We start from the raw sequence: 72,089 nt of genomic DNA on the forward strand, positions 1-72,089 counted from the left end.
TTCAGAGAAGGTCTCGGGACAGTAGAGCAGGCACTCAACCTCAGTCTCATAATGGCCAAATACATGCATGCCAAGAAAACCACGGTATACATGGTCTATGTGGACCTGTCTGCCGCTTTTGACTGTGTCTCACACTCCAAACTATGGACAGTCCTAAGAAAAATGGACATAGACCCCTCCCTGTTGGATCTCCTGAGAGAGCTGTATTCCGGGGCCTCGGCGAGGGTCCGCTTTGGAAAGAATGGCGAGTTGACAGCGTCGTTCGGCGTGGAGCGGGGAGTCAGGCAGGGTTGTGTTCTGGCCCCCTTTCTCTTCTCACTTTACACCAATGGCCTGGAGGAAGAGATGTTGAGGGGGGCTCAGGACCTCCCAAAACTGAAACAGAGACCGATCCCAGCACTCCTTTACGCGGATGACGCTGTCATCCTGGCCCGAACTCCCCGTGAACTCCAGCTCTCACTCAATAGATACACCTCCTTCATGAATTCTTTGGACCTTAAGGTCAACGTAAAAAAAACATTTGTTATGATCACGGGGGGGGGGTGAAGAAAGGCACAAAAAACATCTTCCTTGATAATCAACCACTTGAGACCACAACACAATACCCATACCTTGGGGTGATGATAGATGACAAGCTAACATGGAAACCAGCTGTGGACACTAGATGCCATCTCTTCAAACGTTCGACAGCGGCCTTGCAGTCCTTCTCGCGAAAATTGGGAAGGAGACGTCCAGTAGAACTGCTGAGAATCTATAAAGCCAAGTGCCAGGCCATTGCTCTCTACGGAGCAGGAGTCTGGGGTCACACAGATGTCGGACTCCTACAGAAAATCGAAAACGAATTCATAAGATTTCTTCTTGCGACCCCGAAAGGTTCGTCAACCTACGCCTCCCACATGGAACTGGGAATTCCCTATCTCCAGGTTCTCATCAAAATTCAGCCTTTGCTCCTGTGGAGGCGTATCTGGGTATCGGACGTGAATAAACTATCTCAGTCGATAGTGGCCGACACTATGTCACTCGACCACTTTTCCAGACTGAAGTGGCTCCGTTATATTAAAAACTTTTTTACCGACCTTGGGTTTGAAAATTACTACCTTCAACCAGAGTCGATTGTTTCCCTCCCAAAAAAGGAGCTCAAGGAACTTGCCCTGCGACACCTGGAAACACTAAGATTGTCAACTGACGCTGCAAAACCTTCGGTGATTCACGCGAATATAGTCCAGCAAACCTTCGGCATTCAACCCTATCTTACCCTACAGATAAAAATATACGAGAGGATGTTGTTGACCAGGCTCAGACTGAACCTCTTTTTCAGACTGGTAGCTTTTCCCATAAACAAGGCCTGGGAACAAAGCATGCCCTCATGTCCCTGCGATGGGAAATCAATTCAAACGAACATCCACGTTTTCTTGTTTTGCAAATTTTACCATCCCCACAGAAAACGTTGGATCCTCCCGATATGCAGGCGGTGGGGCCTCAGACAGTGTCGACCGGCCTTTTACCGATTGCAATCCTTAGAGTCTGAAGAAGTTTGTTACCTAGTCTTAAACTTTTTAAAATGTATTATGAATCATAGAAAAAACCTTTAGCAACATGCAAAGGAAAAAACAATAACCTTTTAAAGCAGATATTTTCTCTTTTTTAAACATATGTTTGTTTTCTCTAAAATTTTAAACGTTTTTCGAAATGTTTCTTTCCTTATGTACACCAATGGAATTTAATTGCTGACTGTTTCTTTTATGGTTTTCTTTGTGATTAACCGAATAAAGAAAGAATTATTATTATTATTATAAGTACATGCATAGTGACTGGATACTTAGAGTGCTGCAAGTTGATAGCATGGTGAATTCATAGGTGTTTGGGCTTTGGTGCAGTGATTAGATAAGGACATGGTACAGACTGGATGATTAGAAGAGTACACAGAGTGTGATAGTTTGATTGCTGGACTGCATGGCTACTACCTGGGTAATTGGAGGAGTGAATCAGTACTGTGTAGATGGTTACGGGACTGCATGGATAGTGCAAATTTGATTGTAGACTGCATGTGTTAATGCCTGAGGTACTGTACAATTTCATGGATAGTGACTGGATACTTAAGAGTGCTGCAAGTTGAAAGTATGGTGAATTTCTGAGTGCTTGGGTTTTGGTGGCACAGTGATTAGATAAGGACATGGTACTGGGTGGATGATTACTGGAGTGCACAGAGAGAGATGGTGTGATTGCTGGACTGCATGGGTACAACCTGGGTAATTGGAGGAGTGAATCAGCACTGTGTAGGTGGTTAGGGGACAACATAGACAGTACACATTTGATTTTAGCACTGCATGTCTTAATGACACAGTCATTGTAGAAGTGCATGTATAGTGACTGGATACATAGAGTGCTGCAAGTTGACAGCATGGTGAATTAATAAGTGCTTGGGATTTGGTGCAGTGATTAGATAAGGACATGGTATTGGCTGGATGATAGAGGTCTGCCCGATGAGACAGTGTGATTGCTGTACTGCATTGGGTCTACATGGGTAATTGGAGGAGTTAATCAGTATTGTGGAGGTGGTTAGAGGACTGTATGGATAGTACACATTTGATTGTAGCACTGCATGTTTTAATGCCTGAGTCATTGTACAATTACATGGATAGTGACTGGATACTTAAAGTGCTGCAAGTTGACAGCATGGCAAATTTATGTCTTTGCGTTTTGGCACAGTGATCGGATAAGGACATGGTACTGGCTGAATGATTAGAAGAGTACACAGAGAGTGACAGTGTGATTGCGGGACTCTGCATGGGTACTACCTGGGTAATTGTAGGAGTCAATCAGTACTGTGTAGGTGGTTAGAAGACTGCATGGATAGTGTACATTTGATTGTAGCACAGCATCTCTCTTAATGCCTTTGTTATTGTACAAAAACTTGAATTGTGAATGGATACTTAGAGAGCTCTAAGTTAACAGGATGGTAAATTCATAAGAGCTTGGGTTTTGGCGCACTGATTAGATAAGGACATGATAGTGGCTAGATGATTGGAGGAGTGCATGGAGAGTGACAGTGTGATTGCTGGACTGCATGGATACTCCCTGTGTATTTGGAGGAGTGAATCATTAGTGCGGAGGTGGTTAGGGAAGAGCATGGATAGTGCACATTTGATTGTAGCACTGCATATCCTAATAACTGAGTCATTGTACACATACATGGATATTGACTGAAAACTTGTAGTGCTGCAAGTTGACAGCAGGTTGAATTTATATGTGCTTACGTTTTGGCACAGTGATTGGATAAGGACATGGTACGGGCTGGATGATTAGAGGAGTACACGGAGAGTGACAGTGTGATTGCTGGACTACATGGGTACTACCTGGGTAATCGGAGGAGTGAATCAGTACTCTGTAGGTGGTTAGGGGACTGTGTGGATAGTGCACATTTGATTGTAGCACTGCATGTCTTAATGCCTGAGTCACTGTACAAGTACATGGATAGTGACTGGATACTTAGAATGCTGAAAGGTGACAGCATGGTGAATTTATTAGTGCCTGGGTTTTGAAGCAGTGATTAGATAAGGACATGATAGTGGCTAGATGATTGGAGGAGTGCATGGAGAGTGACAGTGTGATTGCTGGACTGCATGGGTACTACCTGGGTAATTGGAGGAGTGAATCAGTTCTGTGAAGGTGGTTAGAGGAGAGCATAGATAGTGCACATTTGATTGTAGCACTGCATATCTTAATGCCTGAGTCATTGTACACGTACATGGATAGTGACTGGATACTTGGAGTGCTGCAAGTTGACAGCATGGTGAATTTATATGTGCTTGCGTTTTGGCACAGTGATTGGATAAGGACATAGTACTGGCTGGGTGATTAGAGGAGTAGACATAGAGTGACAGTGTGATTGCCGGACTACATGGGTACTGTCTGGGTAATTGGAGGTGTGAATCAGTACTGTGTAGGTGGTTAGGGGACTGCATGGATAGTGCACATTTGATTTTAGCACTGCATGTCTTAATGCCTGATTCATTGTACCAGTACATGGATAGTGAGTGGATACTTAGAGTGCTTCAAGTTAACAGAATGGTCAATTTATATGTGCTTGTGTAGGAGAGTAGGATCTGCTTCCTATGTTTACCCCGAGTTTTCGCTATGTTTCACTGGTTTTTCGACTTTAGTCTGGCTGTGGCCCTGCTAATCAGGACCATTGCCTAGCTGTTCTCCCTCTAAAATTATTGCATGTACTTTAGGTACATACCTGATTGGTTACTGGGTCACCCTTATGAGTCCCTAGTATAAGGAAGCTTAGGTACCAAGGGCATAGGTACCCCAGAGGCCTACCAGGGGCTGAATCATGTATTATGCCACCCCTGGGAAGCCTTCCAAAATGACACCACATGTATGCCCTTGCAGCCTGGGTAAGGTGGTGTAAGCTCCTTTTACTGGGATATAGTATACCTATATCCACCATTTAAAAGCGACACATATTTAACCTTTAAGTAACTCCTATGGCAGGCCTTGACAATCCTGAAGGCAGAGTGCTTGGTTTTGTGTGAGAGGAAGCCCTAGCATGAGCTGATCCCCTCTGCAGCTTTCGGAATCCCTTCTTTATAGCTGTTCTGTGATATGTCCATACCATATAATCTTAAGTGCATTGTAATCCTCACAGTTAATGCTAACTTTGGTTTGGCGTTATCAAAACATGTCGTGTTTGGTGTCAAACACCTTGGAATACAACCCCCCCCCCCCTCCAGTTTTGGCGGCGGAGGTAGCATTCCACCCTTCTAGAGGGAGAAGCCATGTACACACTAGGTTACCCAGTAATAGTTTTAAAGAGCCTCAGCATCACAAAATGGATGCTGCTGCCACAGACACAAGTCTGACCTCCTGCTGTTGGATGAAACTACAGCAGGGGAGTCCTGAACAATAGGATTCCTGTCCAGGGAGGTGCCAGCACCTCCCCAAACAGGCTTTAGTGTATTGGGGCAGGGTGGATTGCTTTCAGTGGATGCTTTTCTGACATTGGTGTTCCATGCATTTCCCAGTTCAAATCGGTTGCTGGGGCACTCAGCCCCAGCTCTGGCATGAAACTGGACAAAGGTGAAGGGGTGTAACCACCCCCTCCTCAAGTCCTCCCATAGGTGGGACCCTAGAGTTAGTCCATCCCCTAAACTTAGTATAGGTATAGGAACCCAGTTACTGAGACTTTAGATTACCCTGGACGAAACTCTGAAGATGAAATCCTGGACGTTAGACATTGCATATCGACTGAAAGATGGAAGAAATCTCCCTTGAGGTCAAGGAGAGACCTCCCTGTTCAAACAGGCACCTAAGAGCATCTTGCCGGTCTGCATTTTCGAGGCTCCTACTGGATCCCGAAGAATCTGCAACACAGGACATGGAATTCCAGATATCTCAGAGGCCGACATGAGATCCCAGCAAAGCTGAGACCCGCAGCCAACTCAAGAGACACGTGGGACTGGATGTCAGGGACAGTCCGGGACTATGTGGGGAACACAGTCAGGGACTTGGGCAAAGACTGGGAACTGGGTAGAAAAACATACACAAAAAGAGAAGTCCAGTGCTGCTCAGAATCATACAAGAAGTCAGAGGAGAAAAGAGATCCAAACAGGACGCCTGCACGCAGGAACAAGATGGCTAAGACTCAGAAAGGAAGGTCACTCATGAGGCAATTTGGCATTCAGACTAACTACACCCAGGACAGATTTGCAAGACATATATATAAAACAACATTAACAATGAAGGGAGGTGTGGGGTAAAGCACTCAGGAGCTCCACACGGGAAGACTGAAGCTCAATAAGTTTCTTACACATAATTGCTGTTACAGATGCTGACTGTGAATACCCAAATGTAGGATATGCATGCAAAGGCAGGGTCTGTGGAGTGTATACCTATGGTGATGTTATTAATGTAACTCAAAGACAATACTCACAGTGAACAAGAAACACCACCTAGGTAGTCAGCTGTGCCCACCGATCCTAGCGATCAAACAGTAACACGCAAGGCAGTAACAGCAAGAGGGTAGAACTAAACACAAGCACTCTCTTCCTACTCTCTTCCTCTGACGCCCCTTTCACCTCGCGCTCCCCGGTCCCCCGGTTTCCCCGATTGTTGTGGAGGGAGCGCACGATAGGCAGCACTTCCGGGCTAGAGGTTGGAGGAGGCAGACTATAAAACACAGCCTGGCAGCCACGCACAGCAGACGCCCGCTGGGATAGGCCCTGGTGTTTTAACGCTGGGGTAAATCTTTAAAACCCTTTTTAAAAAACTGTAACTTCTAGTATTTTGCTCATTTGCACATCTTACCTACTCTCTTCCTCTGACGCCCCTTTCGCCTTGCGCTCCCCGGTCCACCACGGGGTTTTAAAGATCTACCTCAGCGTTAAAACACCAGCGCCTATCCCAGTGAGTGTCTGCTGTGCGTGGCTGCCAGGCTGTGTTTTATAGTCTGCCTCCTCCAACCTCTAGCCCGGAAGTGCTGCCTGCCGTGCGCTCCCTCCACAACAATCGGTAACCTCTAGTATTTTGCTCATTTGCACATCTTACCTACTCTCTTCCTCTGATGCCCCTTTTTCCCCGATTGTTGTGGAGGGAGCGCACGGCAGGCAGCACTTCTGGGCTAGAGGTTGGAGGAGGCAGACTATAAAACACAGCCTGGCAGCCACGCGCAGTGGACGCGCGCAGCGGGCACACCAAAGACGCGCCAAAGGCACCCCAAAGGCAAGCCCGTCTGCGCCCGTCCGCGCCAGTCCGCCGCCAGGAGCCAGGAACTCTGCCATATTTATGACAAAAGAGCCCAATGATCCCAAGATAAACTACAAATATACTAGACAGGAGCTAACTGCCCTTAGGTACCCCATCCCCCCACTGGACAAACGCACAGCAACTTCCCTTTGCAGGCATAAATTCCCTGCTGTAGTGGAAGGCCCCCTTGCATGCAATCATTGCAAATTTCAACCATTCCATCCCTGTCTTCGAACAACCGCGCTACTATAACTCTACCTGCTACCTTGAACACCACCGAAGCAATCTGGAACTGCTTTCTAGCCAATGTACGTTTCCTCCCCAAGCATGATATTAATATCTGGGACCTCATATCCTCCTCCGGCCCAGACATCAGCTTTCTTACTGAAACGTGGATCAAACCGGCCTCCACTCCGGCCATCGCCATTGCATTTCCTGATGGTTATCGCATTTTAAAAGCATACAGGCCACGAAAAAAAGGCGGGCCATTGCAATCACATATAAGGATCCTAAGAAGGCCTACATGCTAGACCAACTCTGCATCGACACCATAGAAATCCTTATATTCAGAATAGACATCCATTTTCAGTTGAGATGGAAAGGAGCTTTGGTCTATCGCCCGCCTGGTCCGCTCCCTCCTTCTCTACCTCATCTAGTAAATATGATCGCTCCTCACGTGATATCCTCCAACAAATTCCTCCTACTCGGGGACTTTAATGTCCATAGCGAGATCCCGTCAGATCCAGAAGCAGATTCCCTCCTGTCAGAAATGATTGCCTTAGGGCGACCAAAATAAACGATGCGCCCACACAAACTGCAGGTCACACATTAGAACTGATCTTCTCCAACACCCCAGAGACAACCTATAACACCACCAGACCCCTTCTATGGTCAGACCAATCAATAATTGATTTTAATCTTAAAGGCCCCTATGAACGTGCAGCTAAGAAAAACCATGCCAGAAAGGCCCACAGACAATAGCACATACTATCACCTGCCCTCTTTCAAGAACAATTCATTCCCCCTGATGAGCCAACCCTAGACACCTTGGACAAACGTCATAAGGCCCTTCAGGATGCAGTCAAATTTACCATTGACACCCTCATTCCCCTTAAGCAAACCTCTCATGCCCCAAAGCGCACTCAGACCCCTTGGTACTCATCTGCACTTAGAGAATAAAAAAGCATATGTAAAAAGCTTGAGCGCATCTGGCGCCGCACTAAGGACGCACCTGACAAAGAGCAATTCAAGACAGCCCTCGGTACCTACCACAAGAGCCTAAAGGCAGCCCAGAAAAATACATAGCCACCCAACTAGAGCAAGCAGAGAACGGCCCTAAAACCCTCTTTCAGGTCCTTAACAGCCTCAGTAATCCCACCGCCTGCAGTCAGGCTGAAGAACCCACTCAATCTCTGTGCGATGAAATAGCCAGTCACTTCTCCCAAAAAATCGATGACATCTATAGTAACATTTCTGCTACAAATGCCACAATACAGTCATTGTTCCAGCCCACAGACCACTCAGTCTCATCACCATGGACAAATTCCCCCTTCTGACCATTTCCGAAACCGAATCCCTTCTTACTTCAGCCAAATCAGGCTCTCCCAAAGACCTTCTCCCAGCCAAAATGGCCAAAAAACTTGCAGCCGAACTGGCTGCTCCATTGTGTGCAGTGCTGAACAGTTCCATCAAATAAGGCAAGCTGCCGGATGATTGGAAAGCGGCCTAGATTATGCCCATTAGGAAAAAAAGCAAACTCTCTCCTGAAATCATTACTAACTACCGGCCAATCTCACTTCTTCCCCTTTACAGTAAACTATTAGAAAAACACATCAACACCACCTCTCCAACTTTTTCAAATCCTCCAACTGTCTGGACCCCACACAATCGGGATTTCGTCCTAAATACAGCACCGAATCCGCCCTGGTCAATGTGATCGATGACATTCGTATGCAGGCGGACGCTGGTTAAGCAGTAATTCTCATACTTCTCGACCTCTCCGCCGCATTCGACACCGTCTCACATCAGATCCTGCTAGAAAGATTAGAATCAATTGGGATCCAGGACACGGCACTAGACTGGATAAGGGACTTCCTCAGTGGCAGAACACAAACGGTCCATCTCGGACCTTTCAGCTCAGAAACCACCCAGTGACCAAGGGAGTACCGCAGGGCTCCTGCCTCAGCCCCTCGCTATTTAATATGTATTTAGCCCCTCTTGCTGCACTCCTCTGGAAAAGCTGGTTCATCCCAATCACGTACGCAGATGACACGCAGCTCCTCCTCACCTTCGACAAAGACACCCCGGATATTAAAAACTTTCCTTGAAGGAATGAGGACAATAACAACGTGGATGAGCAGAAACTTCCTGCAGTTAACCGCGGGCAAAACCGAAATAATGCTGTTCAGAGAAGCACTCTCCACCTGGTCCCCCAGCTGGTGGCCGGAAGAAATGGGCCAAGCACCATCACCAAAGCCAGTTGTTAAAAACCTTGGAGTCCTAATCGACAGCAAACTCAACCTCGACGAACATATAGCCACCACTAAACGAGCCTGCTTTCATGCACTTAGCCTTCTCTGCAAAGTCTTTCACTTTCTCCCCACGTCCACCCGTAAAACTCTGGTTCACGCCTTGGTCCTTAGCTGTCCGGATTTCCGTAACGCCCTGCTGATCGCTGCCAAGGAATCTGCCCTGGACGGCCTCTAGGTGGTGCAGAACACTGCTGCCCTAGTAACCAGCACACCTTACCGCACCCCCTCACTGCTCCTGCTCCGTAAACTCCACTGGTTACCCATTCGCATGAGAATTAAATTTAAAATCTGCTGCCTCCTGTTTAAGGGCCTTAACCAGCTGGGTCCCTTGTACCTGACCAACAAACTGATCAGTATGCTTAAACAAAAGGAATCCTACTAGAGGAGAAATGCTACCCATGAAGAGTATGGGAGCACACAGTGTTCTGTAAAATACCCCTCACACACCAAAAGGCCCCTTGGTGTCATGCTTCATCATCGGGGTCTTCGCACCCCTCTATCGGGATGCGGCGTGCTGCGACCTACGGTTACGCGGGAGCACTTGTCAAATGACTATGTGTGGTGCGTGTGGTGCAAGTGATAAGACATGATGTGAGTGGTGGTGAGTAGTGAAGAGTAAAAAGTACCTGGCTCGTAGGTGAAAAAAAGTTTTATTCAGGACCTCGGGCTGGCACTGTTAAAAGAAGTGAAGTGCAAGGTAAACTCTGTCTTAATAATGAACAGTACCTCATGTGTGCGTCGACATGTTTCGGAGCTGGCGCTCCTTCTTCAGGACGGGAGCACAACTTCCCCACCTTACTCCCGTTTTACTATTTTTAACTCCAAAATAATGGTTAATTTATTAAAAGTGAAACATTAAATTAAGTGATAGATAGGCTATAATGTGCCTACAGAGGATTTTGGCTCAGGATACATGCAGTTGCATGACCTGAAAAAAGAAAACAAAAAGGAAGGTCACCCATTGTATGGGTAGTTCAACAGGTGCTGTCACCTGGAACAACCTTATGGTACAGTTGCCCTGTAAAAGAAAAGGGACTCACAGGACATACAACATAGAAAACACACAAGATACTTAAAAATAACAAAGAAATGGGGGTCATACTCAATAGAAACGAGTTGCTTGCTTCATGAGCTCATAGAAGCAACAAACTGATCAGACACTCACCCTCGCGCACTCTCCGCTCGCAGGGGAAAGGCCTTCTCACCATCCCGCGAATCAAACATACCAGATTGGGAGGCAAATCATTCTCCCACCAGGCGCCCCAATACTGGAATCAGCTCCCTTTGGACATTCGCCTCTGTACCAACTACCTTAGCTTCAGAAAAAAACTGAAAACTTCACTCTTCAGTTAAATTCCCCACTGCTATACCTGCTGCGTCTGCAGTGAAGAGATACCCCATTTGGGGTGATTCAGGCGCTCTACAAATGACATAAATTAAAAAATAAAAATAAACATACAAGGCAACAGAAGCAAGACAGCAGAATAGAAAGACAGCAAACAAGGAATCAAGAAAACAAAAAAGCATAGAAGGCAGTGCTGGGGCAGGAACAAGAATTAAGCTAAGGCTCAAGGAGTCAAGGTAGCACTGCAGGCAGTGCTAATTCAGGTACAGGGAATAGCTATAGCTCAGGAACTCAGGAAACAAGGTAGCACTGCAGGTAGTGTGAATTAAGGTACAAGTAATAGCTAGAGCTCAGGAAACAAGGTAGCACTGCAGGCAGTACTAATACAGACAAAGGCTCAGGAAACACTGGAAACAAAGATCGGTCTCACCGGTATACAGCTACAATGACCAACCTTGGCCTGAAGGGAGCTGGGGCCTATAGGAGCTCAATGTAATCACATGCAGCTAGTGTGAGCAGGCTAGCAGCAGCCAGCCACAGGCGAGCTGAATTCCTCCATCCATCCTTGGCCTGCAGGGGTGGAGACAAAGCAGTGAGCAGGGAATTCTGGGTAATGGAGTTCCAAACATGAGCATGCTGGCTTCAAGTATAAGCAGGCTGGATTTCACAAAACCCGGCATGGATTGGGAATGGATTTCAATTTCCAATACATGTCGAAATGCCTGGAAGTCATGATATGCATACAGGTGAGTGTCTGGAGGCATATTAGAACACTGGAAAGCCCCACAATTTGGCCCCATGGCGGTGGGCACGAGGGCACAGGGATCGAATTATGACAGTATTCCCCCTCTAAAGACCGTCTCCAGGAGTTTGGAACAAGATTCAAAGCCTTTGCTCCTAAGAAATAAGTCCATTTCCATCATAGATGCAGTGCAAGCTATCAGAGGACTGCAGACAAATTGTGATGTCCTGGAGGATTGGATAATAGTCTGTAAATTAACAGCAGTATTGAAGGTAGAACATGAAGAGTCCAAATCCAGTGACAGGGGCTTAGAAGCCTGCATTAAAGGTGTTTGAAGTCCTGATGATGGCAGGCTAGAGTAGCCTTCTGAAAACAAAGGCAGATTGGCTGTAGGGTCAAAAGCCGATAACGGATTGGCAGGAGGCACAGAGGTCCTAAGGGAAACTGGCTGAAAACAAAGAAGGTGATAGGAAGCAGACCTGAAGTTCTGGCCTCTGAGGAAAACATACAAAAGATACACATGCAGGAGACTTAGGAAGCAGGTATTCAGGAGACCCAGGTCCTGGAGGCTTACATGTTGAGAGTTTTGTCTCTGGTGCTGGAGGTTCAGTCTCTGAATGTATATGTATTGAGACCTCTGAAGGCTGCGAAACTGGAAGCACAGGGTCAAAAAGCTAGAGGCTTTATAGAGGCTAAAGACCAGAAGGCAGGGATCCTGAAAGCTCTGATGCAGAAGGCAGGGAGCCTGTAAGCTCTGGTGCAGAAGGCAGGGAGCCTGTAAGCTCTGGGGCAGACCTGCAGGTGCTGGAAGCATGCGGCCTGCAGGTTCTGGTGCTGGAGGCAGGTGACCTGCAGGATCTGGAGGCAGGCGGCCTGGAGGTTCTGGCTCTGTAGACAGGCAGACTGCAGGCTGAAGTTCTGTAGGTAGGCCAGCTGAGGACTCAGGCTCTGAAGGAAGGTAGTCTGGAGGCCCTGGTACTGATGGCAGGAAAGATGCAGGTTCTGGCTCAGATGGCAGGAAGGCTGCAGGCTCGGGCTCAGATGGCAGGAAGGCTGCAGGCTCTGACTCAGGCATGGGCTCAGATGGCATCAATCCTGCAGGCTGAAGTTTAGGAGGCAGGAGGCCGGCTGAGGACTCTGAAGACTCTGAAAGCAGACAAGCTGATGGCAGAGAGGCATGAGGATGACAGTCTTTAAATTCTGGCAATGGTGATCGCCCATGAACATCCCTATTGTCAATAGTGAAATCTTCACAGTTTCTTGGCTCATTAAAACAGACGTTCTTTCCTTGGGATGGCTTAGAATAGGGCTTTTCTTAGAGTCTCTGATGACCAGACTTCCTTTACCATTTGGCAGTTCACAACTCTTAGTCAGAAGAAATAGGACAGAGAATACTTGGTCATGGGGGGTCTTTTCATTTTCTGCTGCATTACAAGTTGGTACAAATTCATCGGAGCATAGAGCATTATTATTTCCTGACTTTTCAAATTGTGTTGTGCTTGAAGGTTAGGGAGCAAACAAGGGGTCAGGAGTTTGTGTATTCTCAGCAAGGAGGTTGACTTGAGTCGCAGCAGTTAGATCAAGAGTGTGGTCTGAGTCACAGGATATTGTCGCATCAGGGATTAAGTGTGTCACTGGTTCAGGTTTTGTCTGTATATCAATGGCCTGTCTATGTGTTATCTCGGAGATAGAACTGACATCACTACCAGGAAAAGAAAGCAAAGAGATGTTTTTTTATTTTGCCTGGCATTTGGGGTTCCTGAAAAGTGGAATGACGCATCTCAGATGTAGTGCCTACATGTAATTTAGCAATAGAAGACAAAACACCAGAGGAATTAGAAAATTCTGACTCCATACACATACTTTCATTAACTGCACTGTGAGAAAAGTTACTAAATGCTTTTCCGAATGGAATCAGAATGATCAGCCACAGTATTATTCACACAATTGCTGGACCAGCTCTGAGGGGAATGCAAAAGAGAGTGCAAGGTTTCATTCTCTATTTCTAAGGAGGCTAAAATAGAGGTGGAAAAGTTGCCTTGTACAGGGGTTTTAGATTCCCACTTGAACTCTGGGTTATAGTTTTTCAACAGAGATTGAACCATTTTATTTTCTCGTTGTAATTCAAGAATTTTAGATGCAATTATATCATGTGAAGATTGAAGATCTTGGTCTACAAGGACAGTGGTATTCTTGGCAGCTTCACAACAATCAACAAAGCTACACCTTGTATATTGTTTTAACTGACTATTAGCCGCCTGTGTTCTTATAGGTGTTTTCTCTCTTTTGGTAAACTGATTATTGTTTACCTTGAATGTAGAATTTAACAAGGTCCCTTTAGTTTCCGGGACTGCGATCTTTACTGGACTACAAGACTGGGTAACATTATGTGAATGGAAAACAGAGGTTATGAAATGGATCTGCTCTTTCTTAGGTTGTGTACTTTTACAAAATCCGTCAAGGTTTGGGGATGGATGTCAATTCCCAATAAGTGTCCAAATGCCTGGAAATCAGGATATGCATACAGGTGAGTGTCTGGAGGCATATTAGAACACTGGAAAGCCCCACAATTTCGCCCCCTGGTGGTGGGCATGAGGCCACAGGGATCGAATTGTGACACCTGAACTCCTGGACATCCTGCAATTTTGCAACTGCACCTACTTCCTGAACTTTCCCGAAGTTGTGCATAGGGCTATTTGTTGCCCTTGCCCCAAGCACCTTTTGCTCTGAAACTGAGAGGCCTACACTCCACGAGTGCCCCGTGGGCCTGTTCACTTCACCGGAGCTCAAGGCTCCTTCTTGATCTCTAGTCTGTTAGCTAGTGGGTACCCACGAAGGACAATCCTTTGTTTCTTGAGCTTTCCTGGCTGCTCCAGATGTATTCCGACCCCCCTCCAAAGGGTGAGTCCCTCAGACCTTGCTGGTCTGCACCAAAGCCAATCTTTGCATCTTGTGTGGGTTGCTGTTGCCAAGGTTTGTTGGGTCCAACCCAGATTTCAATGCAACAGCACTCGACATCCTTTGTGGGACAGCACAAATCCATCTCCTGGTTGTTGTCGACACCTCCTGGTCCGCGTGGCTGTAGAGTCATGCTTTACCTACTTCACCTTAAAGCACCCAACATCGGCTGGCAGCTTCTTGTCGCCATCCTGGTCACTGGCTAGTGACCCAGACTCTGTCCCCTCTGCTTTCAGGTTCTTCAGGTTCTTCAGATCTCCGATCCAACCTTGGATCCACCCGGACACTTTTCCTCTGGTCGCCTGCAGCACGTCTTCGCAGCTCTCCATTGGAATCGACAATGAAACCCGACACGAAAAGACACCTATGCACACTCTGGTGCTCCCGTTGGTCTTGACTCTCGAAGTGTCCTATATTAAAGGGGTTTCACCACAGTCCACTCCTAAGTGTACTTAAACTGTGTCTGTGTTCAGACACTGTACACGTCCCCTGTGGACCTTCTGCGTCCCTACCTTGGGTGGTTCCTGGTTGCCCCAGCGGTTCTACAGGCCCTTGGCCTCACTTCTATCCCTCACGTGGTTCTTATACCACTATTTTATTAAATGGTTTGTGAGGCCCCTAGGGCATAACATATACTGTGCTATTTACTGTCTGCTATTAGCCCTTGATGTAACTGAGTATGGCCAGTGCCACCCCTATAGAAAATTAAGAGCTTCCTATCCCCACCTGCATGTACTGCTTAAAGTAATGCAAGTCTGCATTATCATGGCTTGGGTCTGTTTTTCTTGGGTGCAAGCTGAGTAAGCTGGCATTATGCCAGCTACCACAAGTTCATGTACAAGTAATTTCTTTTGCAAAACAAGAGAAAAAAAGAAAAAGAATGGTGTAGTCTCTGACTCTCTGACTATGTAGTAGTGAGTCCATAGTGCTGCTAGTAGAATTCCTGAAACTCCCACTAATGTCACATGCCTACAAAGACGGCGGAAAGATACATGCCAAAATGTTATACTGTGCTTGCAAGTTGCTAGTGTTACTGTGAGACAACTTTCTGTTTCATGATTTTGACTTAATGTTAAAGACTATTGGCTACAGTATTTTTCTTTCTTTCTTCATATAGATTCTCCACAACAAAAGCTCACCTGGAAGGAGATGGCTGTCCGGGCCAGGGCCCGTAAGATGGAGGCCATTTGCACTGAATATCGGCTGCCGCACAGCAGCAAAAACAATAGCTGCCCCCCCAGAGCCTGGATGGCAAGCCTGCGCCGCCTCTGAAAGAGAGTGGTCTACCTGGAGCGCTTGGCAAAGAAAGAACAGCGCCAGCTCCAGGAGCTCCGCAAAGAGCTGCGGGACCACCTGGCCACAGGACACCGCCGGAGGAAGTGACTGTCCCTTGCCCCTTTTTTAAAGACTGTTGGGGGGTGGGAGTTGGGCGTTGGGAAAAGGGACTTGAAAGACATTTCGAAATTGGTTGGGCTTAGGGAGGGGGGTGAGTTGGGTTAGTTTATTTTTGTTAGGGGAAATATATTCATTTATTTTACATACTTAAACATAGTATACGCGTTCATATTATTTTGTGTGGTGGTGGGCGAGGGTTATTGTACGTTTGGTTTCTTCAAACTTACCAGCATGAATTATCTAAATGTCCAAAAATGTACAAAAGTGCCACTAACTGTGTTAGTGAATTCAATTGTCCTACTAGTACTTTACTGGTACTACTGTCAGTCTCTCCTCTCCTCCGAGTCCTAGCCCATTATTCTACCTCCCCAAAATGCTTATCTTACCTGTGATTCATGTTTGAGAATAGGGCTAGGCACAGGGCTGGCTGCATGGCAAATGGCGATTGAGGTTTGGTGTTGACTTGAATCCTGGACGGATGAAATATCATCGTTGTGCTGGTAGTAGTAGTGGTACACACTGGCAGTAGCAGCATATGAGAAAAAAAGGAAATGAAACATTGAGTGGCGTAGCATTAGAAACAGTACGATAGATAGTACGGTAGAGAACAGTGCCATAAAGCAGTGCTAAAGTATTGTAAATATAAGTAGTAGTTGCGTGGATTATGGCTACTATAAGAAATAGTATTAAGGCAAAGGACACAGCAACGTAAGCATTAAGCATTCGATTCGTCACGTGTAGGAGGAGGATGTTGTTGATGATCAATCCACGATGGCACACATGAAATTCTGATTTGAATGACTTTTTGGTTGCTTTGACCTTAACCTCCCCAGCAAGTGTGTGGAATTTATTGTTGTCCTTTAGTCACACCTCAATGAAAAACCACAGAGCCCGGGGGAAGAGGATTAGGGTTTGCAAATTGGATGGGAATGGGGTTTTTTGGGAAAGTTTTGTGGAGAGAGGGAAAAAAACACAGCATGCACAAACAACAAATGAAAAGAAACAAATCTTTGGATTTGAAGATATCGATAAATATTTTAAGGGACATAAAGGAAGTGCACTACTGCATGCATGAAGTTGTTTGCTAAATGGATGGTTAGGTTACTGAAAAGTAGTACTACTACTTACAATCAATCAATAGGGGGAGGAAGAGTACTGATCCATTCAGTCTCCTTAGGATTAATCACTAAATCAGGGGGGAAAGGATCACTTGTCCTGCATAACTAGGGTATGCAGGTCGACGTGGGGTGTCTCCTAAGTAAAAAACCCTCATGCACGTGTAAAATTGTATCTCGTAGCGGTATATGTTGTCTCCCCGCTCTTGTTGACACGTGTGTGCATAATCATGGGGTTAGTATTTATGCACCCTCCACCTGGAGGTTTTTACCCATAGTTAAAAACAGTAGTGATCGTGAATAGTGGGTGATAGGTGTTGAAGGGAATTATTAAAATACCTGAACAAACAGACTGAAACTTTAATTAGTCTGGGTTCGGGTAAGCAAAATATAGGTGTGCTGCTACGGAAAAGTTAGGAATCCAATCGCACAGATATGGTGATGTTTAAAAAGACGGCCGACATGTTTCAGCCTTATTTGCCTTTATAGGTCAGTTTGGCTTTCTTCAGGACCAGTGCTGGGTAGTGAATATAGTGAAAGAATGAAAAAAGGTATTTTGACCTGTTCCATTAGTCTTTCAGAGGTTGCATTGTACCTGTGTAAAGAAAGTACATACAAAAAACGTAGATGGGGAGAGGGTAAAGGGAAAGACACAGTTATGTAAAAATAGTACAATTATCAAAATCTTTGACAGATTTTGAAGAACACCTAAAAAATGGCAATACTTTATCCAGATTCATACTCCTTTGGGGTGTCGACTCTCTCATCCTCATGCTTGTGTTTTTTTTATACATGCTTTAGAAGATACACATATCATTATAGTGCAATTCACAAGTGACTGCCAGTTCTGATACATGCTATATCAAGAAACATATTGTGGTGTGATTGTGACTAATTGTTTTCAGTGAACTGTTAGGTTGCAAGACTATTCTCAATTATTCAGAGGGATAGTGAATGATTCCAGTGCTATAGTTGGTTATTGATATGTGTCAACTCTTAGATACGAGTGGTCGTATAGATTTAGGATATGCAGTGATTGTTTCTCGTGGGTCAGAAAACACTCGTTTGTGAGCATTCGTTATTTGAATACATAAAGCGGGGGACCGGCTTTCTAACTAGGCGTACCTCACAGAGTAGTGAGTTGTGCTTCCTTTGGGTCGGCGGCACTGAAGGAGGTACCTCGCTGCAAGGAATGATAAATTACAGCTTTTTTACAGAAAGTGAGGAGTTACTCGCTTTGTGAGAAAATTACGACCTATACCTCCTTGACTCTACAGTACCCATTATGTAGACAGTTCACAGTGACCAAAAATGTTCATATCATTCAAAACAGTACCCACCCCATACACGAGATAATTCACCTATTGTCAATATATAGGTACACAGTATTTCACCACGTAGGTAGTGCTATACAAATAAGCCACAACTCCCCTTGATCTGATCAGTTAGACCGATAATGTCGATACACTGAGGAGACCCGCTTTTATTTACCTCTTTGAAACATTTAACATTCATTAAAATTACCCTTTTTAACCACCACCTCATTAGACAGCCTTTCATAAATGCTGTACTATTACTTTTCTCACGAAGCGAGTAACTCCTCACTTTCTACTAAACTCCCTCAAATCCCCTCAACCATAGACTCAGGAGTAATTTCCGGGTTGAGATAGGCAGAGACAGCACAAGCTGCGCCGTAGGAGAACAGACCCAGGTAGATACTCCGGGCGCCTCTCCGACGTCGACAAAACAGCAAGTATTTCAACCCCTAAAAAACTGTAATTTATCATTCCTTGCAGCGAGGTAACTCCTTCAGTGCCACCGACCCAAAGGAAGCACAACTCACTACTCTGTGAGGTACGCCTAGTTAGAAAGCCTGTCCCCCAAATAACGAATGCTCACAAACGAGTGTTTTCTGACCCACGAGTGCAGTCAGGGATAGGCTTCATGAAGCCTAGTCCACTGCCCTCTTAGACACAAGCCTCACCACCTACGCTCCCCAGGAAAGCCCAAACATGTGCCTTTTTGCACCATATTTAAAAAGTGACACATGTAATTAGATAAATCACGTTTTAAACCTCTGCGCCACAATATACTCAAATATGTAAAAAACATTCATTTCCCCAAAATCGTTTTTGACATCACATTTAAGAAAAACAGCACAGATCCTAATTACAACCATCTGCCTCACAGCAGGGATAAGACTAAGGCAAAAGCTTTCACATGAAGCTTCACAATTTTACAAATTACAATTCATCTATGCAAACAAACTCAATATGCTTCCTACACTGAGGTAACACAGGTAACATCATTGTAAAGAGTCAAATTCACACCTGTGTCTAACAGTGCAGTCAGGGATAGGCTTCATGAAGCCTAGTCCACTGCACTCTTAGACACAAGGCTCACCACCGACGCTCCCCAAGAAAGCCCAAACATGTACCTTTTTGCACCATATTTAAAAAGTGACACATGTAATTAGATGCGTCACTTTTCAAACCTCTGCGCCACAATATACTCAAATATGTAAAAAACATTCATTTCCCCAAAATCGTTTTTGACATCACATTTAGGAAACACAGCACAGATCCTATGTACAACCATCTGCCTCACAGCAGGGATAAGACTAAGGCAAAAGCTTTCACATGAAGCTTCACAATTTTACAAATTACAATTCCTCTATGCAAACAAACTCAATATGCTTCCTACACTGAGTTAACACATGCAACATCAGTGTAAAGAGTCAAATTCACACCTGTGTCTAACAGTGCAGACAGGGATAGGCTTCATGAAGCCTAGTCCACTGCACTCTTAGACACAAGCCTCACCACCTACGCTCCCCAGGAAAGCCCAAACATGTACCTTTTTGCACCATATTTAAAAAGAGACACATGTAATTAGATAAATCACGTTTTAAACCTCTGCGCCACAATATACTCAAAAATGTAAAAAACATTCATTTCCCCAAAATCATTTTTGACATCACATTTAAGAAAAACAGCACAGATCCTAATTACAACCATCTGCCTCACAGCAGGGATAAGACTAAGGCAAAAGCTTTCACATGAAGCTTCACAATTTTACAAATTACAATTCATCTATGCAAACAAACTCAATATGCTTCCTACACTGAGGTAACACAGGTAACATCATTGTAAAGAGTCAAATTCACACCTGTGTCTAACAGTGCAGTCAGGGATAGGCTTCATGAAGCCTAGTCCACTGCACTCTTAGACACAAGGCTCACCACCGACGCTCCCCATGAAAGCCCAAACATGTACCTTTTTGCACCATATTTAAAAAGTGACACATGTAATTAGATGCGTCACTTTTTAAACCTCTGCGCCACAATATACTCAAATATGTAAAAAACATTAATTTCCCCAAAATCGTTTTTGACATCACATTTAGGAAACACAGCACAGATCCTATGTACAACCATCTGCCTCACAGCAGGGATAAGACTAAGGCAAAAGCTTTCACATGAAGCTTCACAATTTTACAAATTACAATTCCTCTATGCAAACAAACTCAATATGCTTCCTACACTGAGTTAACACATGTAACATCATTGTAAAGAGTCAAATTCACACCTGTGTCTAACAGTGCAGTCAGGGATAGGCTTCATAAAGCCTAGTCCACTGCACTCTTAGACACAAGCCTCACCAACTACGCTCCCCAGGAAAGCCCAAACATGTACCTTTTTGCACCATATTTAAAAAGAGACACATGTAATTAGATGCGTCACTTTTTAAACCTCTGCGCCACATTATACACAAAAATTGTTAAAAAAATTACATTAATTAATTTTTTAATTATTTTTTAATTATTTATTATTTATATATATATATATATATATATAAATTATTTATTAATAATTTATTAATTAATTACATTAAAAATAAAAAAAATCTTCACATTTAAACCTTCAGTAGCGCAAAACTGACGTATGGATTTATAAATGAGGATCAATTATGTCATCTGCGTTACCTGAGATTAGGAAGTAGATTGTGCAGATGAGGTGAGACATGTCCAGAGGGATAGAGGAGGTGAGGGTTATGATCAAGACTGTAGTGGGAGAGAGGCCTTTCTCGGGAAGCATAGGTGGTGAAGCCTGTGTATAAGAGTGCAGTGGACTTGGACATAGGTCTCATCTTCTTTGTACTTGTGGACAGAGCTGTCTTCCACTATACTCTTCAATACAGGCCTCACCTTTTGTGCACACCTGGAGAATCCTCACCTGATCTGTAATTTTGAATAGATTGCTTGCTTTTTGTCATTGCTTTGTTGTTTGGTAATAGTGGTCTATAATGTGCTATTTTTTTCTTAAACACAGATTGAAATCGTTATTTCAAGAATAAGGAAAGATGCCCACGAGGGAAAGGTCAATTAAACAACGTAACCGGGAAAAATCAAAAACAGCAACGGAATTACAGCATTCTTCCACAACAGATACTTCAAAAACAGGAACAAAGCTCCTGGTAAGACAACTAAGTCTTTTTTACGCAAAATATGTACATCCAGAAAAAATGATGGACACCATGTACAAAAAGAAAATGAGAGAGTAAAATTGAAAAGGAAGGAGAGAACTTCAAAGAATCCTAAAACTGGAGCAGGAGAGAATAATATGTATAGGAATAGAAGGCAGAATCACTTTAGAGACATTCGTAGACGAATGTTTCGCAATAGAGTGGTTTTAAATTTGTTAAAAAACATTAGGAAAGGTAAACAGAGAGCTGCTTTCTATAAGAAAAAGAAAAGTGTAGAGAAGATGGTTGATCAGGCTTTTGAAGTTAAGAAAAAATTATTTATTTTAGTAATTAATAGAATTAGGAGACTTAACAAGGCAATTGATGTTTTCAAATCAAACAGTAGATGGAAAAGAGTAATTAATCGGACTAATTTTTGTAAAGTTTTTTCTGGAGAATGGATGCACAGTTCAAGTTGTGAGCCATTTTTTAATGAGGAGAGTTACTTCCAGGAGAATGATTTAGTGCATGCAGTTGACACCAGTGGTCGAGCGTATGAAGTGAAAGACGGTTGTCCAATTGAAAAAGAGAAACTTGTGCCTAGAGAACCAGAAGAGGTGTTATCTGATGGAGTTTTAGGGAGACGTACTAAGGGTCCAGTGTACACTTGGAAGTGTAGTCGTATTTGTAGTGTGCGACAGGAATCAATTGATTTGTTTTGTAATTTCTTACGTACATATAGTAAAAAAAGTATAAAGCAGAAAGTGAAGTTGTTGCAAGACTTAGATCCTTGCAGAGTGCGAGGAATCACAGGTTTGCCAGGCCATTCACTGGCTTGTCTTTCTAGAAAAGTCTGTCAGAGTGTTTTTCATCATTTTAGGATGTTAGCAGTGCATCATACCAAAATGAGGAAATTAGTGAGAATGTTGTATTATGGAAAAAGTCCAGCACTTAAGCTTAAACAATTAAACAGTGCTGTTTTGCATGGAACAGATTTAGATGTAAAGAAGATTTGTGAAGAAATTGAGATTTGTTATTTTCGTGAGCAGGAGGACAGTGTAGAAATTGAGACAGCAATTCAAGGTAATGTGGAAGACAATGTACAGATTTCATATACAGAAAAGTTTGAGCAGGAAATTACCAGGTTTAAAGTGAAATCAAGTGAAAGGCCGAATTTTACTTGTGTGTGTTGTCGACGGACTCATTATAAGATTCAGACTAGGTTAGTTGATTTATATGCAAAAAGCGAAAAGATGGATAATTATGAGTGGAAAGATTTAGCAACTTATTTGTGGGTGGAGAATTGTTTTGATTTGAGTTCTGATCAGCGTATGTGTAAATATTGTTATGATAAATTAAATCAAAACAGAATGCCTGCTAGAGCTGTTCATAATAATCTGGAGTTGGTAGACATTCCCCGTGAATTGATGGATTTAAATACATATGAGTCTATTTTGATTCAATGTGTCCATCCTTTTCAGGCAATTGTTCGCATGGAGCCTAAGATAGGGAAATTGCCTCCTACAGATTTGCAGAGAGGATTAAAGGGAAGAGTTGTTTATTTTCCCCTAGATTTGAAAAAAAATATTGATACAATTGGTATAGAAAAAGTAGAAGAGGAACCTTTAGTTATTCTAGTTAATGGGGTTCCAACAAAGAGTAAAAAAATCTGGCAAGATTTAGTGGATGTTGGGAAAGTCAAAAAGGCAACGTTGTATTTAGTAAAAAAAAATGAGTACTACAAAGATGTATGTGTTGCAGCAGAGGAAAAAGCTGCAGATGAAGACAGTGATTGTTCAGGCGCCAAATTGAAAAAGTTGATGTGTCTAGAAGTGAAGAGATATATGAACATTATACTGTTCATCCTTTGCATTCCAAGGAAGTAATGGGGAATGCAATTGAATTGTTTCAAATGAAAACAGCAAAAGGAAGTCCCATTAGTGTATGGGAAAAAAGTTTGGAAGCTCGTTGTTTTCCACAGCTATTTCCAACAGGTCGAGGTGGACGATATGACGATCGACCACTTCAAATTCCAGCATCTGAATATCGAACTGTAAGATTATATGCTGAAGACCCAAGATTTCGACAATGCATTCCCTATTTGTTTCATCTACTGTATGAAAGTGACTTGTCTGCTCTTTATTATGCAGTAAATCATATACTGAAAAGTGGAGCACATCTGCAAAATGTTTTGGCGAGGGACTTTATGGAGAAAGTGAATCTGCAAAATAATATTTTGGAATCTCATCTAATCAATCTCATGGCATGTCAGCGTGGTACAAATCAGTATTGGTACCGTCGCCATGGGGAATTGAAATGTATGCTGAGAAACTTAGGAACCCCTACATGGTTCTTCACTCTTAGCTGTGCCGAGTATGCATGGGAGGACTTACTTCAATTTCTACGAGATGCCAATGCTAATATACAAAATATAGAATTCAAAACACCTGGAGAACTGTGTTCTTTGGATCCAGTGAATGTATGCAGATATTTCAATCATGGATTTGAAGCTATGATGTCTTTTATTACCAACAAAAAAAATCCTCCCCTTGGAGAGGTTTTGGATTTCTTTTGGAGAAAGGAGTATCAAGCGAGAGGTGCTCCTCATATACATATGTTGTTGTGGATTAAAGATGCACCAAAATTAGGAACAGATTTGGATGAGACAGTGATGAGCTTCATTGAAGAGTATTCAACATGTGCTGTTCCGAAAACTACGTAAGAAAACAGTTTAAGGCAACAAGTTTTACGTTTTCAATCCCATAGTTGTGGAAAGTACTGTCGTCGAAAGTTCAGAAACAAGGACAAGTTCTACACAAAATATCGTTTCGGCTTTCCACGACCAGTGATTTCTAAAGGAAGAGTAAATAATTTGATGTCTTCTCTGCGACATGCTGTGACGAGGAAATCACCAAAAAATACATACAATTTAAAAAGAGACGAAGAGTCCAAGTACATCAACGAATACAACCCAGTGATTTTGTCCATGTGGAATGCTAACATGGATATTCAATTCGTTGCTGACAACTCTATTGCTGTGGCTCGATATGTGACGTCTTACATCACAAAAAAAGAAAAGACAGAACTAAAGGAAATTTGGGAGGACATTTCACATGAAAAGAGTCTAAGCAAGAAATTATACAGTTACAGTCTGAAGATGTTGTTGCATCGAGAAATTGGAGCATATGAATGTTCTGATCGATTGTCGTCAGCAAGTCTCTATGCCAAATCTAGAACCATCATTTGGATAAGTCTAGGTCTTGCTGCAACACTAAATCGAGTTTTGAAATCTGTACAAGAGATAGAGTATTTGGCGGAGAAATAACCAGAAAGTACAGATATTTTGAAGACAAACATGTTGGATACATACTATCCAAATAGAAGTCATCACCTTGAGAACGCTTGTCTCTATGAAGTTCTGCAAAGATATATTTATAAGAGGAACATCAGAGAAGATATCAATAATGAAATATATGGAGTCATTGGATGTGAAGGATGTCTAGTGAAACAGAAAAAAGGTCATTTGATTAATCATCGAAAATTGAGTTGTGATAATCCACATAATAGAGAATTTTATTATTTGGCTCTTTTGCAACTGTTTAAACCATGGCGTGAAGAAGAGGAACTTCTTGGAGATTTTCTCTGTTATGAAGACTCCTTTAATGCAACGAAGGATACCATAGAATGTCCTGTTTTTCCAAATTATCTGCAAATGTTGAATGAAGAAATAGAGCAAGAAGCCACAATTGCTGCAGAGATTGCGAGGGACAGTTTTTAAGGCAGTCAGAGTTCTACTTCATTGAGTCAGGATCCACTAGGAGGACCAATTATCCAAAATGAAGCTGCTACTGCCATGGATGAGGTGGAAAGAGCTATGGAACAAGCTCAAGATGATGAAGTTAACTTAGAAGATTTGGTGAAACAACTAAACCTTGAGCAGAAACAGATATATGACGAAGTCACAGAACAGATTGAACATGGATTCAGTCATGAGAAAAAAGAGTGCTCATGTACATCATTTAAGCCTGTCCAACTGTACGTGAGTGGAGAAGCGGGAACGGGAAAAAGTTTTCGGATTAAAGCCATTGCAACTTATCTGCAGAAAAGGACTGAATCACTGCTGTCTTGTGTTGTCACCGCTCCAACTGGGCTGGCAGCACATAACATTAAAGGGATTACTTTACATCATTTACTGATGCTGCCAGTGGAGAATGATAACAAATTGGAGTATCACAAGCTATCAGGAGATGCGTGTTTCGAAGTTTCAAGAGTCCTGAAGAAAATGAAACTTCTTATCATTGATGAAGTAAGCATGGTGTCAAATATAATGCTTGCTTTTGTGCATTTGAGGATGCAAGAAATTCTTAGAACAGACTATGATGTCTTATTTGGAGGAAAACATATTATTGTTTTTGGAGATCTTCTGCAGTTGACTCCAGTAAAAGGACAACCTGTGTTCAAAATACTCACTTATGAAGATACCAGGAAGTGCTTAGGGAGCTTCGGAAATGTTAATATATGGTTAAACTTTAAATATGCAGAACTGCTTCAAAATATGCGGCAGGCAAAGGATGAAGATTATAAAATATTCAATAAGATGTAAGGATCGGAAAAATAAGTCAGCAAGGGAAAGAAGCTTTACATGCACGATTAATTTCAAATTTGTACCCAAATGAAAACAGTCTTCCAGAGAACATATTTAAGAAAATTAACGAGAAGAAATCTGGCATATGTTTGTTGCCAACTCTGAAAGAATGTTCCATGTTCAACAACAAAATGTTACAGTTAGAAAATGAAGAGATAGTGAAACTGGAAGCTATTGATAAAATAGAACATATGGGAGCAACAATTATTTTGTCTGAAAATTTGAAATCAAAATTGGATTCATTAGAGAAGACTATATCTAAAACTGCTGGTTTTGAAAAGACTCTGAATGTGTGTTTGAATTGTCGTGTCATTTTAAGAAGGAATTTAAATGTTGAAAGAGGTCTGGTAAATGGAGCAATGGGTTATGTTGTTGGTTTTGTGAATTACAAAAATAGAGATGGAATTGAAATGTAAAAAATTAAAATTTGATGACATTGATGAAATAGAACAAATTTGTCGTTGTTCAGCTAGATTTTTGCTCGTGAAAGACTTATATGTTCGCCGAAAACAGTTTCCTATTTGTTTGGCATATGCGGTGACAATTCATAAGTCTCAAGGTTTAAGTGTAGATAGCGCTTTGGTGAACATTGGAAGTTCTGTGTTTAAAGAGGGTATGGCATATGTGGCATTATCACGAGTCAGAACTTTATCAGGATTGTACTTGATTGAGTGTGATGAAACAAAGATTTGTGCAGATTTAGATTGTGTAAAAAAATACAATAGGTTAAGAAGAGAGTATGCTCCACATTTGCCACAATATCCTCTGATTGAAAAACGTGTGGTAGGCCGAAAAAGAAGAAATGAGAGTAATTGCAGTGAGGTATCAGCAAAAAGGCATAAAGTAGATAAAAGTGTAATTGTAAAGAGAAACAAAAAGGATTTTGTTGAAGATGTTGTTGGATTTCAGTTTGAAAACAGTTCTGGTGTCAACTGCTATGCTAATGTAGTAGTTAATGTTGTTTTTTTTCTTCAAAATGTACAAAGACAGATTGTTGAAAATCGGGAACAAACATTGTGCTGTTTTTTTTAATTCTGTGTTAGACAAATGTAGTAGTGATAGAGCAAAAATAGAAAGTGTTTCAGAAATTAGAAATCTCCTAGATATATGTTCAGGTCAAAATCAATTTTCACAGAATATTCAGCAGTTTTGTCAGGAATTTTTAATGTATATGTTTGATGTATTACAAGATGAAGGAGTAGATATAAATAATCTATTTGGCCTTTCTTATCAATGGCAACATGACTGTGATAACTGTGCTTCATCAAGTACTACTAGAATAGACTCTGAAAGATTTATATATTTAACTTTACCAGACTGCAAATCAGTGTCTTTCAATAATCTAGTTAAAGCAGCGGATCACAATATGGTGTGTACCCAATGTAAGTCTGCAATGCTGTCCACATTATTTCTACAAAATTATGGTCACTATGTTATTTTAATGTTCCAACGATGTAGACCTGATGGAACTAAATTGACAACTTCTATTAAAAATTTCGTGGCTTCTCAGTTATCGATATCAGGAAGAACCTTTATAACTGTAGCTATTATTTTTCATGACGGTCCTTCTACAACATCAGAGCATTACACATGCTATTTAAAAACTTCTAAAGGTTGGATCCAATGTAACGAGAATCATTTGACTTTCAAACAACGTTTGCCTTTTGGCTTTATAAATTCATATCTAGTGTTTTTACAGCCAAAATTTAGGTAAAGGTAATTGGCCTATGAAGACGGGAGGAGTACTCATATATACTCATACATCTGACACTATTTGGCCAAATGGAAAGGTGCAAGAATGAGTAAAGAGTCATGACTGAAAAAAAGGAGTATATTAAAATTTTGAAAATATTTCAGATGTTCTTGGAGCTTTTCTTGTAGAAAGTCGATGAAATGGATTTCTAAGTGAACAGGAAAATACTATGCAATGAGAAAAGGACCTCCATGATATACTATTTGGCCTCAAGGAAAAGTAAGTCAATCAAAGATTAGCGTACATTTGTAATTTGTCAGTATGTAAGGGTTTTTTTTAAAACACATTCTTTTAGATTGTGTTTTTTTTTCCTGCTGTCATATGATGAGTAATTTGAACTCACTGCTTTAAGTGAAATTCAATATATTCTGAGAACAGCAAAAATAAACTATGTAACATGTTGTAGAAGTTATTCTATACTTTGGATTGTGTAAATTAAATTGTATTCCCATTCTCTGACATCCACTCTCCCTCGCTTATCTTTGTTTGCTCCTTACTTTTGACCTCTTCTTTCTATTTTTCGTTCACTACTTCTCTGTGCTCAGTGCCTCACTCTACTTGTGTTATTTTCACTTGTGTTTATCTACCTTCTATCACTTGTTTTACAACAACTTCACTGCTCCTCTCTCGTCGTTCTTCATCCCATTTCTTTTACTCTGGTTCCATTACTATCCATCATTTCCTTTCTTTCAATGTCCTTCTCTTTACTTTCATCACCAAAATATGTTCTCTCAGTAGCACTGTTTTAGTCGTGTTTTCCTCTCTTTCCTTTTTTTTGCTCACTTACTTTTTTTCTTTTCTCACTCATTGTACTCCACCTCACTCCGTTTTTCTCTTAGTGTGTCTACCTTATAACTTCCTCAGTCCATTTCATTCAATTGTTGTATATTATTCTGTCTCCCTTCATCCTTTCACTCTATGACTGTTGTTCACTTACTCTCAGTTATCTTCTATTCCTCATTCTTCTAAATGCATCCTTAATTAGACTGTTTTCTGTCTCAGTCATTATCTTTTTACTTACTTGTGTTTCCTGATTTAGTTTTGCTAACTCACATTGTTTTAATATCTTTCTTACCTTCAGTTCATTTCTCTATTCTTCTCTCTCTTTTTCTTAGTGAATCTATATGCCTTACTCTTTGTAATTTGTTCTCCTTCTATTTCTTTTTCCCTCTTTTTGTCCTTCTACCTTAGTTTATTTCCCTTTCTGTGTTCTTCACTCTAACTTTATTTCTAAATAGAGTGTTATGATGTTTTTAGCTCTTCATTTGTATCTTTTAATTTAAAATACATATTTTACTAATTATAACTTTTTTTTCTCTCTTTCACAGATACCAACTGTAGTAAAAAAAATGATAGTTACATTTATTATATGGTAAGTATGACTAAAAAAATTTAGTTTGTTATCACCCTTTGCTTTAAGGTCACTAACATTTTCTCAATCTACCTCACTCCTGTGTTTTTACTCTGGTTCTCACACTTATTCTTATTCTCCATGTTTACTCCCCTTTCATTATTTACCCTCTCATATTCAACTTCTTTTGATCCCTATTCTTTACTTCACTTACCCTCTGTTCCCTTCCTTTGCTTCTTTACTCATTCTCTTTTTCTTAATTATTTACCTTACTCCTACACATATACCTCATCCCCCTCCCAACACATACACACACCTGTAACATACACCCCCCACACACACCACACATACACCTCATACACACACAAAAAACTCCCACACACACTCCTCAAAAACACACACACATTCCATACACACACATACATCGAACACATATACACCCCACACTCATACACTTCTCACACATATTTCACACACCCTCATCTCTACCACACCAAAACACTCCACACAACCACACCCACAGACACACCTTACACACCCACACTTTGACCTACACCCACTAACGCTCTGTAAGTCACACACACTGCATTACTTATCTTTTTTTGCTGTTGTACTCAAGCCCATTCAGGTACTGTTTCCTTTACTCTCTTTGTCCTCTCTCTTTGTCACTCACCATGTGTTATCCTAATTCAATATTTCTCCCTCTATCACCCCTCTTTACTTTTACTATGGGTAGCGCACCGGGGAGCGTAACAAGGGGAAAACAAAGAGAAACAGTAAAATAATATTTTAGAGTGCTTTGAGGTAGGGTAGCTGTTGTGTTGTGTGGGTGATTTACTTACTGCACTCCTTCCACTCCTTTTCTCAGTACCTCTGTTCTCACAGTTCTTCATTCCCGTTCACTCAGTCCGTCTATCTTACTGTAATTGTCTCTGTCTCTTCACTCTTTCACTACTTGTTCATTATGCTTTCTCCCTGAAGTTCAAGCACACTACGTTATTTACATTTCTTTGCTGCTTCAATTATTACCTTTCTGTTACTTCTTCTTTTCTTCTTTTAGTTTTTTCTCTCTGTCAATCCACATGTTTTAACTTTATTCGATGTTATCCATCTTATTTCATCCCTCTTTAGTTATGCACACTACTTTTTTCTCTCTCTCCCTTACCAGTGTTATTTAAATCTGGTTCCGTTATTACCTTTTATTTGTACATCATTTTTTCTCTTTCCTTTTACTCTTTACAGCCACTCACATTCTTCATGTGCCTCTGCTTTAGTATTCTTCTTCTCTCTTTCTTTGTTTCACAGCCTTATATTTTTTTCATTTTCTCTCTTACACTTTGTGATATCTTTTACACTGTTTTACTATGTATTACACAGTACATCTGTGTTGCTCTCTCTTGCTGCCTGTCTCTTAACATTACTCTCTCTTTCTCTTTCTCATATGCTCTCCTTCTCTTGTTTTTTTTTCTTTTTTTTTGTGTTGTGCTAACGGGGCGCTCACCGGTGCGCGTACCGGGAAGCGCACCCATGAGAAAAATGAAGTCAAGAGTGCTAAAAATGTTAGTTATTTTTTTTAAATGGGAGGTAGTTATGAAAAGAACTTTTTTTAATGTTTTTGTTGTTTTATATATTTTTTTATTTTTCTGAACATTTTTTTTTGTATTTTTTTAACAATTTTATGTATTTTTTGGTTTTTTTGAGGGGGAACAACGAAAAACAGGCATTAGAAAGGGCTCAACAGGAGCAAAAAAAAAAATTATTTCTTGGGGCGTTTTGAGCACTTGTGGTTTTCAAACGCTCTAATAATCAAAATGATACTCATATTCGCACATGAAATTAGGTCACCACAATAAAGGCACACTATTTTCATGTGCACAAAATTTCTGTTGGATATTTGGGACCGTCTCCCTCGCCTCTGGTCCCGATAGAGTTACCTGTGCCGATGTACTGGCCACAGGAGTTGGTGGGTTATCTTGGAGGTGACGCATCTCTGCAATGTTGTAATTGAGTGGATGCCACCTATGCATATGGCGGTGCATAGTATAGTTACCATAACTATACTTTTTGTCTGTACCTCTAGACAAAACAGATTTACAAATGAGGCATGTCACATGTCGGGCATTGACCTTTTTTTGGCCTTGAGGGTATGAATAAAATTGCCAAATAAAACTTTGTGGTGGGATTTCCGGGGCTCTTCACGTAAGAACTGCCTCGGCTCTACGTCTTCTTCCTCTTCTTCTTCCTCTTCCTCTGGGTTGGGAAGGAACTGTGGAGGTGGTACTTCCTTCCTAGGTGGTTGTGGTGGTGGTGGGGGTCCACCAGCTGCAGCTACTACAGATGCCATAACTAAGGTCTTCCTCTCACAAAGATGAAAGTCAGAGTGAGGAAAGAAGGAGGGGTTTTCATCATTTGGGAAAAAAAGTTCTAAACCAATGAAAAGTGTTATTTACAGGTCACATGACCTGTTACGCTTACGTTACGCGTCCCGCTCCGCGCCCGGAGCGCTTCCGGTGTGCTGCGCTTCGCGCCTCGTTCGCGCACCGGAGCACTTCCGAGTGCGCGAACGCAGCGCATCATAAGACGCATTACGCGGCAACGCGAAACGTCACGCTTACGCGATGCGTCACGATGTTGTTCTCGAACACGGCAGTTGTGAAAACTGTACATTTCCCGGTACGCGGACCGGGTCGCGTCATAAAAATGAGCTAACGGGAAGCTACCCGGTGAGCGGACCGGTAGCGAAACTAAAAAAAAAAATATATATATATATATACATAAAAAAATTATATTAAATACATATAAAATATATTTTTCCTTTAGAAGAAGAATACATTTAACAGCTTTTAATATTTGCTATTAAAAAACCATTCAAATTCACTGAAAAAACCCATAGGATATAGACCATATATAGTTAGGAATTAGCATTTACAAAACCTTGAAAATTCACTGAAAAAACCATAGGTTATAGACCATATATAGTTAGGAATTAGCATTTATAAAACCTTATTTTACTCACACAAAACCATTGAAATTCGCATATATAGTTAGTTGCACTAACTATATATTTCGCGCACCCGCAATCCACTGCTGATGATGTCACATATTACATCATTCATGACATGGTCAGTGACATCACTGATGACATCACTGATGACATCTCAAATGACATCACTGATGACATCACTGATGACATCTCAAATGACATCACTGATGACATCACTGAAAACAACATCCAGTGATTTTATGTTTCTGTAAAGTTTAAATATGTCTTACATATTGAAGAATTCGTGGATGTAGAAGTGTCTGGATGAAGGATTTAGTAGGTGCATGACTGACTGTATGAGTGAGTGATTAAATATGTCTCACTGAGTGCATGGGTTAGTGACTAAACTGTCTTAATTTGTGCATCATTATGTCTGTTGTTCTGTAAACTGCTGCATGTGTTGATCAGTAGCTATATGAGTAACTATATGGGTTATTGATTGGTTGCCCAAGTATTTGTATGAGAGACTGAGTGTGTGTGTTGGTGGTTGAGAGGTGTATGACTCTGTGCATAGATGTGTGAGCAGTTGATTCACTAGATGTATGGGTTCAAAGTGCATGTGGAAACAGCTGTATGGGTGGTTGACTGTGTGCATGAGTGTATTGGTGAGTGAATGGATATCTCAGTGCTACATGTCAAAGTAAAGACATATGTAAAACACAGTATATGTGAGAGTTGACATATATAAATAACTGTGCATAAGAGCCAGTGAATGTGTGAGTGGCTGTATGGATCATTATGAAATTGTATCAGGGATTGTATAAGAGAGTAAATATGTGTTAGTATCTGTTTGAATAAGTAAGGTGTGTATAACTGTATAGTTGAGGAAATGGAGGTGTGATTGATTCTTTGCATGACTGACTAGGTGTGTGAGTAACTCCATGGATGAGTGACAGTCTGTGAGTGTCTGTTTACACTGAGTGTATATAAGGTTATATTAGAGTCTGAAGAAGTTCATCGTATTATCACATGAATGATGTCATCAGTGATGTGATCAGTCATGTCAAATGAGATGTCATCAGTGATGTCATAAGTGATGTCACTGACCATGTCATGAACGATGTAATATGTGACATCATCAGCAGTTGATTGCGGGTGCGCGAAATATATAGTTAGTGCGAATTTCAATGGTTTTGGAGTGAAATAAGGTTTTATAAATGCTAATTCCTAACTATATATGGTCTATAACCTATGGTTTTTTCAGTGACTTTTCAAGGTTTTGTAAATGCTAATTCCTAACTATATATGGTCTCTAACCTATGGTTTTTTCAGTGAATATATATATATATATATATATATATATATATATATATATATATATATATATATATATATATATATATATATATTCACTGAAAAAACCATAGGTTAGAGACCATATATAGTTAGCTGGACATTTTATTGACATAAAACCAATGAAATTCCATATATAGTTAGTTGCACTAACTATATATCGCGCACCCGCAATCCACTGCTGATGATGTCACATATTACATCATTCATGACATGGTCAGTGACATCACTGATGACATCACTGATGACATCTCAAATGACATCACTGATGACATCACTGATGACATCTCAAATGACATCACTGATGACATCATCTAGTGTCTGTGTGTTTTTGTAAAGTTTAAATATGTTTTACATATTGAAGAATGAGTGGATGTATGGAAGACTGAGTGTGTGTGTGGCTGGCTGGGAGGTGTGTGACTCTGTGCATATCAATGTGTACTTGTATCAGTGATTGTATAAGAGAGTAAGTATGTGTTAGTATATGTGTGAAAAGTATGGTGTTCTGTGTTTAACTGTATAGATGAGGAAATCGAAGTGTGATTGATTCTTCACAGGACTGACTAGGTGTATGAGTGCATATGATAGTGTTGTAATAATGAGTAACTGTATGTATGAGTGATTGTATGGGTGAATGAGTGAATGTGTGTGTAGACGTAGGAATCAGTGAGTGCGTATGTAGTAACTGGTATTGGTGTGTCATGATGTCATCAGTGATGTCATTTGAGATGTCATCAGTGATGTCATTTGAGATGTCATCAGTGATGTCATCAGTGATGTCACTGAAGTATGGTGTTCTGTGTTTAACTGTATAGATGAGGAAATGGAAGTGTGATTGATTCTTTACAGGACTGACTAGGTGTGTGAGTAACTCCATGGATGAGTGGCAGTGTGTGAGTGTCTGCATAGGTGTATGAGTGCATATGATAGTGTTGTAATAATGAGTGACTGTATGTATGAGTGATTGTATGGGTGAATGAGTGAATGTGTGTGTAGACGTAGGAATCAGTAACTGGTATTGGTGTGTCATGATGTCATCAGTGATGTCATTTGAGATGTCATCAGTGATGTCATTTGAGATGTCATCAGTGATGTCATCAGTGATGTCACTGACCATGTCATGAATGATGTAATATGTGACATCATCAGCAGTGGATTGCGGGTGCGCGATATATAGTTAGTGCAACTAACTATATATGGAATTTCATTGGTTTTATGTCAATAAAATGTCCAGCTAACTATATATGGTCTCTAACCTATGGTTTTTTCAGTGAATTTTCAAGGTTTTGTAAATGCAAATTCCTAACTATATATGTTCTATAACCTAAGGTTTTTTCAGTGAATTTCATTGGTTTTTTAAAAGCTAATATCTATAGCTGTAAAATATATTCTTTATTACGTGACGTATCACGTAGCCACGTGAGACGCCTCATGACGCGTCGCATAACCGCGACGTATCGGCTCTGCAGCGCAAACAAAACCCGTAACGTAAGCGTGCCGGAGCACGCTTACAGATATATATATTTTTTTAACCTTAATTAGACAAAATCCACACGTGCACATATCTTGAGGCCTTGCAAAGGCACATCAAACAAACAGTCCCTACAATTTTGCCAAGTTTGCTGGAAATCTATTCCCTTACTTTTTTTTTTACTGTTTCTCTTGGTTTTCCCCTTGTTACGCTTACCGGGACGCTACCCGGTACGCGAACTGGACGCTCCAAAAACACAAGATGGCGGACTCCCGTTACGCTGCCGGTTAGCTGCCCGGTTCGCGTACCGGGAAGCGCCTCTACCGCGAAAAATCGCGGGGGACTTTAATATCCCCCTCATCAATCCTAGGGGGTCAGGAGGGGTTTACCTTGCCCCCTTCTTTTTTCACCACATCTTGTCTCTCGAACCTACCGAGAGACAAGATGGCGGCCGCTCCGGACTGTTTACAATGTTGACAGCTACGCTGCCGGTTAGCTGCCCGGTTAGCTGCCCTGAGAGCTGCCCGGTTCACGGACCGGGACGTGCCTCTACGGCGTAAAATCGCAACAAAAAAAATTATTTATTTTTTGGCCCCGCGGGGCACTTTAATATCCCTCTCATCAATCCTAGGGGGTCAGGAGTGGTCTACCTTGCCCCCTTTCCTTCATTTCCCCCTTCGTTTTTCACCACATCTTGTCTCTCGATCGTACCGAGAGACAAGATGGCGGCCGCTCCGGACTGTTTAGAATGTTGACAGACACCGGAGAGCCAATCAGCTTCGCTTCGCGAAGTTCCGTTACGCGTCAGGTACGCGAACCGGGGCGCTAACCGGAGCGCTGTCACAGATATATATATTTTTTTAAACGTTAATTTCTCAAAATCCACTGGAGCACATATATTGAGACATAGCAAAGGCACGTCGGGCAAACCATATCTACAATTTTGCCAAGTTTCATGTAAATCTATTCAGCCGTTCGAGCTAAAAGTGAGTCCAACCGCCCTATGGAAAAATGAATGGGAAAAATGCGTTTTGGGACCCCCCTTTTTTCTCGGCCCCCCCTTGGCGAAAACCCTCCAAATTTTCAGGGACTGCTCAGAAACAAAATGTGCCATTTTCCTGAAAATTTCAGCCAATTCCGTCCACAAACGCCAAAGTTATTAGACATAGAATTTTCAGAAACCCCATAGAGAAAAAATCCTAACTATATATACCCACTGGCTATCGCCAGTAGGTAATATACATATATAAACATATATAATCTGCATATCTATATAAATATAAATGCATGCATACATATACATATATGCATACATATGCATGTTATTTACATGAAAGTTTTAAAAACACTAATAAAAGCAAAGCTAAAAAGCCACCTCATTACAAACAGAATGGCTTTAACTTAAACGAGGGCGAGATCTATTGCATTTTCAATGCTTGTTTACTTTGGTTCTATCAAGAAGGCATTCAGATGTGTCACACATTTGCCATAAATTCTGAATGTTAGCACTCTAGTTGCTCATTAGATCACTGTAGTAAAGCTAGTGCTCACCAGGGAAGTCTGCTGCTAATCATGGTTTGCAGCCATTTTCCCGCATTTTTTATCCCGCAGACTTTCAGTCCGCATACCATTATCCCGCAAGGTCATTGACCTCGCATACCATTATCCCGCATTTTTTCAAAACGCATGTGCATTTATTGCGCATGCCTTTACAAAGAATTACGTTTTAAAGGCATGTATGGTAAATGCATTTGCGTTGTGAAAACCACGATGACGAGAGAGGTAAGTGGGTTTGTGTTAATTTTTTCGTGGGTTAGTGATTGTGTAGTGTAGTGTAGTGTTGTGTTAGTGTAGTGTAGAGTTGTGGTGGTTGTTTAGTATAGGGTCATGCTGGGGGTAGTGTTTTAGGGTTTAGGGTTGTGTTGTAGTGTTTGCGTAGTGTAGGGTCATGCTGGGGGTAGTGTTTTAGGGTTTAGGGTAGTGTTGTAGTGTTTGCGTAGTGTAGGGTCATGCTGGGGGTAGTGTTTTAGGGTTTAGGGTTGTGTTGTAGTGTTTGCCTGGTGTAGGGTCATGCTGGGGGTAGTGTTTTAGGGTTTTGGGTAGTGTTGTAGTGTTTGCGTAGTGTAGGGTCATGCTGGGGTGTAGTATTTTAGGGTTTAGGGTAGTGTTGTAGTGTTTGCGTAGTGTAGGGTCATGCTGGGGGTAGTGTTTTAGGGTTTTGGGTAGTGTTGTAGTGTTTGCGTAGTGTAGGGTCATGCTGGGGGTAGTGTTTTAGGGTTTTGGGTAGTGTTGTAGTGTTTGCGTAGTGTAGGGTCATGCTGGGGTGTAGTGTTTTAGGGTTTTGGGTAGTGTTGTAGTGTTTGCGTAGTGTAGGGTCATGCTGGGGTGTAGTGTTTTAGGGTTTTGGGTAGTGTTGTAGTGTTTGCGTAGTGTAGGGTCATGCTGGGGGTAGTGTTTTAGGGTTTTGGGTAGTGTTGTAGTGTTTGTGTAGTGTAGGGTCATGCTGGGGGTAGTGTTTTAGGGTTTTGGGTAGTGTTGTAGTGTTTGCGTAGTGTAGGGTCATGCTGGGGGGTAGTGTTTTAGGGTTTTGGGTAGTGTTGTAGTGTTTGCTTAGTGTAGGGTCATGCTGGGGGTAGTGTTTTAGGGTTTAGGGTAGTGTTGTAGTGTTTGCGTAGTGTAGGGTCATGCTGGGGGTAGTGTTTTAGGGTTTAGGGTAGTGTTGTAGTGTTTGCGTAGTGTAGGGTCATGCTGGGGGTAGTGTTTTAGGGTTTAGGGTAGTGTTGTAGTGTTTGCGTAGTGTAGGGTCATGCTGGGGTGTAGTGTTTTAGGGTTTTGGGTAGTGTTGTAGTGTTTGCGTAGTGTAGGGTCATGCTGGTGGTAGTGTTTTAGGGTTTAGGGTAGTGTTGTAGTGTTTGCGTAGTGTAAGGTCATGCTGGGGTGTAGTGTTTTAGGGTTTTGGGTAGTGTTGTAGTATTTGCGTAGTGTAGGGTCATGCTGGGGGTAGTGTTTTAGGGTAGTGTTGTAGTGTTTGCGTAGTGTAGGGTCATGCTGGGGGTAGTGTTTTAGGGTTTAGGGTTGTGTTGTAGTGTTTGTGTAGTGTAGGGTCATTCTGGGGGTAGTGTTTTAGGGTTTAGGGTAGTGTTGTAGTGTTTGCATAGTGTAGGGTCATGCTGGGGTGTAGTGTTTTAGGGTTTTGGGTAGTGTTGTAGTGTTTGCGTAGTGTAGGGTCATGCTGGGGGTAGTGTTTTAGGGTTTAGGGTAGTGTTGTAGTGTTTGTGTAGTGTAGGGTCATGCTGGGGGTAGTGTTTTAGGGTTTAGGGTAGTGTTGTACTGTTTGTGTAGTGTAGGGTCATGCTGGGGGTAGTGTTTTAGGGTTTAGGGTAGTTTAGTTGTTTAGTGTATGCTAAAGGCATATTCGTTCTAAAAGTTCTCGTTATTTTAATTTGCGGCCTAATAGTACATGTGGGATTTTTTTTGCGGACTGATGGTATGCGGGATTTCGTCATATATTCGCTAATCATACTTTCTATGGCAAAATGAACCCCCTCATTTTGTTCCTTTTTAAATTAAATGTTTTAAGAGTTACCACTTTATTCCAATCAAGATGGCTTTAGGTGTGCCATACCTTTGTAATAAATAGGACTGTTAGCACTCTAGTTGTTCTTTAGAACACTCAGGGATATTCTGTCATTGGGCTATAGTTGGGCTACATCTGGCTGATATTTGGGCTACATTTGTTTTTTTTGTCTCTGGTGGCCATCTTTGGGCTACATTGGGCTACATTGGGCTACATTGGGCTACATTTGGGCTCCAACATATATATAGCCCAATGTAGCCCAATATATATTTTTCAAAGTTAATTTTCGTAAAAACCACTGGAGCCTATATCTTGAGACATAGCAAAGGCACATCGGGCTACCAGTCCCTACAATTTTGCCAAGTTTGGTGTAAATCCATTCAGCCCCCCAAATTTTCAGGGGCTGCTCAGAAACAAAATGTTCCATTTTCCTGAAAATTTCAGCCAATTCTGTCCTCAAACGCCAAAGTTATTCGACATAGAATTTTCAAAAATCCCATAGGAAAAAAATCCTAACAATATATACCTACTGGCTATCGCCAGTAGGTAATATATATATATATATTACCTACTGGCGGTCGCCAGTAGGTATATATAGTTAGGATTTTTTCCCTATGGGATTTTTGAAAATTCTATGTCTAATAACTTTGGCGTTTGTGGACGGAATTGGCTGAAATTTTCTGGAAAATGGAACATTTTGTTTCTGAGCAGCCACTGGAAATTTGGGGGGAGTTGGTCCAGGGGGGGCCGAGAAAAAAGGGGGGTCCCAAAACGTGTTTTTAACATTGAGTTTTCCATAGGGCGGTTAGCCTCACTTTTAGCCCGAACGGCTGAATGGATTTGCACGAAACTTGGCAAAATTGTAGGGACTGGTAGCCCGATGTGCCTTTTGTAGGTCTTAATATATGTGCTGCAGTGGATTTTGAGAAAATAACGTTCAAAAAAAGATATATATCTGTAAGCGCGGACCAGGCAGCGCCCCGGTACGCGTACTTGACGCGTAACGGAACTTCGCGTAGCGAAGTTGATTGGCTCTCCGGTGTCTGTCAACATTCTAAACAGTCCGGAGCGGCCGCCATCTTGTCTCTCGGTAGGATCGAGAGACAAGAGGAGGTCAAAAGCGAAGGGGCAAATGACCTTAAGGGGGCATAGTAGATACTCCCTGACCCCCTAGGTTTGATGTGGAGGCTTTAAAGGGGCCCCGCTAAGCAAAAAAAATAAATAATTTTTTTTGTTTTTTTTCGTGGTTAGCGCCCGGTACGCGAACCGGGAAGCGTTCTGGGGAGCGTATCACAATGAAAAATGAATGATAGACTTTTCAAATGCTGTATGTTAATTGATTGTTGGTTTTGTTGATTATTTTTTTTTTTTTTAAGCTGTGTTTCATAATCACCAATCAAAAGTGTTCATTTTAGATTATATGACCTAGTCTTACATCATTAGGAAACCAAAAGTGAAATGAACCAATGAAAAGTGTTATTACCAAGTCACATGACTTGCTGTGTTTACGTTAAGCGCTTTGCAGGGCCTCCCGGTTTGCTTCCAGAAACCTGCGCTTTGCGACTCGCTTCGCGTACCAGTTCGCTAACGTAGCACGTCATATGACGTATCACGCGACAACGTGAAACGTCATGCGGACGGGAGGCGTCACGATGTTGTTTTCTAACGCGGCACTTGTGGTAAAGAAACGTTTACCGGCTCGCGGTCTATTTCGCGGCATCAAGGTCAGCTAACGGGAAGCTTCCCGATTCGCGAAGCGGGAACGAAGAAAAAAAAATATTTAAAAAAAAAATTATTCATAAACATATAAAATATATTTTTGGATTTAAAGAAGAATACATTTTACAGCTACAGATATTAGCTGTTAAAAAACCAATGAAATTCACTGAAAAAACCATAGGTTATAGACCATATATAGTTAGGAATTAGCATTTACAAAACCTTGAAAATTCACTGAAAAAACCATAGGTTATAGACCATATATAGTTAGGAATTAGCATTTAAAAAACCTTATTTTACTCACACAAAACCATTGAAATTCCATATATAGTTAGTTGCACTAACTATATATCGCGCACCCGCAATCCACTGCTGATGATGTCACATATTACATCATTCATGACATGGTCAGTGACATCACTGATGACATCACTGATGACAACATCCAGTGATTATGTGTTTCTGTAAAGTTTAAATATGTTTTACATATTGAAGAATGAGTGGATGTATAAGTGTCTGAATGAAGGTTTTAGTAGGTGCGTGATTGACTGTATGAGTGAGTGATTAAATGCGTCTTACTGAGTGCACGGGTTAGTGACTAAACTGTCTGAAAGTGTGCATCAGTATGTCTGTTGTTGTGCAAGCTGCTGCATGTGTTGATCAGTAGCTATATAAGTAGCTATATGGGTTATTGATTGGTTGCACAAGTATTTGTATGGGAGACTGAGTGTGTGTATGGCTGGCTGGGAGGTGTGTGACTCTGTGCAGATCAATGTGTACTTGTATCAGTGATTCTATAAGAGAGTAACTATGTGTTAGTATATGTTTCAAAAATGTAAGGTGTTCTGTGTTTAACTGTATAGATGAGAAAATGGAAGTGTGATTGATTCTTTTCAGGACTGACTAGGTGTGTGAGTAACTCCATGGATGAGTGGCAGAGTGTGAGTGTCTGTATAGGTGTATGAGTGCATATGATAGTGTTGTAAAGATGAGTGATTGTATGTATGAATGATTGTATGAAGTGAATGTGTGTGTAGACATAGGAATCAGTGAGTGCGTATGTAGTAACTAGTATTGGTGTGTCAATGGTTTCAAAAATGATACTCTCTATTTAACACTGGGTGTAACGGAGGTTATATTACAGTGTGAGGAGATGCATTGTATTATCACATGAATGATATCATCAGTGATGTGATCATTGATGTCAAGTGAGATGTCATCAGTGATGTCATTTGAGATGTCATCAGTGATGTCATCAGTGATGTCACTGACCATGTCATGAATGATGTAATATGTGACATCATCAGCAGTGGATTGCGGGTGCGCGATATATAGTTAGTGCAACTAACTATATATGGAATTTCAATGGTTTTGTGTGAGTAAAATAAGGTTTTTTAAATGCTAATTCCTAACTATATATGGTCTATAACCTATGGTTTTTTCAGTGATTATATATATATATATTACCTACTGGCGGTTGCCAGTAGGTAGTTATAGTTAAAACCTAGTTTCCATAGGAAATCTACAACATTCTATATGGAATAACTTTGGCGCTGGTGGACGAATCTTCGCGAATGTATCCAAGAAAATGGCCTACTACGCTCTGCTCCTTCCCTGAAAGTTTGGGGGTGATTCGTGAAGCAGGGGCCGAGAAAAAAGGGGGCTGAGAAAAAAGGGGGTCCCAAAATGTGTTTTCCCCTTGCAATTTTCCATAGGACCTTTAGCCAGGGCTACAGCCCGAACAGCTGAATGGAATTACACCAAATTTGGCAAAAAGGTAGAATTCTGTTTTCAGATCACGCTTTGAATGGTGTAAATCCGTTCAGTAGTTCCTGAGAAAATCATAAGTAAAATCATAAGTATATCTCTAGAGGCTTACCGTACTCTGTATTGTTCTCTGTACAGTGCACTTACCGTATGCGTACTTTCCCGAGCATGAGCTGCATGCTAATTGGATGTCAACTGACTGTCAACACTCCAAACCAGGAAGTGTTGGCAGCCATCTTGTGCCTAGGTAGAACCGAGGTACAAGAAAGCTGGAAACAAATGCGTAAAACATGCAAAATGGGCAGGGTAGACATACCCTGACCCCCTAGGCCTGCTCATGGGGTCCCACATATTTAAAAAATCGCGGGGTCCGCGTTCGGTACGCGAACTCTGCGAAAAAAAAAAAATCTTGGTATGCTTTTTTATAAATTAGCCCTCGGGGGGGACCAAATCCCGGGGGCAAATGTTTTAAAAAGTGTGGGGGTGGTCCCAATCCCCCCAAACTGTCCCAGGGATGCGGCACCCCCCGGAGAAAAGTAATTGTGATTGCGGGGGGCATAGAGCCCCCCCGCTGCCCCGGGGACCGCCACCACCCGGGCCTTCGTTTTTTTTTATTTTTTTAAATATTGTGGGGGGCTCAACCCCCCCCCCCCCCACACGCCCAGGAGACCGCCATTACCCCGGGGCACTTATATGTAAAAAGGAGGGTTTGTGGCCCCCCTCCTGGAGCCCTTGATGTCCCTGGGGACCGCCACCCCCCAGTGTCCCGGGGTACCGAATCCCGGGACACTGCTGTTTGCTGTGGTAGGGCAGAGCCTCGCGGCTTCCACCCTACCGCAGCAAACTGCTTTTCGTCAGAGAGACCAGCATGTTAGCTGGTCTATCTGACGAAAAGCAATGCCTGCTCCCTAAGGACGTGGGGAGCCGGCTGGGACCGTGGGGGCTTTTGGGGTCCCCCCACGGTCCCCAACATTTTTTTTTAGCCCCGGGGGATGGGGTCCCCGGGGATTATAAAAAAATTGTAATAGCCGCTATTTTTATTTTTCCGATAGATTTAACATGCGCGTACGTGCCAATTACGTAAGTCGTCCTGGAAGCTTACCCTAGCATGAAAAAAATTATTTGAAAAAATATATTTTAGAGATATGTTTGAAGTTTATGTGTTTATGTGTTGGTTGGTTCTAATTAGACCTTTTCTTTGTATTGGTACTAATAAGTAAATACTTATGTATATCCTAAATATGTTAAGAAGCAGTGTTTTATGGAGTGGTGAACTTTTGACCTCTTGTGACAGTTTACAGTTGGGGGTAGGGTGGAAAGTTATGTCAGTTGGCATGGTTTGAATTGTTGAACCAATAGAAATATGTCTTTGGTTTTCAATTATTGTGTGAAGGAATTTGATTTGTTAGTAATGTGTATATATGTGTAAATTGAGAGGGGAAATGTGCCATTTCTTTGGTTCTGCTGTAAACACTGGAGCAGAGAGATTCTGTATAAGGCTATCTGCTGTGTGAGTGACATTCTTCTTAATCTACCAATCAGTTTGAGAGGTGAGTTTAAAAGTTGTAAGGGAATGTATGTGGTGCATTTTATTTTTAGTAAAAGTAATGTGTTTAATCTTGAAAAGTTTGTAGAATTGTATTTTGAGTTTGACTATATTTGAATAAGTATTGTGATAAAATCATTTAGTAAATTAATGTGGTTAGTGAGACTGGTTTTTGCAATAAAGTGCAGTACTAAAAAGTGTAGAATGTGTGCAGTCAGTTAAATGTGTTGGTTTGGTAAATGTGTTTTGGTAAAATGTATGGTTTTAAATAATTTGACTAGAATCACACTGAGCATCTGTGTAAATTAAGGATTTATAGTTGCACCTTTTTCCATAATCTCTGCCGTTTTTCCTGACAGTCTACCTCTCTCTGCTTATACTGTCTGTTCTCTTGTGATATTTTCTCTCTTTCTTTATTTTTATTTGTCTTTCCTTATAGTGTTGCTTGTTGTCATAGTTCCTTCTGTACTCTTAGGGGGTCATTAGGATAGCGTGCGTAAAACCACCTCGACCGCCCTGGAGGTGGAAACTAATCGCCCGCCTGCACCACGGATACACCGGCGGCCACATTAGGATCAACCGCCACTAAAGATCGACCATGGCGGTAGCGGGCCAAGCAAAGCCATCCGACGCGGGCGGTGATGGCCAAAAATCGACCGCGGCGGTCAGAAAAGCTGCGGAAAAGCACCGACCTGCCACAGGGACAGCGGACACACCGGACAGGAAATTAAGATAACCCCGAGGGTGTCCCGGTCGGAACCGCTGTTACCAACCGCCACGGTCGCACACAGGAGTGAATGGTTAAAAATAGCAGAAGAGCTGCAGCATAGACACCGCAGCGGACGGTACATGAAAAACATGACGGATGATGCCAAAACACCGCAGTGATGCCAAACAGTGCACAAATAAAATCAGCCATGCCCCCAAAATACATAACACACATACAAATATAACAAATAAAGAAAAAAGAAAAAAAATACCCAGGACAACTCCCACAACACACCTGACACCAGAAATCCACTTGGACACACCCACACAGCTGAGTATAAAGCCACCCCCTTTACTAACCACAATCCTTTGCAACACTCCAGATTAGAAGGCCATACCCCACAGCTAACAGGAGAGGCAAAAGAGCACAGCACACACACACATCGATCACCACCATCACCACCACCTTTACACCAGCACAAATAATCCCCCAGCACACAACACATCTCACACCTCAACACCATACCCCTGCACCCACACCCCTGCACCCACAAACACCTCAACCACCACACACAATGACAACACAAAAAAGGCCCAAATTCACAGAGAGTGAGTTGACAGTCATGGTCAATGAGATTGTGAGAGTAGAGTCACAACTGTTCGGTAGCCTGGTCCAACAGACACCATTAGGCACCAGGACACAAATGTGGGAAAGGATAGTCCAAAGGGTGAATGCAGTAGGGACCACCCCAAGATCCAGGAAGGAGATCATGAAGCGGTGGGATTATCTTAAGAGGGTTGTCAAGGAGAGGAGGAGTAAGAACTGTACGCTGGCGAACGTGACTGGCAATGGCCCTCCCGTCCCACTGAAAACATTCACACCATGGGAGGAGAAGGTGCTTGCGATACTGCTGCCTGAGAGTCTCACGGGAGTAGCCGGGGGAGCGGAGGCTGGTAAGTACAAACAAATGCCAAACAACACACTGAGAAGTACTTCATTGCAATACCTAAACACAATTACACTGTCCACCCTCACCCAACAGGTAGCTAGCCATCTTGCTCAGGAGCCCTGTATGGGGGAGGGAGGGAGGCCTGCACTACCACTCCCACCATGCCCCCTGGCCCACAGCTGAGCAGGATACAGGCCTCCCCACCCAGGAGCAAGTGTCAGCCATTGCACTCTTCACCCTCACCTAACAGGTAGGTAGCTATCTTGCTCGTGATGTCTGTCTGTTGGAGGGAGGCCTGCACTACCACTCCCACCATGCCCCCTGGCCCACAGCTGAGCAGGATACAGGCCTCCCCCACCCAGGAGCAAGTGTCAGCCATTGCACTGTTCAACAAACAAGCTTACAGGTAGGTAGCCATCTTCACTTGGAGGGTGTTTGGGGGAGGGAGGCCTGTACCACTACTCCCAGCATGCCCCTTGGCCCACACTCCAGCAGCATGGAGGCCTCCCCACCCAGGAGCAAGTGTCAGCCATTGCACTGTTCAACAAACAGACTTACAGGTAGGTAGCCATCTTCACTTGGAGGGTGTTTGGGGAAGGGAGGCCTGTACAACTACTTCCAGCATGCCCCCTGGCCAACACTCCAGCGGCATGGAGGCCTCCCCTACCCAGGAGCAAGAGTCAGCCATTGCACTGTTCAACAAACAAACTTACAGGTAAGTAACCATCTTCACTTGGAGGGTGTTTGGGGGAGGGAGGCCTGTACCACTACTCCCAGCATGCCCCCTGGCCCACACTCCAGCAGCATGGAGGCCTCCCCCACCCATGAGCAAGTGTCAGCAATTGCACTGTTCAACAAACAAGCTTACAGGTAGGTAGCCATCTTCACTTGGAGGGTGTTTGGGGGAGGGAGGCCTGTACCACTGCTCCCAGCATGCCCCCTGGCCCACACTGCAGCAGGATACAGGCCTCCCCCACTGTAACGACTGGGTTTTTGGATTACTCGGTGGCCATCAATAATGGCTCCCTCAGCCGTCACGTAATTTCCCTCTTCTCAGGCCACTATTCACAAGCCTATATTTACAAGGATCACCTGAGAAGGCGATTATTAGCTATTTACAAGCCTATATTTACAAGGATACTCGCCTGAGAAGGCGATTATTAGCTATTTACAAGCCTATATGTACATGGATACAACTAACATCTAAGGGATCCCTCATCTTATATTTACATAGACTGTTTACTTACCTGATTTAACGTCGCCAGACGGTTCTTATTTATTTATTTAATGGATTCGAGTCTCCCGACTATTCTTTACTTACCTGATTTAACGTCGCCAGACGGTTCTTATTTATTTATTTAATGGATTCGAGTCTCCCGACTATTCTTTACTTACCTGATTTAACGTCGCCAGACGGTTCCCTAACTCTTGGGGCCAATGCTATCTATGCTTCCCACTGGTGAACCTGTTGTCCCCCAGTGGGGTGTTCTATGGAGGTCGGCGGTACACCTAAGATGTGCCGACGCTATTAACTAGTTCTCAATTTAGATAGGAGCTGTCTGATTAGAACATTTGGGAGTTACTTCCTGCATTGAATCTACCCAGTCCTCCATTTCTCAGTTACCTGCTGGAAGGGTCCAATCACCTGCTAACCTGCCAGTATCTGGTTGAAAGGAAAGGTTAGTCCTGACATGGAAACAACACTCAAATATGCAAGTGGATTCCCTTTATTTATACTATAGCTATAATATATGGGGTAGCTCTATCAACAATTTAGGCATTCCTGCTTAGGGGCCGACTTCCCTTCACAGAAACTAAAGGTCAATTATATGTTCTGGTTTGCAACCATCTCAGAGACAATAAACAAACAGAATTTGACTGGGGTTTCTTTATTACAATGACAAGGATTTAAATGAGTAGTGCTCTCTATATAGCGCAATGATAGCAGATACATTTATATAATGAACTGAAAAGTAAAGATAGTTAAACATGAATGCTACTTATAGCATAAACAATACAGTAGGAAATTATTACTGCAGGTGGAGATCTACATGAATACACATAGCTGAAAGAAAGTGATTAGTGAATAGAATAGGAACATATTAAGAATACCTCACCCTATTAAAGGGTCCCACTCTCTCTCTGTCCTTCTCTGGTGGAACTTAGGACTCTGTCCATCACCATGGCTAACTTCACTCCACTGGTTCAATTAAGCTCTCCAGCTCTTCCATCTGATAGGACTCCTCTTCTCTTCCAAGATCTTTCCAGCTAATGCTCTGCAACTTCAAGAGCTCTCTGACAGTCCTCTTCTCTTCCAAGATCCAACTGACTAACTCCGCCTCTCTGTAATTTTATAATATAGAGTGCTCTCTACTCGTGGAAATTTCCAGCAAGCACCCCGGCCTCCCACCGAATTCCTGTGCCAAGTCCTGGGTCCTCTGCTCTCAAACAGTGGCCACCTGTGGTTGAGTCTGGAGCTCAGGAAAAACACATTCCTTCGATAAAGGGCCTGTCCTCACCGGTTTCTAACTAGTGCACAACAGGCTAACTGTAAACATCACCTTTACTCTGCAAGGCCTCAGTCAGCAGAGGCAGCTATCTAAAATGGATGAGACAGTCATACAAGATGGCTGTCCTCTGGTTTTCGGGCCTTCAGGCCTAACTAAGGGGAAAAGGGCACAGAATCATGCCAAAGCCAATAGGCAAACCTAGAAATAGGCTAAAATAAAGGATTCATAGCTATATACTGGGCTGACATGCCAAAGTCAATAGGCAAAACCCTACAAATAGGCTGGAATAAGGGAAAAGTAATATACTGAGATGTAAGTGGACTATAAGTCAAATAATCAGGGCGCTACACCCACCCAGGAGCAAGTGTCAGCCATTGCACTGTTCAACAAACAAACTTACAGGTAGGTAGCCATCTTCACTTGGAGGGTGTTTGGGAGAGGGAGGCCTGTACCACTACTCCCAGCATGCCCCCTGGCCCACACTCGAGCAGCATGGAGGCCTCCCTCACCCAGGAGCAAGTGTCAGCCGTTGCACTGTTCAACAAACAGACTTACAGGTAGGTAGCCATCTTCACTTGGAGGGTGTTTGGGGGAGGGAGGCTTGCACCGCTACTCCCAGCATGCCCCCCTTGCCCACAGCCGAGCAGGATACAGGCCTACCCCACCCAGGGGATGTGTCAGCCATTGCACTCTTCACCACCCACCTAACAGGTAGGTAGCTATCTTAACTCTTCCTGATGTGTGTGTGGGAGACCTGCATTCCGAAATGCAGCAACAATTGCATGCAATGCATTGACATCCAACATGTATGAGTCAATGATGTTCCTCTGCACTATGAAATTACACACAGTGTTGCCATGAATTGTACTACTGCTGACTTCATATTTGTGTAGTGTACAGACAGTCCACTACACGCAGCTGAGACAATACTTGCACAGTGCCCAACACTGACCATTCCCCACCTAATCCACAGGTGATGAAGAGCTCATTGTTGAGGACCACACCAACATCCAGCAGAGCCAGTCTCCACCGCCGGCACATGGACTCTCAGATGCGGAGACCCAGGACAGTTTGGACGATGAGCTCTAGCCCGGCCCATCTGGCGTGCCACAGACCCAGAGGTCCCAGGCCCCCATCCTCCCCATCACCACGTCTGCTGCAACAACAGCGAAGCAGACCCCTGCCGTCACAGCCTCTGCCTCCACCGCAGCCACCACCATTACCACCGCCACTGCCACTACCACTAGTACCACCAGTACCACCTGCAGCACCCTCCCTGTCCCAGGGAATGACCAGCCCACAGCAACAACTGTGGAGGGCAGGGAGAGAGTGCGTGGACCCACAGCGGCGAGGAAAGAGGTCCGTGGCAGCAGAGCAGATGGGAGGGCCAGGGTCACCACCAGACCTTGGGAGGAGTGGACACCATCCCTGGACCACTTCACCAGAGCAGTGGAGGCATACCAAGAGCTCCAGGGACAAAGTGGCCGGCCTGATGAACTATTAAGGGAGCTCATCCTGCTGATGAGGTCCATTGACAACCGCCTTGGACAGATGGTGGACCTCATGGGCCAGCAAGTGGCGTTGCAGAGGGACAGGCCTGTGTCCCAACCACCACCTCTGTCCCTTCCTGTTGTGCCACAGGATGACAGTGCACCATCCTCCCCTGCGTCAACAGAGAGGGACGAGTCCCCTCACACCGCTGGCCATTCATCAGGACCCCCACTGCCAAAAAGATCTAGGGGGCGTCCAAAGAAGAGCCTGGGAGTCTCCAGAGGCAAAGCACCTGCCACACGCCAGTCACGGAGTCAGCCAGGATGACAACCCTCTTCCCTAATGCATTGACTGTTTGGACTGTCTTTACCCACATTTCCTTGGAAATGGCACCTGTCTGTTGGACTGGGTCACCACATCCATGTGGACTCTACTCTTGCATCTCATTGAACAGGACTGTCAATTCACTGCTCTTTCCCCACTGTCATGTAAATATTCCCGCACAAATCACATGTCCACTGTCAAAATAAAATACCTGATGCACCAGTTTTTGTGCTGTATCGTTTTTAGTGCAATGTTTACAATGTTGACAATGTCCATAATGTGTCCAAATGATGTACAGTATGTAGTGCAGGATTCGACTGTAGCACCTAGGGAGACACAACAGAACAACAGTCACTGGTCTCATTGTGGCATCACAGGCAGAACACTACACAAAACATACACAAGACACCACAGGCATACTAGACAATGGCCTGGAGGTGTGAACAAATAGGGTCCAGCATACGTTCACATATGGAACGTCAATGTCACTTTTACCACACACAGGTGACAGAACGTGTGCCTGTCTGTTACATCCCCGCATAGCCCTTCACAACAACAGCAACCACACCAAACAATGTACACTTTGTGCCTCGTCAGCCACCTTCAAGTGAAGTGGCGATCGATGAGCTGCTGGTGCAGGACTACTCCTTCATCCTCTCCACTGTCCTCATCCCTGGACTCAGGTCTATGAGCAGGTGGTGGCCTTGGTTCCTCACCATCGTCCAGGAGCAGGGGGACCCTCTTGTGGATGGCCAGGTTGTGCAGCATACAGCAGGCCACAACGATCTTGCACACCTTCCCAGGTGAGTATGCCAGTGCACCTCCGGTCCTGTCAAGGCAGTGGAACCTTGACTTCAGCAGGCCAAAAGTCCGTTCGATTACCAGTCGGATCCTGCCATGGGCGTCATTGTAGCGGATGTCAGCCGGGGTCCTGGGATTCCTGAGGGGGCTCAACAGCCATGGCCGACTGGGATCTGCAGAGTCACCTGTGAATGACAAACACCCATTGCCATTTTGCACAGCCAGAGTGCAGCAGGTAACACACAACACACCATATCAGTAGGCATGCTCACCCACAATCCAAGCACGCTCGAGATGCAGATTTTCCATCATCCGGGGCACCACGCTGTTCCTCATAATGTACGAATCATGCGCCAAGCCAGGATACTTCACAAGTGCGGAAGCCATTGGCATATGGACAGATGTACATGGCGGTGGGCATGCTCCGCCGCATGTATCGCGGTACCTACCGCCTGTCCCCGGCGGAGTCACACCAGCACCACCCCCTTCACAAGTGTGGAAGCCATTGGCATATGGACAGGTGTACATGGCGGTGGGCATGCTCCGCTAGCGCGTAGGCGGTCATTGGATGATTTTGAATGATGCACCATCGCGGTAGCGCACCCCAGGCCCCCGCGGACCACCATCGCCATGGAGCATTGCCTACAGCCAATGGGAGCGATGATCGCGGTGGCATGATGCAGATTTGAAAAACAAGGAAGGTGTGCTCCTCCAGCGTGTAGGCGGTCATTGGATGATTTTGAATGATGCACCATCGCTGTAGTGCACCCCGGGCACCCGCGGACCATCACCGCCATGGAGCATTGCCTACAGCCAATGGGAGTGATGATCGCGTTGGCATGATGTAGATTTGAAAAACGCAGATGACCCCAGGGGGCTATAAGTTTGTGGGAGTGAGCCTCACATTTCCACTGCTCACAGAGCCTGCTGCCTGGGACCCTCTCCTGCTGCTGCCTCCTGAGCCTGCTGCCTAGGACCCTCTACAGCTGCTGCCTCCTGAGCCTGCTGCCTGGGACCCCTCACCACTCACTTCCGCCACAGGTGTTCCATGTCCACAGGGATGGCAAGGACAGAGAAGATCTGTGCCAGTCCATTCACCAGCAAGGAGCTAGAGGTCCTTGTGGACGAGGTGCTGGCACAGTACCCAAGGCTGTTTGGTGGCCCCAATGTCATGGTATGTCACAATGAAGGTAGCTGTCAGGCAGGGGGTGTCAGACGTGTAGTTGTGCTGCTGCAGTATATGCCTGAGGGTGAGGGGTTGTGTCAAACACTGACAGACAAGCTGCCTCCAGGGTGAGGGAGTGTGTGTGTCACAATGTCACTCTTTTCCATGCCTGTACCTGTATGTGTGAGTGGGTAGTGTTACATTGTCAGCCATACAGATCCACCGAATGTTTGCCATGTAGGTGCCAGGACATTAATTGCTTGTGTGAGTATTTCTATGTGCCCCTGTTGTCTGACTTAGTGTGACCCAGGGAGTCGGATCAGTGGCTGCCCACACAAACAGAAAACACCACCAGACTCACATGTTCCTTGCACCAGTTCCTTTACAATGAATAATAGATATGGCACATCTGTGCCCTGTGTAATTGCAGACTTACACACTTCTGTCGATGCATAATATGTTGATGCATCTTGCATTTGTGAGATTATCCTGGACCCTCTACGCCCCAATGTGTGCATGCAATCACATCTGTGTGGGCCATGCAAACTTGTGGAAAATTATATTTTGCCTTGTTATATGTGCCTACGTGTTCCCCATCCTATGTTATATATGCATGATCGATATGCATATATCCCCCTATGATCGATTAAAGACGCAATTATGGTTGTGTCCAACTCTAGTATGTCAGTATCCAGTTCTCGTGAAAGCAACGAGTATTAGGCCTATGTTGCCACGTTTTACAGTGTACACGTTAATTCACCGCATTGTCCCCGTTTCTAGGCCTCAAAAGGGCCCGGACACCAGATTCAAGCTCCAGTCTCCTGAACCCACTCCGAGGAGCGATGCAGCCCCCACCTGCATCCCTGACCCTTCACTTACTTCCTGCCTCGCAGCGCGGTGCCCGGCCTGGCTCTGCCTGACTGTCTGCCAAGAATATGTTATGCTTCTAGTTATCAGTCCAGCCTCTCGTCTTCACATTCCTAAGCTACTGAACCGCATAAACAGTTTCAGCTATAGTCTAGTCTTTCTGTCTCCATGTCAGAGAAATACTGTATTAATATTCAAGAAGATTCATAGCACACGCAATACATGTAGAATATATGCATGCACCAGCCTTAGTGTCAAGTAGCCTTTGCCCTGATAACTTTTAGATTCTATCAACATGTACTCCAAACACCAGATAACAGATATGATATAGGTACATGTCGTCCTGACACCGCAGACTTTAGTCTCCTCTTCTAGTGCAGAAGTCATAGCCCCCAGTTCTCCCTGGTAACACGTCATTGCCCGTTTGCGCGCATCACTAGGTTAAAGGTCCCAGCTGCTCAGGTAGCCCCCTCCATGTTTCCGCCCATTCATGACACTTCTATGACGTTTCTCATCACATGTCTCAGTGCACGCCCTGTGCACGCCTTCTTCTTCCACCCATGTGTTCTTATCTTACGCTTGTCACAAGTTACGCCTACTGTATGTAATGTAATGTAATGTTGTACTATATATATGCTGCACTGTCGATTAAATGGTGCAGCTGCCTTCCTTCCTTCCTACTTTATTTCAGGCTGTCCCGTTCCAGTCCCTTCCCTTTTGCCTGAATAAAGCCTGTTCAACTCGGACACATCGGATCCTGCCTCTTATTTATTGAGCTATCTGTTATTGTTAATATATTCAAAAATAGTACCGGTAATTAATTATTTATTTACCACATAATGGCGCCCGAACAGGGACGAGCCCCTTCCTCACGCGCTGGCGATGCTACGCAGGTCCCCTGACCCTCTGCAGCCGTGACGGAACAATACCGTGCATGTGCAGATATTTCTGCTTCAAGTCTCCCTCAGGCCCACGGAGGAGACGGAGACTGCGGTCCGACATCCAGACGAAGCGGTGTGGAATGCGGTTCGTCCCGACCAGAGCCCAAGCCGAGAGAGCAAGGTCCGAGGTATCCGGAGGCCCACCTGTTTCTGAAGTCCGAAGTTCGTAGTCCGACGTCGTAGCAGTCCAGTCCAGTCCGAGGCCTTCCAGTTTCTGCTTCCCGGTGAGTACCGTCGCGGGGGAAGTATCTAGACAGGATCATTAGTTTGTTCCTGGTCCGTTGGGTTTGGGTACACAGATCCATTACGAAGTATTCACCTAGGTGGGTACGGTCTGACGTGTCTCTTTATGGGACCGGTATGTTCTGTACTGTTTTAGCAGTGCATCCAGTAATTCTAGTAAGTTTTGTTCTCGAGAAATTCATGTGTTCTGTTTTCAGTGTATCAGGTAGTATTCTGTTCGAACTGTTATCAATGTATTTTTATGTTGTGGTATGAATGTTTTGTTTGACATTTAATTACTGTGATTATTGTGTATTGTGTTCCAAGTGTATTACCGAAATGCCTCTGTTCTCTAAATTACGTCAGTTGAAGACCAGAAAAGGGTTACTCGAAGAAGCAGTTCCTGTCCCTCCTAGGGACAGTCCAGGACATTTTATGTATCACAAGCATGGCTTAGATGCCATAATATATCTAGACTTATGGGCGGACTATACTAAGGAACTAGAAGAGAAATATAGATGGCCCGTATCAGGTACATGGGATGCCGAGTGCATCATGCGAGTAGAAGAAGCATTATGGAAAAAGAAAGCCAGACAGTCCCAGAAAGATGCCATCGAGTTATGGCGCAAAGAATCTCATAAAAGAACCGAAAAAGAATTCAGAAAAACAGAATTAAGTAGGGAATCCTCGGAGAAAGCCCAAGAAAGGGAATTAATAGAAGAAGGTGAACGAGTTAGAGCAGAACAGTCAGACAGACAGAGGAATGCCCTTATTAAAGGCATGTATCCTCTTCTTGCCGAGGGCTTGCCAAAACCAACCACGGAAGCACCCTGTAATTTTCCGCCGCCATTGGTCCCGATTAAGCTATGTCATAAACCGACCGCAGCTGACATATTTCTTTCGTCCTATTTGGACGACACAGTCCCAGCCTATGCAAATCCTGTTCCGCCTGCTCCCGTTAATAATGTAATTCCTGTCCCGCCAACTACTGTTCCCGGGGGCCAAGTTCATGTTCCAGCACCCCCGGACCAGCCCACAGTACATGCACCCGTTATGCCAGTCACTCTACCAGCCCGTACAGTATTCACCGACGATTCTAGTTTAGGAGCCGCGGGGGGAGGTTCTCCTCGTACCCCGCCTCAACCAAGACGTCTGACGCTACATGAACTAGCGTTACAGCGTACGCCAAAAGTGTCTACATATGTAGATATCATGCGAGGTCTTACTGACTGTCGTTATGATCCAGTTCTAGGCGAGGATCACATGGTCATATATTCATTACGTTTAAGACGGGTTGCCAGCTATCTGGTCACCCTGCCCGACATGGGAGAACATCTAGACAGAATATATTGTTTCATCCGTTCAGGAGAGAATCCAGGAAGTATTCACGAAGCCATGGTTCAAAGGAAAGTCGAGACTCAGCTCATGATTTTAAAGTTCCTGATTAACTGTTTAGTAAGAGAGCAAGATTATCCAGAAAAAGATCAAGAAGAACTGAAAGTCCTGACTAGGTGGAGTGACAATATAGCCGATGGAAAACACAAGACATAAGGTTGTATAGAGAGTATGTACAAGAAAATTCGTAAGGAAATCATAAGTATACACGAGAAACGAGAAGCAAAAAGAGCAACCGAGAAAGAGTATGACTCTTCTACTGAAGAGGTAGACAACGAGAATCCCGACAGAATAGCGTATGTAGGTAGAACTAGACTTTCCGACCGACATTCACGCCTAGATTACAAGAAAGCTTTTCCTCCTCCAGCACCAGAACAGTGTTCTCTTGAGCAAGTATTCCAGGCTACCGATCACATTCTGAAATCACGAATAGGGTATAGCGAGCTTAGTACCATGCATGAACAAGAACTAGCCCGATCAGCAGTCCGATGGACTACTGATTCTACCACTTTTCCAGACGAAATAGTGGCTCAAATGTTTCTGAAACTGCCCCCAGCCGAGCAACGTCTGGTGGGCACATATATGATCCAGCACCTCAATACACTGTATGAGGAACAGCATTCTGATCCAGGTCCGCTACATGATATATTGAACGAGTTACTCCAATACAGATGGAAAGGTCTAGGTACCGATTTAATTAGCGTCATATTAGAACAGCGCCACATATACCGAACGTTTATGAATCCACATTTTGTTCACGTCTCACCCCCAGAAAGTAAATCATTCTACATAGACAGACAGAATCCGTTACGAGAAGTGCATCCAGTCAAGAAAGAGGGTGGTGGTCTAGAACGAGTATTTGTTTACACCCCTATCACGAAAATAGAACTCTTGGAAATGAAAATAGTTAATTCCCTGTCATGATAAAGATCCAGCAGGGTTTCACCGTGAATTAAAGGACATGCTCCGTATGGGAGAATACACGTATCCTGATATCATTAAAATGTTAAAAGTCCTGTTGCCTGCGGGCATATATGAAAAACTCAAGGAAAAAGAATGGGAGGTGGGAGAGAAAAAGATAGATTGGACAGCATTAGAAGCTGAAGATAATACACGAGTACCAGGTACCGGTCTTGGGGATAAAGCTAAAGCTTTGCACGAATTGTTAATACACGTTTTGCCAAGATTACTAGCCACGAAAAAGGAATATTGGGATGCCATCTCAGCCTGTAAACAGAAACAAGACGAAGACACTAGTGATTTTTATTCTAGATTTGAGAAATGTTTCATTATTAATAGTGGTCTGAAAACAAGTAGTGAGTCGTATCCCCATCTTTTTGTTACCAAACTAGTCGAGAATTCAAGTCCACAAGTTAAAAATCGAGTACTGAAAGTCGAAAGTACCTGGCAAGCTAATACTCCGTCACAGATGCTCCAGATGCTCCAGTATCACCAGAATAGAATCAGGGAAGAGCAGGAACACGAAAAGAGACGTATGAAAGACACGAAAATGAAAGTATTAGTTGCACAGTCTGTTCCGCAAGACAGTCAGAAGAGGGGTCCGAATCAAGCCAGTCATCCTGCAGTTCCCGTTAAAGGGACATGCAATTACTGTAAACAGCCAGGTCATTTTATAAACGAATGTGCAGTTCTGAAACACAACATAGCTACTGGTAAGACTAAAGAAAGACCACGTCCGCCTAGACAAGAACAAGTTTCACAGACTTCCCAGCCACCACAGAATGCACAACAGTCAGTTACAGTACCGCAGCCTATAGCTGCAACACAACATGTTACACAGCAGATGTACCAGTACGCATCCCTTGGATTTTCAGGAAAGCCTATTGTTAATGAAATATCGAAACCAGTTACTCTAGAAGTTGGTCCATTGTCCCGAACTACTGATTTGTTACTCACAAAATCTTGCCCAGAGAATCTGTTAGGCATTAAAACTCTTAAAGAATTAGGAGCAGTAATATGCTGCTCCCCAGAAGGGGTCCGTTTGTTTTTGCGTGATTTTAAAGGTCATTATGTATTACGTGATTTTGATCCAAGATTATTGAATGTACCGCAGCATTTATGGGCGCAAGGTCCAACTGATGTAGGTTGTATGCATATCACACCCCATCGTGTCACTCTGAAGAAAGGTGTTGTATTACCACGAATCCGACAGTACAAATTGCCACCTGAGGCTGTAGCAGCCTTATCCAAAATTATTGACGAGCTTATTGTTCAAGGAGTGGTTGTAGAAACTGACTCCAATGTATGTAATTCTCCTATCATTCCAGTCCTGAAACGTACTGATCCAAATGCACCTCCAGTTTATCGATTAGTGATTGACCTTCGAGAACTTAATAAATGTATTATACCCCAGTACCCAGTGGTCCCAGATATTTCCTCACTCTTGACAGCCATTGATTCTGAAGCCACGTTCTTTACAGTTATCGATCTCAAGAACGCATTCTTTAGTGTCCCCATTCATCCAGACAGCCAGTTCCTTTTCGGATTCTGTTTAAATGGAAGAAGCTATACATTTACACGAGCTCCTCAAGGTTTCACAGAAAGTCCTAGCATTTATAGTCAAGCACTTAAAAGACAACTAGACAATATTCACATGCCAACTGACACTGCCCTGCTCCAGTATGTCGATGATCTACTGATCCCAGCCCGTTCTGAACGTGACTGCGAGCGTGCGTCACTTACAGTCCTGTATTTTCTGGCCGAGATGGGGCACAAGGTGTCCCCTTCCAAATTGCAATTCTGTGTCCAGCAAGTGGTCTACTTAGGACACTTACTGTCCAAGAGGGGTAGGCAGTTGACACCAGACCGTATCCAGTTAATAGCACGTCTTCCACAACCCAAGACTCATAAGGAGGTACGAGCTTTTATCTGCCTCACTTCTTACTGCAGACAATGGATTCCTCAGTACGCATTTCTAGCCAAGCCACTGATACAGTTAACGACACAGGAGGCAGCCGTATCGACTGTCCTCCTGTGGACCCAGGAACATACACTTGTTTTTAATAAATTAATGAAAGCTTTATGTAAAGCACCTGTTCTAGCAACACCGAACTACAGTAAGCCTTTTACACTTTTTGTCACTGAACGTGATGGTACTGCATTATCTGTTCTCACACAAGATCAAGCAGGACAATACAAGCCCTGTGCTTATTTTTCTAGCACATTAGATCCGGTGGCCCAGGCTCTGCCTGCGTGCCTCAAGTCAGTTGCAGCCACAGCTCTAGCTATCAGACAAAGTGATTCCATAGTGTTAGGACACTCCCTGACAGTACAAGTTCCACACTCCGTGGAAGTTCTTTTAAACAGAACCCAGACTCAGCACTTGACAATTGCACGTTTAACAGGTTATGAACTGACACTGTTTCAGCCACACATAGAAATCAGACGCTGCAACATTTTAAATCCAGCTACACTGTTACCGTCAGTTACCTCCAATCCTTCCACACATGACTGTGTGGAAGTTGTTAACACCATGACAAAGCCAAGACAAGACTTGACAGACATTGCATTACCTGATCCCGACCTGACACTTTATGTGGATGGTTCATGTATGAGAACAAGTACAGGAGAACTAGTAGCCGCGTATGCAGTGACTACTGAAACCGAAGTTATAGAAACACATCGTATAGACACCCTGTCTGCTCAAGCAGCAGAGCTTGTCGCTCTGACCCAAGCCTGCATACGTGCAAAGAACCTGAAAGTAAACATATATACAGATTCACGTTATGCATTCGGAGTCGTACACGACTTTGGAGTGCTCTGGCAAGAAAGAGGTTTTATGACTTCTCATGGAACCAAGATTCAGCATGGCCCCCTCATTCAAGCTCTGTTAGATGCAATACATTTACCGACAGCTATCGCCATCATGAAGTGCAAGGCACATACGAAAGTCACTGACATCATTTCCCAGGGTAACGACCTGGCAGATCGAACAGCCAAGCTTACAGCTCAGACTCCAGACCTTCCAGTTAACACGACACAGACAGACGTTCCAGATCAGACTACTTGTATGACAGTTAATGACCCAACACAAGATGTAATAGATATACAGTTACATGCTACTCCCGATGAAATCAAGAAATGGTCCGAACAAGGAGGGGTCCAGACAGATCAAGGATGGTTGACGAAGGGAAAAGCCACATGGTTTCTCCCCGACTCTATGGTTCAAGTCATTATTAACTCCGCACATAGTCCAGCACATTTAGGAGAAAAAGCCATGTTAGATAGTATCCAGAACATTTGGTTTAACAAGCATTTACGAGCAGCAGCCAAACAGAAAGTGCGTACCTGCATGATCTGTTGTCAGTTCAATCCAGGTAAAGGTGTCCCGGTGGAACAAGGTGGATTCCATCCTCCTGACCACCCTTTTGAAGTCCTCCAGATGGATTATATTCAGATGGAGCGATGTCGAGGTTTCAAGTATGTCCTCGTAGTTGTATGCGCTTTGTCCAGGTGGACAGAAGCATATCCAGTTCCAGATTACACAGCTGCGACCACTGCCAGGCAGTTGGTTCGTGAGTTCTTTCCCCGCTATGGATTACCTAGGGTCGTGCATTCAGATAACGGCCAGCCATTCTCATCCGAGCTCATGAAACAAGTTTCCCTTCTGTTAGGGTACCAGTGGAAGTTCCATTGTGTACGCCATCCTGAAGCAGCCAGTCTCGTAGAGAGACATAACCAGACTCTGAAAATCCGAATCGCTAAAGTTTGTGCCGAGAAAGGCGTAGATTGGATAGTAGCACTGCCAGTCGCCCTTTTTTATATGAGAATGGTCGCTCACTCCCGTTCAGGTCTGTCCCCGTATGAGATAGTGTTTGGTCGTCCCCCCAACATGTGGGGTACACCTAGACCCCGTATCATTACCGATGTTGACAGTAATATGCTGACAGATTACCTTGCCTCCTTGATGTCTGCACTACAATCTTGTCGTTCACAGGTTGCCGCTGCATTTCCAGACAACACCGACGTGAAACCGCATGAGGTCGTCCCGGGTGATTTTGTACTTATAAGAAATTTTGATCGTTCAAGTCCGCTGGAGCCCCGCTGGAAGGAGCCCCGCCTCGTTCTTCTCACCACCCGGACAGCAGTGAAGGTCGAGAACCGAAAAGGGTGGCTACCCATGAGCCACGTAAAGAAATTCCATGGACTCAAAGCAAAAACTTTTCTCAAGGACTGCCCCGTTCTCAAGGACTGCCCAGAAACTGAATCTAAACTTCCCCTGTTAGAGAAAACTCCGCAGCAGGAGTATAAATCCAAGTTGAGGTCTAGTAAGTCAGCCAGTTTAATTGTCTAAGTCCCTCTCGGGTGAAACGGTTAGACAGGTTCCTGACATGTATAAGACAGACCCACACAGTGAGAGAGTTAGTCAAAACTCTAAGAGAATACGCTATCGAAAGAATCTTTGCAGTAGATGCATAGTCACTCTGTTCTTTTTATTATTCCTGAGCCTTATGGTTACATGCATAAGTTATGCTTTGCATTTATGTTTTCCTGTGTCACATGTACATATGTTTTCTAATGTTACAGTAGAGCACACATTTAGTGACCTGCCTCCTCACGAGTTATCCTATCGTCTTGCTATGCGTAATAATACTTTTATCCGAATGCTACACTATTCACACCAGACCAGCAATGCCACTAATTGTTGGGTGTGTGGTCGACTCCCCCCTTTCCAGACACCGAAGGGAGTTCTGCCACTCTTTCCTTATCCGTTTTCACATAATGGTTCGTGTGGAGCATGGTCCACGTTAACGTCATCCTCAACTGATATGTCCCTTCTGAATAGAACATGTTTCCCAGACAAGGAAGGTCTTTCCCATAGAACAGGATTAGATCTAGAAAATGAAGTATATGATTTAGGTAATTATTCCTCGAATTTCATGGTTTTGAATGTTCAGTCCGAGACTACTCCAGATTTGCCTGCTATTTCAGTTCTACCAGTCAAAGGTGAATTATGTATCAGAAAGAATGGTTCCGCACATGTAGGTCACAGTGATTGCACTACTATGGTGGAGTATAGTGACAGTGGGAAATCTATTTTCAAAGCCTCACGTCATTCTTATTTTGTGTGTGGTCAGACCGCATATGTTCGTCTGCCCCTCGATTGGGATGGAACATGTTATATTGCCTTCCTACTGCCACCAGTTTTTCTAGCCCCATCTGATTATCACAGAAACACACATCTAGTACACGTTAGACATAGAAGGGAGACTGAGTCCCCAATTGTCGATCAAACTGAAACTGCTCTAGAACAATATCAAGACTTCAATAAAGGTTTCTTTTTCTTCATAGGTCCTGTCCAGAATAGTAAGCTAATACGTAGGTTAACCAGAACCCTTGAAGCAGTAGTGAATGAAACTACTTCCGCTCTAGGTAATTTAACTGAAGAGCAATCTGCTATTAGATTTGTCGTGCTCCAAAATCGTCTCGTTCTTGACGTCATACTGGCCGATAGAGGAGGAGCATGTAGAGTCATCGGATCTAGTTGCTGCATTTTCATTCCTAATAACGCGCCGTCTGTTTATTCAGCTATAACCAGACTTCATAAAATTGCCCATCAGTTACACCAGAATCCAGGCACCTGGACATGGTCCGGTTGGCTCTGGAGTATCATATCTGCCTGGGGATGGAAAGTATTGTCATTTCTAGGTATAGCAGTAATGATCATATTCAGTTGCTGCCTCTGTTTACAATGTGGCCCTGCGATTTGCGGCATGTGTGCTACCTCTTGTATTCCTAGTCCTAAGTCCCGTTCCAAGACAATTCGAGACGAGCAAATGATGCTATATGAACAGATAGATGGTATCATGAATATTGATGTTTCCTGATGGAAACGTAGGGCACAAGGAGGGAATGTGGAAAATTATATTTTGCCTTGTTATATGTGCCTACGTGTTCCCCATCCTATGTTATATATGCATGATCGATATGCATATATCCCCCTATGATCGATTAAAGACGCAATTATGGTTGTGTCCAACTCTAGTATGTCAGTATCCAGTTCTCGTGAAAGCAACGAGTATTAGGCCTATGTTGCCAAGTTTTACAGTGTACACGTTAATTCACCGCATTGTCCCCGTTTCTAGGCCTCAAAAGGGCCCGGACACCAGATTCAAGCTCCAGTCTCCTGAACCCACTCCGAGGAGCGATGCAGCCCCCACCTGCATCCCTGACCCTTCACTTACTTCCTGCCTCGCAGCGCGGTGCCCGGCCTGGCTCTGCCTGCCTGTCTGCCAAGAATATGTTATGCTTCTAGTTATCAGTCCAGCCTCTCGTCTTCACATTCCTAAGCTACTGAACCGCATAAACAGTTTCAGCTATAGTCTAGTCTTTCTGTCTCCATGTCAGAGAAATACTGTATTAATATTCAAGAAGATTCATAGCACACGCAATACATGTAGAATATATGCATGCACCAGCCTTAGTGTCAAGTAGCCTTTGCCCTGATAACTTTTAGATTCTATCAACATGTACTCCAAACACCAGATACCAGATATGATATAGGTACATGTCGTCCTGACACCGCAGACTTTAGTCTCCTCTTCTAGTGCAGAAGTCATAGCCCCCAGTTCTCCCTGGTAACACGTCATTGCCCGTTTGCGCGCACCACTAGGTTAAAGGTCCCAGCTGCTCAGGTAGCCCCCTCCATGTTTCCGCCCATTCATGACACTTCTATGACGTTTCTCATCACATGTCTCAGTGCACGCCCTGTGCACGCCTTCTTCTTCCACCCATGTGTTCTTATCTTACGCTTGTCACAAGTTACGCCTACTGTAAGTAATGTAATGTAATGTTGTACTATATATATGCTGCACTGTCGATGAAATGGTGCAGCTGCCTTCCTTCCTTCCTACTTTATTTCAGGCTGTCCCGTTCCAGTCCCTTCCCTTTTGCCTGAATAAAGCCTGTTCAACTCGGACACATCGGATCCTGCCTCTTATTTATTGAGCTATCTGTTATTGTTAATATATTCAAAAATAGTACCGGTAATTCATTATTTATTTACCACAAACTGCCATTGTGAGGGGTCCCCCAGTTTTGGTGAGAGGGAGGTTACAATAGGTCCTGAGTCTGGGTCTTGCTACTGTACTGATAGATGTTGGTACGTGACATTGCGGAACTGGTCATTAACCCTTCTTTTCTCTCATATATGCAGCTCAAGGTGAACCAGCGTAAGCCCGTGTGGAGGGCCATTCCGGCAAAGGTGCGAGCCCTAGGGGCATCCAACCGCTGATGCACACACTGCGACAAGAGGTAGGACGACATCAGTCGGCTTGCAAAAACCGTGGCTGAGATGACATTGGGGATGCTACCACGCACAGGGCGTTTGGCACGGCGCAGCATGACTCCAGTGATGGGCCGCATCTTGGCAGTGACTCATCCAGACCTGGTTGCACGTCTGAAGGAGCACGGCAAGCAAGGCAGGGCTGGTGAGTATCTGGGGAGCGTGACATTTGCTTGAAGTGGATGCATGTGTACAGAGCCTGTGGCAGCGGTGAGCCATGTGATGTGCGTGTGTTTCTGTGCTGTGCTGTGTCATGTGAGTGGCTGCTGTGATGTTTGCTTGTATTGGGTATTGTGCCACCCTGGCCTTACTGAGGAGATACTCCCTGCTGTACTTTCCCATTGCCAGATGTGTTGGCCTCCACATGGTCATTCAGCGTTGGGATGGTGTGGGTGAACTATTATGGGGTGAACAGCAGTGCCTACTTGCTGAGTGGGAATTCATGTATGACGACTTTGCCTGCACCATGATCATTGGTGCCCCAACATCTGCAAATAATGTGCCCCAGATTACCACATGGTGCTTGCTATGGCCTACGTGGCATTGGGGACTGTGATGTCCTAATAGGTGTGTGTGTTGTCCCATCCTGTTCCCTGAAGGACAGTTAGTGGTAACAAGTGTTGTACCCTCTTCATGTCCCAAGGTGTGGCCAGGCCAAGTTGTGTGTGTGGTACACTTCATGTAGGGGCATGGTGTAGTGCTGTGTGGCATCAACATGGCTCACTCATGGCAGATATTCAGTGTTGCAGGCACTGTTGTGGTCTATGTTGTGTGTAGCTGCACAGTAATTGCAAGGTGTGGTGGTTACCATGTACATTTGGACCCCTCCTTTACTGCATTGCTTTGAATTCGTGTGACCAGATGATGACACTTACACAACCCTGTATCTCTCTCTCATGCAGATTCACAAGAGACCACGGAGGAACATGAGCCAGAAACCAGTGGTGGCGAGAGTAGCACTACAGCTGCAGTGGAGGCAAGTGACACAGAGCCCACCAGCACATCTGAGGGGGACAGAAGTATGCAGGAGGAATCCGTGGCTGAGACACAGAGTAGCACATCATCTGATGCCAGCGTGGATGCATCCATGTTGGCAGGCACAGGGGATCGGGAGTCTGCATCATCATCTACAACCCAGCGGCCAGTGCCCACCCTCCCATCCACTTCCTCTGGTGCTGCCCGTATCCGTGTCACTAAGAGGGGACGAGTCACATTCACTCCTGGCACCGCTGCCCCTGCACCTGTCCCGCCTGCTGCCTTCAGTGCAGAGTGTGTAGAGCTCCTGTGCCAGCTCTGTGTGGGCCAGACCGCCCTGCTCAATGCCTTCAGTGACCATGACAATAAATTAGGCCAGGTGGTTGCATACATGGAGGGCATACACTCTGACGTGGGTGGGCTACACCGTACAGTCCAGGCGTTGTCATCCACAGTGACGTCAGCCATTCAACAGGCACATGCTCCCATTGCAGCTTATGTGCCTTTGTCCACCGCCCAGTCAGTGGCCACATCAGGTGACAGTGACCACGGTTCGCCTGCATCACCAAAAAGATACAGCACAAGGAGCACACAACAGACACAACCCAGGCACTCCTGCCCACAGACACCATCCCCACTGAAGAGCAGGGCCACCCCACAATACACAGACCTTCGCCAGTCAGGGAAGACCAAGGCCAGGCGATCAGTGAGGCAGACATCAGGCTCACATGTGGCAGAGGCATCACCAGCAAATGACGCTCCTGTCACTTCTACTTCACACAGACCTACCTATGCAGTGTCTGTGGCCACTGAGGAGGTGTTGCATATCAGGGGTACACCTAGGAAGAGCACAGGGAGACATCTACCCACCACATCTACCCCAATTCTGAGTCCATTGAAGCAGGTGGAGGAGGGTACTTTAGACACCACCCCTGGCACAAAGGCAACGCAGAGCACTGTGGATACCACCCCTGGCAAAAATGCAAAGCAGGGCACTATAGACACCACCCCTGGCACAAAGGCAAATCAGGGCACTGCGGAGACCACCCCTGGCAAAAAGGCGAAGCAGGGCACTGTAGACACCACCCCTGGCACAAAGGCAAAGCAGGGAACTTTAGACACCACCCCTGGCACAAAGCAGGGCACTGTGGAGACCACCCCTGGCACAAAGGCAAAGCAGGGCACTGTGGAGACCAACCCTGGCACAAAGGCAAAGCAGGGCACTGTGGAGACCACCCCTGGCAAAAAGGCAAAGCAGTGCACTGTAGACACCACCCCTGGCACAAAGGCAAAGGAGGGCACTGTAGGGGGTACACAAGGCAAAGAGGGGAAGGAGGTCCTGAGGCATAGCCAAACCAAGCGTTCCGCAGGATCCAGCACATCACCAGAGGTAGTGCCAGTGGCTGCACCTGATGTGGGACAGTTGGTGTGTGTGCCTGTTGGGTCATCAATACTTCCCATCAACCCCAAGACAGGGAAGCCAATTCATATTCCCAAAAAGTGGAAGGGCACCCCTCCAACCTCTCCCACCCACACTGTGTCAGAAGTCTGCATGACTCCACCTCCACGTGCCACTATGCCACCTGGTCCACATAGCCCTCCAGCTTGTTAAGCCACTGTTAGCTCCACAGCACCTGGGGCTCTGTCATCTCAGTTAAGTGGGCCTGCTGTCACCGACACACAGCCAGGTCCAAGTCTGCATGACTTCCAGGAGTGAGTTGACATCCCCCTCATGCGCCTGTGCCTCATACAGGTGTGCTAGTCCTGACCATTGTTTACAAGCATGGACACTGGGCCTGTTGCTCTGCCTTGTTGGCCTCTCCCCTGCCTTGGACACTGGGCCTGTTGCTCTGCTGTGTTGGCCTCTCCCCTGCCTTGGACACTGAGCCTGTTGCTCTGCTGTGTTGGCCTCTCCCCTGCCTTGGACACTGGGCCTGTTGCTCTGCTGTGTCGTGCTCTCACCTGCCTTGGACACTGGGCCTGTTGCTCTGCTGTGTTGGCCTCTCCCCTGCCTTGGACACTGGGCCTGTTGCTCTGCTCTGTTGGCCTCTCCCCTGCCTTGGACACTTAGCCTGTTGCTCTGCTGTGTCGTGCTCTCCCCTGCCTTGGACACTGGGCCTGTTGCTCTGCTGTGTCGTGCTCTCACCTGCCCTGGACACTGGGCCTGTTGCTCTGCTGTGTTGGCCTCTCCCCTGTGCTATGGACACTGGCCTTCCTGTTTGTGTTTCACCTGTGCATGATATCTAGCATATTTTCATCATTTTGAGCCTTGCTGTTGTCTACTATTGTTGTAGCGCTGCATCTGTGCAATATGTGAATAAATACAGTTACTTCTGGTGTGTGTTTTGTCAGTATCCTTGCTGATTAAAGTTCTGTTTCTGTTCACATTTGATTGTCTGTGCACCATGCTTCATGTATCACTTCAACATTGCAAGGCTCTTTGCAGCCATCATAATTTTGGGCAGGGGCGACAGGGCCTTAAGTCCATTCTGAGCCTGCAAATTGTGTGATCTGTGATGGCTATTTTACCTGGCATGCAGTCATCTTGTTGGTGATTTGCAGTTGTTGCCTACACTGTTCACATGTATGGTTGGGGGACACTGCCAGCACAGGATTTGATGCTGTACAAATGTTTCAAAGCTGGCTGGGATATGTAATGAAGTATGTGTGTGGATTGCTTTCTGTATGCCCAGCCTTGTATGTGTATGATCATCTTGTGTTGGACCTTGGTCCTGGTGCCATGGCCTACATGAGATGCGTGGTGTTGGGTGTGGCAGAGGTGTGCAGTGTGAAGGGTGTCAGTTTGTAGTGGATGTGTGTGTGCACCTGTATTGTGTGAGACACACATGTCACCCAGGAGTTGTATGCCTGTTGTTTGTTTTGTCTTGCCCTGGGTAGAGGATTGTATGCACTTGTGTGAGCTGTTTGTAGTGCACTGTGCTGTGTGTTGGTGTGTCCATGGTGTTGTGTGTGACTCCTCCTTGTTGTGTTTGTCAGTTTGGAGTGTCCAAAGTGTGTGAGTTGCATATCAGTGTTGTGTTTGATTGATCCTCAATGTGTCTTGGGTGTTTTTGTGTGAACTGTGTGGCTCTGCTGCTCCACACTGGCATTGTGTTTGTGTTTGTCATGCATTGGAGGCACATGGTGGTTTTTTTCACTCCTGTATGGCATGGTGTGTGTGGTTTTAGGCCATCCCCTATGTGTGCCACTTGTACCTGGCCATTGGGGGTGTTCTGTCCCTCTGTTGGTGTGTGGTACACCCCGTACATGTCTGCTACTGACATGCAGGCTGTTTAAGTTACATGTCAGCTTTCCCCTTGGTTTCTATGTGTGTGTGCCTCCCCATCACTTCATATGTGGGCTTGTGCTTTGTGGTGCAGTTCTTGGGCCATATGTGTTGTTCCACTCTGGACATTGCCTCAAAGGTTTATGTGTGCTGTCCTTGTGCTAATGGTCATTCTGTAGTGGTCATGTGCACTTCAGCTGTGCGTGCTGGCCAGCGCTGTGGGGGAGGTGGCTTTGCTCCTGTATCCCAGAGTGGTGCATGTGTAGTTATTGTGTTGGATGTGTGGATGTAGGGTGTGGTATTGCTTCAGTTCCTGGATGTGGTGTTGTATTTGTGCAGTGCTGATTTGTGGTGTGTGATGTCGTTTTGTCACTCATGACTATTATGCAGACAATGCTTGTCGTGCAGGTGGTGCTGTGTATATGTGGCCTTGGCATTGCCTGATGTACATCCCCTGATGTCCTGTGGTGTTTGTTGATTGAGGTTTTATGTGCATCTGTGATGGGCTTGATGTGGCTGTGTGTGTTGGTCCACATGCACTTCTTGTGTGTTTAGTGTTATGGTGTGTGTGTTTAGTTCCTGAGTGACGTTGTTGTGTACTCCTGTTGTGTCTGTGCTCCCATTGATTTTCCCCAGTTTGGATGACAGGGTATGTGTGTTTATGTTGGAGTTCAGTATGTGTTCCTGTATTGTTTGTGTGTTGTTCTTGTGCAAGCATCAGTTGAGGCATCCCTGTGTGTGTGTTGTTTTTGTGGCTACACCCAGGGTGTGTGTTTGTGTGTGTGTGTGTGTGTGTGTGTGTGCTGGCAAGGATTGTGAGTCTTGAGTGTGTGTGGCAGTGGTGTTGTGTTCCTGGTCAGCCACTCCTGCAGTGGCTGTCTCCCTGGTTGTGTGTTGTGTGGTGCAGGGTGTGTATTGTGCTTGTTGTTGCAGTGCTTGTTGGTGTGCATGGGGGTGCACGTGATGGGCACCTGGCCTGTGGGTTGGTGGGGTGGGTTGCTGTGTGTTTGGGGGCTGTGTGTCCATGTAGTGTTTGTGCCCTGCCCATGCCTTGGAGTGGCCCTGCCTTCTGCATAGTGCGCATGTGTTGACTGCGGCATTGACGTGACCAGGAACGGGACATTGCGGCTGGTTGGCGGTCACTGTGTGTCCCGGATGCAGAGGGGTGCCTTGTTGTGAGGTGGGTGATGTGTGGGTGCCCGTGTGGATGTGTTGTGTACCCCAGCAGGGTGTCTGTGTGGTGATTGGACCCTGTGTCGGCCTGTGTGTTGTGTGTTGCATATGTTTATTTGCGTACCTGCGGTGGCATCCGCGGCGGCCCATCTGACGATAGTGTTATAGGAGGAACATCACCGGATGCATATGGAGGGCTGGATTCATCGCGGTCAGGACCGGGTCACGGCTATATTGCTCCGCTGTCGAGTTTCAGCCTGCTCAGGCTGGGCGGCCTCTCCGCTGCAGTGCGTCAGCTTGTTTGGGCCATCCTAATTTGTCGAGCGGTGTGGACGTCATTCGGCACGGCGGAGAGTCTCGATTGGCTCCTGCCGCCGCAGTGGCGGGCGCATATTGATGGTGGTGCGCGTCGCTCCGCGGCGGACGGGAAATTACCTATGTTTACCTATCCTAATGTGGCAGACGTGAGTTCTGCTGCTCGCGGGCGGAAAAAGCTGTTTTTCTGCCCCACCACCACCACGGTGGTGCCACCGACCAACATCCTAATGGACCCCTTAGTGTCTCTCTCTGTCCCTATAGTTTCCTTTGTTTCTTAATAGTCTCAATTCTTTTTATACTGGCTTGTCTGACCTTTTAATGCACCGTGCCTCATCATACCTCCCTGTTTAGAATTCCTTAGCCAGAATACATAGACTGCTGCATACAGTCTTAGGTAGATTTACAAGCCCCTTGGGCCTGTTTCTTGTTTTATTGTGTCTCATTTTTGCTTGTAATGTTAGCAAAAATATAATGCAGCAAATTTGAAATGTATTTGAAAAATGAGTGAGGATTGTCAATTGAAATGTAGTGTTCATATACATGTAATGTGTTGAGCCACTTAAAAGTTTTAGTGTGGGAAATGTGTTTTGTTGAAATGTATGGTTTTAAATAATTTGTGTAGAATCACACTGAGCATCTGTGTAAATTAAGGATTTATAGTTGCACCTTTTTCCATAATGTTCACAGTTTCTGCATGCATCATCTCCCATCTTCCTGCATTATCTCTCCTTTTGTCCACACTATCTCCCCTCTGCATGCACCCTTTGTTCCTCTGCGTGCATCATGTCTCTCTCTGCCTGTAGCATCTCATTCTCTGTCTGTTTCATCTTCCTGTCTGTCTGCACCATTTCTCCCTTTTTGTGCTCCATCTCCCCTCTGAATGTAACATTTTCCCTCTGTTTGCTCAATTTCCTCTCTGCTGCACCATTTCATCTTACGTGTGTACTATCTCTCTCTCTGCCTGTACCTGTCCACTGAAATGTAGTAGTTATATATATGGAATGTATTCAGTCACTTAACCGTTTTACTGTACTTAATATGTTTTAGTAAAATGAATGATTTTTTTAAATGTTGTCTAGAATCACACTGAGTGTCTGTGTACCTTAAGGAGTCATACTTGCCCCCTTTTCAATAATCTCTCCTGTTTATCCTCACAGTATACCACTCTCTGCTTGTACTGTTCCCTCTTTTGTGATAATTCCCCTCTTTCTTTATTCTCACTTGGGTTTCCTCAAATTGCTGCTTCTTTTCATAGTCTTTCCTTTTCTCCTGGTGTTGCTGTGTTTTCATTATCAGCTCCTAATGGTTTCCCTTCTTTGTATACTGCTTTCTCTGTCTTCTTAATTCTCCCTCTCTTCTCATACCTACCTCTTAACATTTTCACAGTCAGTATATATAGAGTGCTGCATACACTCTTGGGCAGATTTACAAGCCCCTTGGACCTGTTTCTTGTTTTATTGTGTCTCATTTTTGCTTGTAATGTTGGCAAAAATATAATGTAGCAAATGTGTAATGTATTTGAAAAATGAGTCAGGATTGTCTACTGAAATGTAGTGTTGATATACATGTAATGTGTTGAGTCACTTAAACATTTTAGTGTGGGAAATGTGTTTTGTTGAAATGTATGGTTTTAAATAATTTGTGTAGAATCACACTGAGCATCTGTGTAAATTAAGGATTTATAGTTGCACCTTTTTCCATAATGTTCACAGTTTCTGCATGCGCCATCTCCCCTCTTCCTGCATCATCTCTCCTTTTGTCCACACTATCTCCCCTCTGCATGCACCGTCTGTTCCTCTGCCTGCACCATCTCTCCCTGTGACTGCAATATGACTCTGTATGTCTGCACTATCTCTTCCTCTGCGTGCACCGTGTCTCTCTCTGCCTGTAGCATCTTATTCTCTGTCTGTATCATCTTCCTGTCTGTCTGCACCATTTCACCCTCTGCGTGTACTATCTCTCTCTCTGCCTGTACCTGTTCACTGAAATGTAGTAGTTATATATATGGAATGCATTCAGTCACTTAACCGTTTTACTGTACTTAATGTGTTTTGGTAAAATGTATGGTTTTAATTTTTTTTGTCTAGAATCACACTGAGGGTCTGTGTACCTTAAGGAGTTATACTTGCCACTTTTTCAATAATCACTCCTGCTTATCCTCAAATTATACCACTCTCTGCTTGTACTTTTGTAATATTTCCCCTCTTTCTTTATTCTAACTTGGGTTTCCTCAAATTGCTGCTTCTTTTCATAGTCTTTCCTTTTTGTCTTAGTTTTGCTGTGTTTTTATTATCACCTGTGTTTTCTAATGTTTTCCCTTCTTTTTATACTGTTTTCTCTGTCTTCTTAATTCGACCTCTCTTCTCATACCTACCTCTGAACAATTGCACAGTCAGAATATATAGAGTGCTGCATATACTCTTGGGCAGATTTACAAGCCCTTTCAGACTCTTTCTTGTTGTATTGTGTGACATTTTTGGATGTAATCTTGGCAAAAAATTATGCAGCAAATAAATTGGAAATGTATTTACAAAATTAGTTAGGCCTGTCCACTGAAATGTACTAGTTATATATATGGAATGTATTCAGTCGATTTCGATTCGATTCGATTCAAATAACTTTATTTCGATTTCTCAAAGGAAATCATAAAAGTATGCAACATATATGTGAAAAATCAACAGTAAATCACAATGCATTACAAAATAATCTAAAACATCATAATAAATTATTACATAGTTCTGGTTTACAAAAAAAAAATAGATTAATACCGGTTTCTGATTGCAAGAGCTGATCTAATAAAACTTAGTACAGCATTACAGATGTTTTCATTTGACAATGATAACAAATATTCATAAGCTACTTTATAATACGGTGTTCCAAAGGATAATAATAATGGTCTAATAAAGGAATTTCTTGGGTCCTTGTACAAGGTACAAAATAAAATAAGGTGCAGGGTGTTCTGTGACACCTTGTCATTACAGGGACAACAAGGTAATGTCTTTTTCCATCTCCCCTGCTCAGGAAAAGCAAAAAGAAAATGTAAGGTTCCAAGACGAAACCTAGTAAGATAGAAACGCCCTTGAGTATTCAAGATGTATGTTAAATAGAATGGGCGCACTAATCTTCCCTGAACACGTAGTACCTGTTCATTCGTTTTCAAGGATCCCATTTCCTGGCTATATGCTTTTTTTATG

Source organism: Lissotriton helveticus, chromosome 7 (genome assembly GCF_964261635.1).
Source record: "Lissotriton helveticus chromosome 7, aLisHel1.1, whole genome shotgun sequence".
Taxonomy (NCBI): Eukaryota; Metazoa; Chordata; class Amphibia; order Caudata; family Salamandridae; genus Lissotriton; species Lissotriton helveticus.